At 40.8% G+C, this 69,781-nt stretch overlaps 5 protein-coding genes and 1 long non-coding RNA gene across 11 annotated transcripts; 3 read left to right on the forward strand and 3 right to left on the reverse strand.

Moving 5' to 3' along the window:
• Positions 1–4,104: 4,104 nt before the first annotated feature.
• Positions 4,105–28,751, reverse strand: LOC109200667 (acyl-coenzyme A thioesterase 4). Of its 3 annotated transcripts, none has more exons than XM_025904781.1 (12): positions 28,397–28,751; positions 8,902–9,027; positions 8,541–8,750; positions 7,927–8,026; positions 7,541–7,731; positions 7,278–7,453; positions 7,072–7,188; positions 6,868–6,947; positions 5,513–5,606; positions 5,313–5,393; positions 4,964–5,099; positions 4,105–4,876 (listed from the first exon to the last, which is right to left on the reverse strand). In XM_025904781.1, exons 2-12 carry the CDS (start codon positions 9,008–9,010, stop codon positions 4,776–4,778), a joined length of 1,395 nt encoding a protein of 464 aa, XP_025760566.1. In that variant the 5' UTR covers positions 9,011–9,027; positions 28,397–28,751; the 3' UTR covers positions 4,105–4,775. The 3 variants fall into 3 exon arrangements, with proteins under 3 accessions (XP_025760566.1, XP_025760567.1, XP_019211782.1); XM_025904782.1 differs by lacking the exon at positions 28,397–28,751 and adding an exon at positions 9,498–9,902 and having other exon boundaries at positions 8,902–9,029; XM_019356237.2 differs by lacking the exon at positions 28,397–28,751 and adding an exon at positions 9,468–9,902.
• On the forward strand, positions 11,288–16,370 carry LOC102083239 (sterile alpha motif domain-containing protein 3-like). Of its 2 annotated transcripts, XM_019356234.2 has the most exons (9): positions 11,288–11,776; positions 12,720–12,915; positions 13,084–13,242; positions 13,401–13,488; positions 13,684–13,839; positions 14,304–14,510; positions 14,776–14,947; positions 15,074–15,153; positions 15,265–16,370. In XM_019356234.2, the coding sequence occupies exons 1-9, from the start codon at positions 11,620–11,622 to the stop codon at positions 15,469–15,471; spliced, it is 1,422 nt and encodes a 473-aa protein (XP_019211779.1). In that variant the 5' UTR covers positions 11,288–11,619; the 3' UTR covers positions 15,472–16,370. The 2 variants fall into 2 exon arrangements, with proteins under 2 accessions (XP_019211779.1, XP_019211781.1); XM_019356236.2 differs by lacking the exon at positions 13,684–13,839 and having other exon boundaries at positions 11,482–11,776.
• Positions 23,176–24,927, reverse strand: LOC112845366 (uncharacterized). Its single transcript, XM_025904783.1, has 3 exons — positions 24,151–24,927; positions 23,603–23,699; positions 23,176–23,233 (listed from the first exon to the last, which is right to left on the reverse strand). The coding sequence occupies exons 1-3, from the start codon at positions 24,843–24,845 to the stop codon at positions 23,222–23,224; spliced, it is 804 nt and encodes a 267-aa protein (XP_025760568.1). The 5' UTR covers positions 24,846–24,927; the 3' UTR covers positions 23,176–23,221.
• Positions 28,752–31,378: 2,627 nt separating the features above from the next.
• LOC109200669 (uncharacterized) lies at positions 31,379–32,523 on the forward strand. The gene is made up of 2 exons (XR_002060828.2): positions 31,379–31,565; positions 31,645–32,523. It is a non-coding gene; the product is annotated as an uncharacterized LOC109200669 (long non-coding RNA).
• Positions 32,524–49,848: 17,325 nt separating this feature from the next.
• LOC102083168 (acyl-coenzyme A thioesterase 4) lies at positions 49,849–55,546 on the reverse strand. 3 transcript variants are annotated; one of them, XM_019356242.2, is made up of 12 exons: positions 55,347–55,546; positions 54,467–54,585; positions 54,106–54,315; positions 53,492–53,591; positions 53,106–53,296; positions 52,843–53,018; positions 52,638–52,754; positions 52,434–52,513; positions 51,057–51,150; positions 50,857–50,937; positions 50,508–50,643; positions 49,849–50,423 (listed from the first exon to the last, which is right to left on the reverse strand). In XM_019356242.2, the coding sequence occupies exons 2-12, from the start codon at positions 54,573–54,575 to the stop codon at positions 50,323–50,325; spliced, it is 1,395 nt and encodes a 464-aa protein (XP_019211787.1). In that variant the 5' UTR covers positions 54,576–54,585; positions 55,347–55,546; the 3' UTR covers positions 49,849–50,322. The 3 variants fall into 3 exon arrangements, with proteins under 3 accessions (XP_019211787.1, XP_019211792.1, XP_019211793.1); XM_019356247.2 differs by lacking the exon at positions 55,347–55,546 and having other exon boundaries at positions 51,114–51,150; positions 54,467–54,727; XM_019356248.2 differs by lacking the exons at positions 49,849–50,423; positions 50,508–50,643; positions 55,347–55,546 and having other exon boundaries at positions 51,004–51,150; positions 54,467–54,731.
• An 11,675-nt stretch (positions 55,547–67,221) lies between these two features.
• Positions 67,222–69,200, forward strand: LOC109200671 (protein S100-B). Its single transcript, XM_019356250.2, has 2 exons — positions 67,222–67,645; positions 68,073–69,200. The coding sequence occupies exons 1-2, from the start codon at positions 67,487–67,489 to the stop codon at positions 68,223–68,225; spliced, it is 312 nt and encodes a 103-aa protein (XP_019211795.1). The 5' UTR covers positions 67,222–67,486; the 3' UTR covers positions 68,226–69,200.
• Positions 69,201–69,781: the final 581 nt, after the last annotated feature.

Below are 69,781 nucleotides of genomic sequence, written 5' to 3' on the forward strand. Positions count from 1 at the left end.
GCTCGCAGAGGGGAGGTCACGGCAGGAGTTCCCTGAGTTGACACGTATGAACCATAAAATCAGTTTGGACTGAGGAGCAGTTGGTGAACTACATTCAGTCCTGATGTAGAGAGTTGAAAATAGCTTTCTAGTAAAATCTGGTATCAGAAATAAACTGGGGAAAACAGCCCCCCCCCCTAAAGGTTTTGTTATGATTGTATTTGTGTACCTGTCAGTTTACAATGCTATTCTGCATCCAGCCGCTAGAGGGCGCATTACGCGCAGTGGTATCGAGTAGCGTTTGGGGCACAGAGGAAGAATAAACCTTCCTGTTGTGAAACTGACATCAGCTCAACGTGTGTCCCGTTTTCTATTCTTTATCACAGGTTAGTAAATGCATTTAAATGAATGTATACTGCAGACCTTACAAACAGAGGATGTTGTTTATATTGGTAATAAGCGCAACTCGCTAAAGAAATGGATTCGTTCTGAGTTGTGTCCGAATTGTGGGTTAAGACTGCAGGCTAAATGATGCTAATGCTAGCGGACTGGGCTAATGTGGGATACTGAGTGTGTGTGGGGAAGCTAATCTGACCTGTGAGAGACTTCTGGACTGTGAACTCTTAATGTATTATGTACTCTGATAAATTGATTTGATACTATGTTTTATTCTTCTGGTTGATGTTGTGGTTACAAGAACAAGTTTGTGGTTTAATATGAAGACATTTATAGAGTGTTATAAGGAAACTGTTTGATCAATGCTGACTGCATAGTAGTAGTGAACGCTGTTAAAGGAGCATTGCACTCTATATAGTTGTAGGTTGTATAAGAACAGTGAATATGTTTGTTTTATGTCAAAGACATTATTTTCTTGTAAAGAGTAAAATAGCTATATTAAAAAAACAGAAGTTATATTGTCAGTACAGTGGAAATACATTTCACATAGATAAGTTAGTGCTGAACGAGAATTAAAATGTTTAAAAACGAGTTAATTTTATGATGTTTGTAAAGGTAGTTAAAAATGAAGTACAGAGTACACTATTGTGTTTTGTTTATCTTTGTAAAATAAGTGTGTTTATTGTGATACATTGTGAATCTGATATTGTCAATGGATTTAAGCAACATTTTGTTTATGTTTTGTCAAAGTTGTATTGAGAGATTTATACAGTCTCTAGCTCAGGGAACTGTGGCCATGTATGGTAAACTGGACTGAAGCATAAGGCCATTGCTTTGCAGTTAGTGTGGTGATACCTGAAGCTGTTCTAAGCTGTTGTGAAGAATAAACCTTCCTGTTGTGAAACTGACATCAGCTCAACGTGTGTCCCGTTTTCTATTCTTTATCACAGCACCACACGTTGTTGAACAGGAAACCAGTTGCCCCTCTGGTCATCATTTTAGGGAGGCAACACTGACAAAATTACTTTTTTATCCAATGCATGCACAAGAATCCAAATCTCTGTATCACAATGATTTCGTTAAAGCCCTGGGACAAATTACCGTAGATCATTAATAGGGAAGAAAAAAGGAGGATCACATCAGCAATGGGAGACAGAAGTCTTGACATGTGCTTATAACTTGAAACACAAAAAACCCAGTTACGCCTGGTAAGATTTATGGTATAAACCAGACTTTCACAGTCTGCATCTTTACAGGGATTTTTTCTGCTTTTTGTTCATTCCTAGTGTGATGTAAAAAACAACAAACACAGAGCCCACTATTAGCTGCTTCCCCCCCCCAAACAGTCAGTTGACTGAGAGAAATGCAATCCATTATTGTGAACGCTGAAGGAGATGTGCTCCATAGTCAAACTTATATTTCCTTAACTTACATCCTATGTTCTGTTTAATTCCGGCATCCCTTTGATGGAAAATTGGTTAAACCATTGCTCAACTTATGTCTGAATGACGGCAGATAATTCTGATGAAAAGGAAACTGACCCCGTAAGCACTTTGCAGCTGAGTCGAGGGCTCGTGGAAATAAGGTCAAGGAGGTGTCCGGCGTGAGTACGGCCTGACATTCCATTTGGGACAGCTGCCGGACACATTAGTGCAACTCGGAGTGTGAGCAGCAACTCCTGTATACTGAACATAAGAAAAGTAATGTGTAGTGCTTCTTTTTTTTAAAAAGCCAAGACTCCAGGGCTCATGCTTTTGTCTCAGGCCACAAAGCCTGCTGTGTCAGACCTGGAGAGCAGCATGCTCACTATTATCCAAACTTTCCACCAATACTCGGGTCAGAAGTCCAATCTGAAGAAAGCAGACCTTAAAGAACTTATCAACAATGAGATGAATAATTTCATAGTGGTAAGATATCTTCTGCAAAGTGGGTGTGTTTATGACACGTAACTAGAACAATAATAATGAGCATGCATCAGTTTGTTGGCACGCAGCACAGTGTGTATTTAAATAAGAAAAAAGCTGCACAGAATTTCACAAACATTATTGATGAATTTAAAATTTATACAAGCAAAGCATGTACAACTAACTGAGGTTGCTTGGGCTATAGTGGATTTTTATTTGCTTCCTTTTCGAGCGTTGACATGCTGCACAGCTGAGTCTCAGAGATGTTAAAAATATATTAGATAAACTAACATTTTTCCTTCTATTCTGGTGTAATTAAAATTTAAGCCTAGTAGAGTTAGTGGTGATGCTACAGATTTATCAGTGTTATTAAATATACTGTCCATTTACTGCTAATGATGAGCATTAATGCAATTTTCCTGCTGAACAAAAAATCAAGGAGAATGACACTCTGGATAAACTCTTCGCTGACCTCGACCAGAACGGAGATCTGGAGATCGACTTCAAAGAGTTCATTGCCCTCATCGCCATGGTCACCTCTGCTTGCAATGAACTGTTTGTTCCAAAGCAACAAAAGAATTAGTTTGCATGCACATGGATTACTCATTTAAAGAGAGTATGTGTTTTGTTTTTTTTAGACATCCTTTGAGACTGGGAGACTATCATTAACCAAGCATCAGAGTTTGATACTTCTTTTTAGTATGGAAATGTTTGCTGAATACACGCACCAGTCACTTTATTAAGTACACCTATTCACCTGCTCATTAACACAAATATCTAATAAGCCAATCATAAGGCAGCAACTCAACAGATGTAGATATGGTCAAAATGACCTGCTAAGCTCTAACTGCGCATCAAAAGGGGGAAGAAAGGTCATTTAAGTGAATGTGGCATGGTTGGTGGTACCAAATTGGCTGCTCATCTGCTGGTATTTTACCACACAACCATCTATTATGGAAAAAGAGAGACTATCCAGTAAGCGGCAGCTCTGTGGGTGAAAATACTATGTCAGTGTCAGAGGAGAATGGCCAGATTGATTTGCGGTAATAGGAAGGCAGCAGGACCTCCCTCTTTACAACCAAAGCATAGAATCTCTGAAGGCATAAAATTAAACCTCGAGCCTTGAAGCAGATAAACCACAGCAGCAGAAGGCTACTCCTATCGACTGAGGCCACAACATGCACAGGATCACCAGACTTGGACAACGGAAGACTGAAAAATGTTGCTGATCGGATGAGTGTAGATTTCCCCTGTGACATTTGGACAGTAGAGTCCGAATGTGATGTAAGCAAGATGAACTTTGGGATCTATGGATCCTGCAGTTCAGGCTGCTGGTGGTGAAATAGCGTGGCGGATATTTTTTGGCTATTTAGTACCAATTGGGCTTAAACACCACAGCCTACCAGTATATTGTTGTCGAACCTGTCGATCCCTTTATTACTACAGGGTACCCATCTCCTGATGGCTGACTGCAGGAGGAAAACACATGTCCCAAAGCTCAGATTGTCTCAGACTAGTCTCTTTAACAGGAGTTCAGTGTCCTCAAAAAGCCTCCACAGTCACCCGACCTCAATCCACATTTGGGATGTGGTGGAACACAAAATTTGCATCATGGATGTGCAGCCAACAAATCTGCAGCAACTGTGTGGAGCTATCATGTCAATATCTCTGAGAAATGTTTCCAGCATCTTGTTGAATCTGTTTCACAAAGAATTAATGTAGTAATGAAGGCAAAAGAGGGTCCAAACAGGCACGACCAATGTATACCTAATAAAATGGCTGGTGAGTTTCTAATATAGCATGTGTGGAATATGTATTTGTGAAACAAAAATATATATAAATGGATGATACTTCCACATATTTGTCTGTCATTACAAACATGCACGTTCATCTGACAGAAATGATAATCTACAGCAGTACTGAGACATGTTTAACAGATGCTGCTTTACAACATGCTATATGTGACTGAACGTCACTTTGAAATGACTGCTCTGAAGGAAGAACGTCTCATCTTGGGTATTTATTTAATTTTTTACTCCCCGCTCTCCCCTTGTGAGAAGAGGAGTCAAAAAAGGTGACGAAAGGAAACAAGGATGCACAAACTGAGAAATGAGAACTGTGCTATCTTTAAGAAAGACAAATAACAGACATGTGTACATGTAATGCAGTCCAGTCAAGAAAAATAACACCTATACTACTTGATGAGTATAACTGCAGCCGTACCTGGCAGCCCAGCATCTGTGGGTCTAAACTGCTGAAAGCTTTTTCCTTTGTACTCTGCAGATTGACTCCTATTAAAATGCCTGTTTTGATAGCAACCAAGCAGCGACCTCTTGTGGCCCAAAAATTTTAAATTAGTTTATTTATTTATTATTATTATTGCTGTTCTTTTCACCAAGTTGCACACCAGTTGTGGGACATCTTTCACAACTCTCTCTCAGACAAATGCAGGATTTCAGAATCCCGTTAATGATGGATTATTGTCCATGCGGTGATTCATCGCCTCAGATGGGTTTCCATAAACTCCAGGATCCTCTTCCAGGCATCTTCTTGAGCAGCAGCGTGGGGTGCGGGGTGACCTCCCCACAGAGTGAATACTGCAGGGAAAAATAAAACAACACATTTACTTACCATTTTATATGGTATCCTTAATAGAATTCAATAAGAGGACAACTTTAGCTCACATTTCTCTGGTTTGGTTTTCCATAGAGACGCTCTTGAACACGGTGTGTAGGGTGGCTCGATCAGGTGACCGGCGCCGGGATATGACAAACGGGTAAACTGATGAGATTTACCTGCAGACCTCAGGGCCTCCTCAATCTGATGACCAGTGATCAAAGTAAACAATGAAACAGTGTGCAGTCAGTCCACACAGACAATACACAAAAACCGCATTCAGGTGGATGTAAATAACTGTTGTATTCTTAGAATATTTTAACATGTTTCAATAGACATCACGAGGACTCCAAATAATATATACAGGACAACATAACATTTAAAATGTAATCTGTATTTATTATTAAAGTAATTTACCACATCTGCATTCTCTGTGCTTGCAGTACACAGATCATCTTCACCCACTATGTACATGAGAGGACAGGTGATGTTCTCTACCTACAAAAAGAAAGAAAAAAAATAAAAAAATAAAAATAAAAATCAATAATAGAGAGCAGAGATTACTGAGCTCTATACACGTGTGCTTCTGTGTGCATGCGTGATGGGCAGAGAAGAACCTTCCGTTTGCTCTCAGGGGGCAGATTATCCGGCAGAGAGACATTTCTGAAACTCACATAGCCTCGATCATCGAACTCCCAATGTTTCTGGTCGCTTAAAGAGCAGAAGAGGACAGAGATGGTACTGTTTGTTATCATCTACTCACGAAATTGTTAAAAACAGTGATTACTATAACGTTAGCCCTGCAGTAGACTGACGACTCAACTAGATAAAAGCCCAGGTTATAGCTACGTTTTGCACGATGACATATTTTTGTAATGTACACCACCACACTGGATTTTAAAGACTCAAAATATGACTCAAGTTAAGACTTTGAACTTGGATTCATTAGGCTTTACGAGTGTAAAATTTACAAGAGCGATAGCAAAAACTTTAGAAGACAGCTAAATTGGGTGATGAGAGAATTATTTCCATGGTTATGATAAAGAACTTCACAACACCTAACAAGGTCAACACTCGACAGATATAGGTGTATCACTGTCAACGGCATGATTCAAGATCATTCTGTACCAGAATGACTGGGAGAGAAAAGTATGGCAAGGAAAAGGAAAAAGAGTCATGAAATGAAGCACATCATGTCATCTGGTAAATGTTACCCAGTCTGTTCAGGTCTGACACTCTCCCCGCACCCAGTAAAGAGGAGATGTGGAAACCTCTTTAGTTTCTTGCCACAGCAAAGCCAAATCAGTTTAACTGATTTAAAATGATTGTCAATAAATACCCCATAAATATAGCAGAGTAATTTCCTAATCTGATCCCTGTCTTAACTTTTGAGACATGTCGCTCCTATCAAATTCAAATGGACTTCATATTTTTCTCATTTTAGGGATTTTCTTTGCTCTATTGTGACTAAAGTAGGAGTTTAATATGTGCGCAAATCACTGCATTCTGTTTTTGTTTACATTATACACAGCATCCGAACTGTTTTGGAATTGGGGTTGTATATTGCACTTAAAGCATACTGTAAACATACTGTATAATTTTAAACTGAAACTCAACATAACCTTGCCCCAGTCAGGTTCACCATAAGTTACCACCATGATTTATCATGAAGAGAGCGCCACAATACCGAGGACAAAAACTTTAGCGCCTCAAACAAAGTACACTATTAAAAACAGTCCTTATATTCAAAATTATGTTAGACTGCCCATCTTAATGTGAGATTTCGTTAAAAATCCACTGTAGAGGTGTACAGAGGCCACGTTATTTTAAAAAAGCACTGTACCTTTGAGTGACACCAGAGGTGATTGGTTCAAATAGACTGAATAATGATGATAATAATAATAATAATAATAAAAACAGCAACAACAATAATAGTAGCCTCAGAGTAAAATCTAAAGTTACCAGTCGTTACCTCTCAAACATTTTGCTCTTGCCATCTTCGTCCAACAGCGGGCTTCCTACTGCCCCATTAATACAAATCAAACATGATGGCTGGAAAGGGGAACAGATAAATGTTAACGTCATTCATAATCACCTATCAGATTTATTTTTCTGATGCAAACAACACTGTGATGATCATATTGCAGATTTCAAAACAGGCGAGTTTGGGATTCACTTTAAAACCAATCGTAGTGGCGATGCGAAGAGTCGGAACGACTCCATAGGAGAGGCCAATGACCCCAATTCTGTCTGCATCGACCTGACAGTGATCTTGAAGTAGCTGGAAGGCTGACTGACCAAACAAAATAAATAGGGACATTTCAAGAGAGTGGCAAAAACATTATAACAAATACAAGGCTGTTAGGATAAGATTTAAACTACTTTGAAATATGAATCGCCAACACTCATTATGTGTTGTGGTCCAGGTAAGTCTTTGTGCCCCATGTAAGCAACAGAAAGACTCGCAAAACCCCTGGAGGCAAAAAGTGCAGAGCGGTACTCCAACAGTCCTCCAACCATTCCCCACAGATCCAGCATAGCAGGAAAAGGGCCCGGGCCTGCAGGACATCAGTATGTGAAGTTCAGTCACTGCTGACTAAGACGCTGCCATTAAATAATAATGTGCCATTTCAGTGAATGCTCACCCGGGGGTAAGAATAATGTTCCTACGATGTTGTTTTGACGGATCTCTATTCTCCTCACTCCTGGCGCCATGTACCAGCGCTCAGTGGTTACAGCTGCCAGCTCAGTCCTCTGCCCCTCACTGGGTGAAGTGTGGCCCTCCAATAAGGAGATGTTCACCATGTATGGGGTCTCCACGTTTCTTTTCCTAAGCCTGTGATCAAAAATCAGAAGATTCTCACTTTAACCATTTACACAGAGAAAGAAGCAGTCAGTGAAGCCAGAAATGTAGAGTGAATGAGAGAATCCTCTAGTTGTATTTTTAAGTGTGCAACATAACAGGCAGCTGGCTTTGAAACCACAAATTTTATTTTCTCAAGCTCTCGGGAAGCTTGTCTTCACCACCTGCCTCAAACCTTCTCTGCTTCCGAGTGCAGGCTCCAAAGCCCAGAAGAGTCCCATCGGCTCACAGCCCACATAAGAACCTCCAACTGAATGATCGCTGGTCACTATTCAGGTAAGAAAAGAGACAAAAATAAAATGAAACGCTGCCTGCATAAAAGCCTGGTTAATATCTCTTCACGCAATCTTTACTGATTGTTGGGGTTTCTTTCTACAATATAAAGTGCCTTGAAGCTACTGTTGATAAGAAATGGCATGCACGATATAAATAAAATTAAATTGAACTGAATTGAATTAATATAACATGACTGCCACAGGATGTCTCCACAGTAAACACATTAAATATTAACTTGTGACTTTTATCAATAATTACTTGCAGCTTGCAGATTAAAATGACAAACACTTTGTTCAATTTAATTTCAGCATGTTTGTTTTTTGGTCCATTTTGTTTTTAAATACAATAAAAATGTCAAACACTGCCACTGGCACAGTGAGCATCTCAACATTATTGCCCTGCTTTAAATGTCCCACGTGCCAGCTGCTTTTATTTGTGTGGACATCTATATATTACAGAAACTGTCTACTATGTCACCCAACAGCACTTAAGAATATTTCACTCACAGTTGATGCTGCCGCTCGCATTTGTTGTATAATGAGCAAACGCCTCCCACAGATCTCCCTCCTCACTGTGCATTTGTGCGCACACTGTGACAGGATAATTTTGAGACAGGAAACGCCCTTTAATGCTGATCTGTTCATCTATGAGCGCACGAACAGGAGTGGCTGTCAGCAAAGGGCTTTGTCTAAAGCTGCTCTTCCTCCGAACTTCACCTATTAAAAAACAAACAAACATACAAATAAAACCGAGAACTTCTGATACATACACTCTTCAGGCATGTACAGATAAAAAAAAAAATGATACTGATCATCTTTGATATAACCCATTTCAAAAATATAAAAAAAACTCAAATATTATTCTTACCAACAGCACGCTGAAGACCGGGCAGCTTCCCATGCACACTGATGCACGACATCATCCTCTTTTCTATGAGCTGCCAAATTCTTGTCACACTCATATGTGCCCTAAACATTATGGTCTTTCTTGACACGATAAACACAAAGTAAATATCAAATACAAACCACTTAAAATCAAAGTAAAGGGTTAACAATATCAATAACTACAACTAATCCAAGGTTGGACAGCACACTCTGCTGACAGGTTCTGTCTGGCTAAGACTTGCTATTGTGTTAGAGATTAACCTTAGATCTTTGTCCTTTTCAGATGTACTGTATTTTAAAAAAAAAAACAAAAAAAAACTGCAAAACGCTCCTTTGTAACTTGGATTTTTTCAAGTCTGCCTTACAATTATTGTTCACTTTGAGTTCTGAATTCATGTCCAAAATCATCCACCATACGTTCAGCTTTCACCCACATGTGACTATTTCCTGTGAGCGTCAGGCTAGTCTTGATCCACCCATCATTTCTATACATTTTCTAAGGAAAATTGGGAAATAGGTGCAGTAAATTACTAAAACGTGCAAACTTACATAGAAATATGAAGCAAAAGCTGAGTACCGTTCTAACGAGCGTGAACGTCAATATTCTCCAACACAGTTATTTCTTGAAGTAGTCTTCAGGAATAGTTCTCCAGGCTTCTTGAAGGACATTCAAAGCTCTTCTTTGGATATTGGCTGCCTTTGGAGGCTGTTACAACCTCCTCTGCTAGGCGTCAGGGGAGGAGTAACATACACACGCCCCCAACACAAAACTGAGTAAAGAAAGGTTTTAATTCCAAACTGTAAACAGAAAACCAACAGGGCTGTTCAACAGACCACTGGGCAAACAATTATTATATAAAGACAAAAAAAAGACAAGAGTAAAAGCTAAAGGTTAACTAAGGCAAGCTGGCAACACACAAAATAAAAGCTAAGGGTTAACTAAGGTGAGCCAGCATCACAAAATTCTACTCACAGCCAGCTAGCAGCTCAAAGCTCTACTCTGGCTAAGTTCAAGCACGCACCAAGGTTTGACAAGTTCAACAAAGATTGAAGAGGGAGGCACGAAGGGCAAACTGCATGTTTGCACGATCAGCTACTGATTGCCTCTTGGAGCATCATGGGATCCCCGGGCAGCCAATCGTCCGTGTGGTCTGGCACATGCTGGACCCCAGGTATACGTGAAAGTGCTGAAGAGCCAACAACAAAGCCAGGGTCTCCTTTTCAATAGTGGAGTAGTTTAACTGATTTTTATTGAACTTGCGGGAAAAGTAACAAACGGGGTGGTCCAAACCCTGCAAGTCTTCTTGCAACAGCACTGCCCCAGCCCCGACAGCACTGGCATCAACCTCAAGTTTGAATGGTCGCGTCAAATCAGGTGCAGCTAACACAGGAGTGTGGCAGAGGAGTGCTTTTGCACTCTCAAAAGCATCTTGACACTCACTTGACCATATAAACTCAACCTTTGGGCTGAGTAGGTCAGTCAATGGCTTGGCTACAGAGGAGAAATTTTTACAAAAGTTTCTGTAGTAGCCCACCATCCCTAGAAACCTACGCAACTCACGCCTGGTGGTAGGTGTGGGAAACTCTTTAATCACTGCCACTTTGGCATCAATGGGCCGGACTTGCCCACGTCCCACTTTCCTGCCTACGTACGTCACTGTAGCTTTGGCAAACTCACACTTAGCAAAGTTGAGAGTGTAGGAATGTTTAGTTTGTTTTAGAGTTTAGAAATGTGTTAAGATAGAATGTAGAATTATGGTAGAGACACTGACACTGCCCTGGATATAAATAAAGGCCTGACTGTGTCATGAACTTAGGAGTAGATCTTAGGAGACCCTCCCCAGTTGAACTGTGAAAGTAAGACAAAAAGGAGTTAATGCTGAGTGGAAATTCCCCAGAGGATACCTGTGTGGGGGTCTCAACATTTGTAACTTGATAACTGTGGTCTGGAAGAGAGAGGGGGTTTTTATGACCCCTAGGGAGTCACGTACCAGAGACACACACATAGTGCTTAAACTGTTACACTCACACATCCACATGCACACTCACTCACGTGCACTCACACATACACACAGGTATGCGCACACACAGGCACTCACGTGCTCGTGCATACACAGTCAGAAATAGGGGTACGGAAGGGGTACATTACTGTGCCCCAAGGTACAAAAATGACATTAAGACAGTCTAAGGACAAATATTGGACCTCGGGGTAACTATCTGTACCTTTTTTAGCGTCTGAAAGGTACATACATGTTCCTTAATTGTGAAAAGTACTTATTTGTACCCATTCTTTCAAAAGATAAAGTACAGGTTGATTAAGCTCTTTTTGATTAGAGGTTGTTTTTTTTAAATTCTTTTTGACAGTAATTTATTTGCAACTGTATTGATTTAAGCATATATTTTAGTGTTTTTATTTTATTTTTTATTATTTTCATTGCTGTTGTTGTTTTTGTATTCCCTGAACCCCCCTTATTTTTAAGCTGCTTTAAGAACAATGAATTTATTTGAAAGAAAAAAAGTAAAAATGCATTTAAACATTTTTTTTAAGAGTGATTTTTTTAAAGTATAACTATTTGGATGAATTGCAAAAAAGCACCCTTATTGAACTCTGAGTGCGAGTTGAGCCCATCCTCACAACATCAAACAAAAAGTAGAAGAAGAAACTCAACGAATAGCTGGTGGATTCTAGAACTTTCTGTAAATGCAGCAGGTGCCATTTTTGTTTTATCAACGGACGGAGATGGATTACGAACTTGCAAGTCCTGGTGTGCTCTGTTCACTTTCAACCGAGGAACTCTTAACAAAAATACAAGAGTGGGGCTTAGATGTCACCGAAGCTGAAGCTCAGCGTTTCAGAGGTAAGTTTTATTTAAAGAAAAATGTAGCGTAATTACTAATTATTGGTTTAGCCTAGCTTAACGTATATTAGCAATTTAGCTAGTTTCGGCACTTTCTTAGCTCAAATTATGTCTTTTTACAAACGTTTTTACAAACGTTTCATGTGTAAAGTTGAGGTCACAGTTCTGAAAAATGAAAAATGTGTACACATAGTATTTGTATAAGTCTGAACTTATATATGTGGTTCGGCCACAGTCTATGGGTTCGGTAACCCCTGCGCAGCGGAACGGCGCGAAATTTGATTCCCTGGTAGCTGAATGCAGTTTACCGTTAGTGTATTAATGGTTTAATAAAATCACGTTTTTACATCCATTCCAAGGCCATCAACACACATGGGCGGCTGAATATAACGTTTAAAGGAAATATCTTGACGCCGCACTTGTTTAAAATATAACAAGGGTGTCGCAGCTGGGGTTTGATAGTCGCGTTTTAAGCAATGTGGGAACTTTTTCAGCATGTAATCTGAGCTTGTAATACAGTCCTGTGGGTGTTATCGCTATAAGTAATCGGTCTGAAAGAACAGACGGCAGAAACTGTCGGAAATCTGGAGAAAGGAGTCACCTTAGTAGTGAATATTAACAAATTACAGCATTCTAGTCTTTTTTTTTCTTCCAAACTTGAAAGGGCACAAAAGCATGCTCAGACTCTGCTCTCCTGTGTCCAGTAGTCCCAAACAAACATCTAAATTTAAAAATGAAAACTTTGTATATCGAGAGGATTCACTCTAAAAATTTGGTTTATTTTATTTAATTTACTGATTTTTTTAATGAATATTTCTTTGAACTGAAAGAAGTTGTACAAAAGGTTTTAATGTGTGTGATATATGGTTTTTACCCATGTAAAAATGTGGTGATAAATATCCTTACATGGAATTTAGAGTTTGTACTACCATTTATCTTGCAGACAATGAGGTTGATGGTGACACAGTTGACTGCGGTCTTACTGAGACTATGGTTGCATACCTTTTCCAAGGATCCTTCAAAAAGCAGGTTAAATTCAACCAATTTGTGTCAAGGATGAAGGAATCTTCAGTGACGCTGACTCTACAGACTGTCTCTCCAGAAGACTGGCAACCATCTACTTCGTCAACTTCAATAAGGTATGTTCTTATTTATAATGAAGTTAGTATGTCTGAAGCATACATGTTGGCCGTTATGCACTTTTAGGATTTAGTTAATATGATCATTGTTTCTACCATATGTATTGTTACTGTAGTGTTTTATACTTCAATTCATGCAATAAATCAAACACTTAACTGTTTTCACAGCAATGAAAATACTTTGAGACTGCCAGCCTCTTTTGAAATTCCAAGATTTCCCAAAAATCTGCAACTAAAACTGGACAACAAAGAACCGTGCCATAAAAATCCGAGGGACAGACACACAATAATCAGAGTTCTATATGAAGCTGTGGCACAGTATACTATGTAAGTTAATCAGGGTAATGTTAGCTTGTTGCTTTAGAAAAAGCTGAATCTGTCATATTGAAAATAAACGCTACATTACTAAGAAACAATAACTGACACTTGATAAAGTTTGTTTGTCAGCAGTTGCTCTAACACTTATGTTTCTTCTGATATTACAGGTATCCCACAAATTCTGAATATGTGCAAGCTGTGAAGACGCTGGTAATGAAGTATCCTTTCCTCAAGGATCGTGAGGGAAATGGTTATGTAAGTTAAATTTAAAATTTGCACAAGGTTCCTTCAAGATTACAAAGTAAAAGTGAAGCTTTTTTCGATCTTGTTTTGTTAGTAAGACAATCTGTAGCCTCTCAGTAGGTTTGTATGAAGTATGTTTACTGATTCTTTGTTGGGTGTATTTTGTGTAGATTGTTTTTACAGTAACTTATGTTTCTGTTCAACAAGCACACATGGCATATGTCTTTGAGACGTAAATTCAAATCAGAGCGGGCACCACTAGTCGACAGTGAGGCAGTGAGGCGTTGTAAGGAGAAGTTTGGTTCTACGAGGAGAGGGCAGCCTAATAAATGTCAACGAACAAGTCAGAGAAATGTTTGTCAGGTTGGTGTGAGGGACATCTTGAGCTATAAAATGTTCTTGCATCTGTTATTACATCTAAAACTAAGGATTAGGGATGCAACTGTACCCCTTTTTTCAAACTGAAACAATATCAATACTTGGATTAGAGCACTTGCTAATACAAAGTACCAGTGCTAATACTTCTACCTCACAAAAAATTATTAATTGGAAGGCGCTAAAAGAGGGTGAACTAGATTAAAAAAAAATAAATAAATTTTTTTTAAATATGACTCCAAAACTAAAATTTCAAGTTAACAATTAAGATTTTATGTGAAATTATTTCAGAGTTTCCATATTTTAAATATTGGTTCATGGTATCGGTTAACTTTAACCGATACAAGTTCTTTGTGATGCACAGATCGTGTCAGCTCTAATTGTATATTTAGTCTTATGTTGGGTTTCTAATCTGTTTTGACTTTCTCTTCTCACTCTTGCTTTCTTTCAAGGGACCATGCGTCCAAGGAGAGGATTTATTATCCATAGACGCCCACTTAAAGGTCTTACAGTGCCAATATCAGAAGATGCAACCAGATACCATGGTGGTTCATAACCGTATGCAGCAAACGTTTGCTTGGCGGCAAAAAGAAATTGCAGATGGTATGCCTGTGGAGGATGTGTTGAAGAAGTACCCCTTCTTAGGGATGCCTACTGGTGTAAGTCAGAAAGCTGAATTGAACTTTGAAATAGCTGTCACATTTAACATGTTTATAGTAGTAAATTTTATTTGCCCTTGACCTTGCTTTCTTCATCTGTCCCTCTTTCCTTTTTTTTAGTATGTTCATGTAACTTCTTACAGTATTGTTGTTAAATTCTATAAAAAAATAATTATGCAGCACCATACATAATTAATATCAACTTTAGATTATTTCATTTTCATACACTGTTATTTTGTACTGAAAATGAATTTTTTACTTGTAGCTGTGCAACGAACTCGGGTGGATCCAACCAACAACGGGTAATGTAAGCCAGCGATTTCGTGAAGGGCTCTCATGTGTTGCAGCAAAGGTGATTGACCTTACACGAGGGAAAACCCCACTCTACCAGCTCTACCTTGATGCAAGAGAGGAGGCTCTCACTGATGACCTACCAGGTATTTGCTTTTTTTTTTTTTAACTTCAAGGCTTCCATTTTATATAATTTTTATAGGTAACTGGAAATGCCAGATAAAATGCATGGGTGATATTGTGGGGTTTTTTTGTTTTGTTTTTTTTGGCAGATCTTGACACAAGGGCTGCACTTTTATTCCTGCCATACGTCTTCAAGGAGAAACTGGATCTCTTTGTCATACTTGGAGAGGTGTGTGTATTAAAATATTTAGTCTATATAAAAGGAAAACAAATGTATCTTTTGTTAAGAGACTAAGATATTGCTTTCCTCTACGCTTTCCTTTCTCTTTTGACTTCAAAGGTTCATCCTAAAACCCCCTATCCAACTGTTCAGCTACTTCATGAAGACTGGAAACCAGTGTTCTCCAGAAGCGCTCCAAACATTGTGAAGTTGGATGGCAGTGAAGTGTGCAGAACCTCGTGTATTTTTGAAGGAATCATCTCTTCTTTCTGCTTGTATTTTGTCTTCAACCTTGCTTACCCAAAACATCTGAAGAGAACACCCTGATTTTTCTCCAAAAGTACATTGTGAAAATAGATGAGGGTGAGGACCGGCCTCTGCCAATCACAGTCACCAGACAAATAAACCTTCTGTATTGACCACCATGCCTCAGCCATATCAGTGCTCCAAGTGTGGCAGAAGAACCTTTAGTTTGATAAAGCTTATTCAGCACATAGGACTTATTCATTCCTATGATGTCAATTTTGACATAACTTGTGGACTCAGTGACTGCTGTTCTTCTGTTACACAAGTGTCATTATTTAATCCACTATGCAAGACTGATTGAAATGTTCGGCCCTCTACGTTTGTTATGGTGTATGAGATTTGAAAGTAAGCACCAGTATTTCAAAACGTTGTCCCGCAATTGTAGAAATTTTATGAACATTGCTACAACTTTGAGCAACAGACATCAGTTCAGACAGTGCTGGGAGTTTTCTAACAAAAGTTTACTTGGTGAATTTGAAAATGTTTTTGGAAAAAGTGTGACTACACCATTTTTGTCATTACCACTGGAACTGCAACAAGCACTGACAGTCTATTGTGGCTTTTCTGAAGTTGATAGTGCTAAGACCTAAGAAAGCTTTCCAGCGTGTGTCAGAAGTAATTGTGAACAGTGTCAAATACTGTGTAAGAGATGTGTTTGTCATTGATGTACTGCATTCAGAGAAGATTCCTCTGTTCTGGCAAATTAAGTACATATTTAATATTGACACAATGTGGGTCTTTTGTGGAAAAATTCTCATTCCTCTGTTATATGACAACCATTTTCATTCATACAGTGTTAGAGTTGATAGTGAATGGACGTTGCTAAAACCTGGACAGGAAATTGATGTTGCAGCTTATGACATACTCTGTTGATAACAGTCTGTATTTAAGAAGGTAATAAATGTGACAAGTATTTTTGACTTTGTATCTTCAATTTTTCAAATCTTGAGAGGAAAAATATAGGAAATCTGTGTGTAGATATTGAACATTTAGAAAGACATTTTTGTACTCCTTTTAAGGGTTCTTTTTTGTACTTTATACTAAGGGTACAACTTTGTCCTTTAAAGTACAGGTTTGACGTGTAAAAGGTACAAATTACAAGGGTACAAATCAGTACCCACAGTTTAGGGTACAGAACGGTACCTTAGAGGGTACCACCCCAGTGACAAGCCATTGTACCCCTATAGGTACATTTCTGTACTTTAATTTCTGAGTGTGTACACACAGAGATAGAGTTTGGAGCACATTATGGGGGTTTTATGATGGGGTCGCTCCTATAAAGCTGCCTGGAACTAACAAAGGGGTGAAGATTGTTTCAGAGGGACACCGGCCTCGTCTTCCCTTCTAGAAGTGCATGCTTAAATGAAGATGAATAAAGATGAATAAAGATTTTGTAAAAATTACTACTGAGTTCCGGTACCATCTCTGGATCCCTCGACGAATAAAAGAACCGGGGCAAAACTGATTTCGCAACAAGAGTTAGAGTAGCTTGAGCCAAACGGTGAAATACCTGGCGTAAAGTTTCCAAATGATCTTGCCATGTTTCAGTGTAAACTACTAGATCATCTAGGTAGGCACTGCAGTTGGACAGGCCACGGAGGACTTTATTTACCAGCCTCTGGAAGGTGGGGTTAGCATTACACATGCCGAAAGCCATGACTGTGTACTGTAGAAAATCATCAGGTGTAACAAAGGCAGAGATATATGCTTTTTATTTGTAATAACTGCAATCTCTCAGCTCATTTGCTTCAGCAAGAGGCTGCACTGGAGAGTGGACTTTGTCACATGTGAGCCACCCACATCAACAGGATGGGAACTCATGTGGAGTGCATGTCATAATGGTACTGAAAACTATAGCTTTAACCTATCTAAGTAATGTTTACATTTTTGTCTATTCAGTTTTTAAAGCTTTAGATGCAGGATGGTAAAATCTCAATTTTTTTTTGTAGATTGAGCCATTTCAGCAGCAAGGCTTTGCTTTGGCTGCTCTGTTATTTTTTCTCGGGGGGGTTAAAACAGACATTTTTTTGTTAATGGAAATTTTGCACAATTTGCCAATGTTTTTTTTTCTTCTTCTTCAATTATTAGTTTGCCCAATCTCTCATTGAGGGTAAAACACATGTGGAGGAGTACAACACTGAAATCCCAAAGCTCAGGTCCCAACTTTGCCACTACTTATTTTCCTCAATAGGTAAATATAAAATTAGCCGCCTTCTTTTTCTCTAACATTGGAAAATGTAACTTGTACTTAAACAAATTATATTTTGCAGATCGAACTAGGAAGTGCAGTCAGTGCTGGTGTGTAATTGCAGCCAAAGACCGGGTACGCTATGACATGTCCTTAGCCATATAGATTGTTTATATAATGGACTTTGTTCATTTGTTTTTTGTTTGTTTGTTTGTTTTTTAATTCACAGGTGCAGTGCCAGAAATGTGGTGCATACAAGCACATGCGTTGTTCAAAGTCTGTTTGTGGCATCTGTATCTTCTGTGAGAGTAAGTCACAATATAACTAAACAATGTCCAAAAATGTTCAAAGTGTAAGAATTTTCGTAATTTTGCCTTTAATTACACAGTCCTGGTGTGCAAAGTGGCCTTTTCAAGATCCAGTTTTTACACAAAACTATTTTAGACATAACTGTGTCGTGTAGTGGGGATTTCCCTTCACAATTAAATTGATATAGTGCTGTTTATATCATTCTTCTTTATGTAACAGCACAGTGCAGCACAGCAGAGGGAAAGGAGTTGTGGAGCATAGTAGGTGGCTGTACAGGAGGAGCAATAGAAGTAGCCAGCGAAGAATGTCATCAGGGAAAGCATCAGGCAGATGACAAAGGAAAAGTTCCTAAGGGAGAGGACATCTGCAGCAAACCGACAAGTAACAGTGAGATAGGAGGACTGACAGTCAGAGATGAAGGTACACAGACTGAAAGAGATGAAGGTACACAGACTGAAGACAAAGAAAAAGAAACAGAAGTATACGGCACAAGTCTGAGTACAGATAATGCTGCTGCTGCTGATGTTGACAGGATCGATGCAGATACAGAATTTCAAACTGATTCAGAAGGAACTAGTACAGTTTACAGAGTGCATGGTCGCTTATCTGTACCAAGCTCAAAAAAGAAAACCTACACAATAACAGAAGACGAGATCAAGCGCAGAATCCAAGCAGAGAACATGTCAGTTCATGTTTTCAGAGGTTTGATTGGTGTAGGTATACATTTCATGATTTTGATGTCACCTGAAATAAATCCAGGTTACTCGTATCAATGAAGTGACAATGTGGCTGGAAATTGTGCATTTGCTGCAACATATACACAATTACACCATGTAAACAAAAGCATTTAACTTTGTGTGTGTGTGTGTGTGTGTGTGTGTGTGTGTGTGTGTGTCTCTCTCTGCTCTTTTGGTGTTTGCACTTTTTCTTTTTTAGGGCCGTAAAGCCAAACTGCCCGCCATGATTCTTGACAGGCCTAAGAAGGCCAAAACTAAAGTAACGGTGTTTAGTGTTCTGAGTGAAGAGGAGGCTGGGGAGCTAGCCCTCGGGTTTGCTGGAAGATTGGCCTGCGATGTCACAAGAGACATGGTCTGTAAAGGCATCGACCATTCAAGTGCTGATGTGACAAAGTAAGTTAGTAGAATAATATGAAAATTGTATCTTTTTTTTGTATTATTTGTCATTTCCCCATATTTGGGTTATTGGTGTAATATTGTTAATCTTACTTTCTAATAACAGACAGACTCTTCACAAAATCCAACACAACCTTAAACAGGAACTGACTGATTCCTCAACTTTCAGTTTGCTGACACACACCTTTGGCCCTGCTGCACTGGATTCTGTCATTTCTTTCCTGTGTGAAAAACTGGATCTTGTCTCTTAAATAATAAAACCTTTTGTGACTTTTGTTTGTTCTGTAAATCAGAATCTTGAAAATTGTTCACTGTTGTTTTAAGTTTGTATTAAGTTAACTATTTGGTAAAAATGTTTTGTTCCTAATCCAAACAGCATAATGACTGTTCTAACACATATCTTAAAAATGCTACAAAGAAAGAAAATTATCACATATGTTTCAATATGAATGTAATTGTGTCACACTCGGTTTGTAGTAGCTTTCCTGTTTTATTTTGTGAGTTTTGGTATGTTTACACTGTTGTCATTTTTATTTCCCTTGTGTTCGTCTTCCCTTCAGTCAGTCTTTATTTCAAAATCCCGCTTTTCCCAATGGCCTATTTATTTCATAATGCGACTTTTCAGCAGAATGACTTTGCCTGTCAATCAAGAAAGACAGGGCGGAGCCAGTTGTGTGATTGGTTGCTCCTTTGCTCAGACATAAGTAAGCACATGAAGTGTCGATTTAGGTCCAATGGTGCAGTGCGTCTCCTACCTATGTTTATACCTATGTAAACTTTTATACACTAGTTTTTACCTGTCTTGTTTCAGAAAGGTTTAAAAGGGTAATGTCCACATTTTATAATTTTTGAATTCAACATATTTTATTAAAGTAATTGAGCTTGAACACAGAAAAAACTGAATCAAATAATCATAAAATCAAATCACTTGCACTATACTGAAGTCTAATCTACTCTGAGCTAATGCTGGTTTCCAACACTAATGATCGGGTGAAGGAGAGAGATGAGGGTGTGCACGGCCACTGGTGCTCTTATCCCTGTTCTGTGTGATACAATCCAACAGGAAAGCAGTCAAACCCTTGGACATTAGCGAAGTTAACGTTCACAAATATATACACACAGAGGAACTCTGAGCCCCAATGTCAGCATTAGCACAAACATGCCACTTCATACCAAATCTCAGTGTGAGGTCAGGTATTAGTCTCATTCCATTACTCTGGCTATATTTTCTTACTCATCATTACTATTAAACTTATACTTAGTCATACTCTAAATTACAATTTAGGATGATTAACTATTAACAAAATCACACCCCGATAACTCTGTTATTACACTTTGTATTTAATCATAAAAAGGCTGGATGTTGAAACCTTTTACTTCTATTTTGTATGAGCCAGGGGTCCTCAACAGCTGATACTCTATGTCCAAAAAGTGACAGGTACCGTTTTATGGAGCAAAAAACTTAAGAGCGCATATTTTATAAATAATACCAACAATTACAAATGCAGATCTTTAATAGTAATAAGTAATCCTTTATTTATGATACATAGCAATATAAAAATAGCAACATATGAAAATATTACAATGGGCACAGATGAATTTGTATCAAAAACAGCAACCAAGCCAAAGTAATGAATAACACACATAAATAACAACTGCTTGAGAGAGACCAAACAATTTCTTTTCATCTGTTCCTTGGCATAAAGTTAAGACAGCTATTCAGCTTTAGGTTTCAGTAAACAGAGGTAATGGATGCAGTCCCTTTGAAATTTCTACACAAAAGTCTACTTGTGCATATACTTAGCTTTAACTCTTCTCTTTTTTGTTTTGTATTCCAAAAGGTTTTCATTTTCTCCAGAGGATGTCTCCCTTTCAGTGGTTATCGATTGTTCACATTCATTTTCACAGACTGTTGGAATGTCGATGCTGGCCGAACGTTTCTTGCTAGAATGCAATGGCCTAATTTTGCGTGCATTATCTGTCGTCTTTATTTCGTACTGACATATACCTTTGCCTACTTCTTGTTTCGTTTTTAAGACATTTGTATGCAGTTCATCTATCATTGCAGTAATGCCCTCTGGAATAAATGCCCACTGTTTAACTGTGTCTAAAACAGCATTTAGTTTTCCAACCGCGTCTTCTGTGCATTTTTTGTCTGTGCTTTCAACTACAGGAGTGTCATTCAAAGTTGATAAAGGACTTTTCAGAGAGTTTTTCATTTGTTTAAAATGGCTACAAGCCACCTTCAGGCAAGCACATGTGTTATAGTGAGAGAACGTACAACAAGTGCACTGAAGTGTTTCAGCCGATGCAAAAAAAACACAGATTTCCAAACAAACTTGGCATTTTTATCACTTTCAAGTCCTCACAGTGTACAAAGTAATGCCTTTCTTTCACTGTCAAAGGAGTTTGCAAAGAAAAGCGTCTGGACTTCTTTAAGTTGCTTGAAGACGTTTCACCTCTCATCCGAGAAGCTTCTTCAGTTCTAAGGTCAAATGGCCGAGAGTCCCAGATTTAAACCCAGTGGGAGTATCCCCCCAAGGAGGGACAAAGGGCCCCCTGGTGATCCTCTAATCACATGCGCCAAGGTGTGAAAGCGGGTGTGGGACCTAATCAGCCAAGGTTTCGGGTGAGCTCATCCTCGCTTTCTTTCACTGCAATTCTTGCCAAGGTAGAAATGTCTGTTTCCATGTTTGGATAGATGTCATTGTCAACCTCTGCTAATTTTGCAAGTAACACTAGATGCTTGCAAAGAAGTCCTCGTAAGCCATATGTACAGTTGCAGTAGGACTCAACAGGGCAGACATCATACACTATGTCTTCTCTTGACTCAGATGGGACTTGATATGCATTAACTCCATGGCTGTTCTTGACTGTAATTTTAAGAGCCCAACCACTTTCCATCAGTCTTGAAGCAGAGTCTGAAACTTGAGACAAGGTGTCAGCAAACCTGTTTTTCATGCGGCCCACATCTTGCAGGGTTTTTATGACTGAGAAGTAGTCGTCGGCCTTCCCTAGGAGCACTTCAATTAGATCATCCAGATGCCTATTCTTGTAGCCAGATAAAAACTGGTATTTCAGGCGGTGGAAAAATCGGAAAAAAAGTTATTTGAAATGATTAGTAACTGTAATTGAAGGAATTTAAAGTTTAAATCAAGAGTGTATTATTAAAAAAAATTTTGAATACCTATTGCACACATGTCTTTTATAAAGGAATGCTCTGTGCCGGTTTAGCTGGTTTAGGCAAATCCACCTACTCTGTTTTTTGTTGTGAGAACATAAAAAACACTGCTAGAATTTAAAGGATTCGCCTAAAAGCTGTTCTGGCAATGACACAAAGAACCTACTTAGTTTAGCCTCTTGGATTAATGCATAATATCTTTTTTTCAGCAATAAAACTGAATAAGGTCAAAATAATAAATCATACCTTTCAATCACATTGTTTGTTTCAGAACGAGCGTGACTGAAGTGACGGCCGTAGTCACACCACATGTGGCCAATGCCTTCCCAGTGCTTCTGAAAATACTGGCACACCAAAGGTTATTGCTTAAATGTCTGGCAAAACTCTGCTGATGTGGCTTTAAAGTCTTCCTCCTAAGAGAATTGGATGCAACAGAATATATTTCAATCCATTTAACAGACCTATTGAAATCTTTAATATTATGTATTGAAGCCCTTTTCCTTTTACTGAATAACGTTAAGAATTTTAAGTTATTAATAATATGTCGTGTTTTTGTATTAAGAAGCAATTATTTCTTCCCTTACAATGGATAAGAAGGAACACTAAACCTATAAGCATATTTGGTTTCAGCATCTGTCTGTGAAAGAATCCCACTCACAAGTTCTACTGCACTGTGGGCGACACAATGATGGTCTGCACAGCTTAAGTACTTGTTTTGATAAGCAAGATAAGAAGCCAGTTTTCAAAATCATTTCAAAAATCTATTTTGTATCTCTCTGTAACTTTTTTTAGCAACTGAAAGTTATTATGCTCTTGGTGCAATCAAGAAATCAAAATGTGAAATAGACAAATTACACTTACAGATGTGCAAGCTTTCAGCTTACAAAACAAAGAAATGATTTCATTTCTCTTTTGGGTGTTAGAAAGCCCATGGACCCCGGACTCTGATTTTGAAAGCCATCAATTAACAGCCTGTTAATGTAAGAGAAAAAAAGTTAATCTGGAGAGACAGAGGAGCAGCTGTACAAAAAGCATAAAAGAAAGCTGACGTCCAAAAATAACTTTGTCACTCACTGGACAAGAGGAACTGTGCATTACAGAAATCAACCAGACAAACATATTTTTAAATGTCAAAAAGAGCTTTGGGAAGCAGCCACCAGAAGATGAGTGCACTGTGGTCTTAAATGGATGGACATAGTCACTCAACATTTTATCCCTTTATATTCATTAACCTGAGTAGGTGAATATCACAATGAGGCAAATCATAACAACAGGACCCTGTTGTAAAAATGTGTTTCAGGTGCATCTTAGACAACGTGAAAAGAAAACAATGTGGTTTACCTGCAAGACATGGTACCAGTATAGAAGGATAGCTGACTCTGGAAAAACCTTCTGCAAAGCATTTATTTCCGCAAAGTCTTTGTCAACCATAAATGTTCTACGGGAAAAAAGAAAACACTAAATGAGATTAAACAGTATGAAAATGTTTTTGCTATCTCAAAGCACCACTTCAATGCCAAATTAAACATTTCAACTCTCAAGTAGATATATAAAATACTGCATACAGCCTGAAGGAATAACTTTAACAACTAGAAAGGAAGGTTTTTTGCAGCCCATGCTGCAGCTATAGCATTAGATTCTGGCATATTATAACTTTTTTGAAAAGGAATTATTTCAAAATTAATAGCTGTCAATGTGATATTTCCCTCGGTGAAGTTGGGAAATGCTCACAAACTATTCCAAGAACAGTTTCCAGGGTTTTCTGACTTTCGTTGCTGACAATAGCATAGGCCACAGGGACTCCACGCCCATGATCATCTCTTACAACAAGTGTGAATAAGGGAAATGAATACTGGTTAACACAGTGTGTGGTGTCAACAAATACTAACTGTTTTGCAGAGTTCTCCATGTTTGATTTCATTACAGGTGTCTGCAAAACAATCATTAGTTCTTGGTCAGATGTGTATGGTTGATAGAAGAGAACATGTTCTTGATGTTTTCCATTAAGTAAGGTATGTACACTTTGACTGTCTCCACAGTTAAAGTGCTTCTTCCTCATCATGCAGGTTCTAACACTGTCAATGTCACGTGGTGTGACAAAATGCTCTCTGTTGTGAAGATCTCTGTGTCCATGTTCTTTGGCCCATTTATGACATTCGGTTAGTATGATGGCTGGCTTAGTTCCAAGGGAAAGCAGTTCCTCAATCTTCCTCCTCAAATCACTGGAAATATTGTTGAAATGTGCGTCTTTTGGGTCCGAAGAATCATGCCCATCATACTTATCATATGTACGCTGCACGGTGACTGTGTGGTCTTTCCAACATTTGAGTACTTTAAATGAAACATAGGCCTTACAGCCCACTGCTCTGTAGCTGTTCCGACTTTTTTTTCCAGCTCTGATGCAGTTGAATTTGTAATAGTCTCTCTTCCTGTCTTTACCTGAGGCCACATTTAAACATTTATAATGTCCATGAAGGGTTAATGAGTTCAATTTTTCTAACACAACACTAAATGGGTCCTCCTGGCATTGTGACACATGCACACAAAGTTGTGTATCTTTTCCAGTTCTTTTTTTTTTCGTCATTCAGGACACTTCTTCTAATTATATCGTCCATTTCTGGTGGAAAAATAACAAAGGTTTAATTAGTCAATAATCATTAATTCATTTTAACTTGTTTTGGGTTTTTTCGCAATACAATGTAAATATTAAATATAATATTAAAACAATATATGTATAATATAAAACAAACAGGGGCTAAAAGAAATGCCTAAACTTTCATATGGTATGTCTCTGGCAACTTTAACACAATGTCCCAGGGACGACATTTACACGGTGTCCCAGGGACAACATTTACACGGTGTCGCAGGGACACGGTGTTCCAGGGACAACATTTACACGGTGTCGCAGGGACACGGTGTTCCAGGGACAACATTTACACGATGTCCCAGGGACAACATTAACACGATGTTCCAGGGACAACATTTACACGATGTCCCAGGGACAACATTGTAAATTTCTGGATTACTGTTAATCTCCATAGAATCAAGAACTATGGAGTTCACTTTTAAAATCAAATCACTTTTATTGTCACATCACATGTGCAGGTACACTGGTACAGCACATGTGAGTGAAATTCATGTGAGTGAACTCTGTGTCAAATACTGAGCTTCAGTAAAGATTCAAGTTGCAGTTATTTATATTTCCTATCACCTTAAATCTTCACTCAAAGACAAGTATCTCTGACAGTGTATATATAGATGTATTATATATAAGAGACAAATGTTGTTCCTTCAGTATGTTGGCATTACTAAATTTGGCTCAATGCTTATATATGTAAAAAGCAAATGTATGAGCTGTGATAACTGTTTCTGATAGAATGAAGATCAGACTGATATATGAAATATTCCTTTATTGGGTGATAAAATCAGACCATGTCATAACTGCTTTAAGTCACACAGAATAGATATCAGAGCCTTAAACAGGCTGACTTCTGCTAAATGGGTCAAATTGGGCAGAAAGTGTACAAACACATAACATCCTTATAGAATATGATGTAACACTATAGATCAACTTACCTCAGAATATATAAAGCATATAAACAATTACAGCAATATGATGCAACAAACACAGCAGTGCTACTAATCACAAATACTCAAAGCTTCATAGAACTGAAACAAACATTTATTTTTAGCTCCACTCTGCTGCTGATACATACTTTAGGTTTCTGAATATGAAACTTGTTGCTGCCTTTCATAGTGTGTAACTTGAAGGCCCTGAGTACTTTCTCCCACACTGAAAACACTGGAATGATAAAATTATTTGAACATTACCTAATAAGACTGATTCAGGACAGACAATTAGTTATGTTAAACTTTCCTAGCAGTCCTTCATAAACAGGGAACAGTCTGTCTATTCTCTCCATCTGTCAGCTGCTGCTGGCTCTTCCTCCTCCTCCTCTTCCTCACACACTGCTGAGTTTGTCCTGGTGGATCATCAGGGGTGCAAAGCCTCACAGATGATGTGCAGCAGTGGGTCCCTCAGTCTGTCCTCACTCTGGACACTTGCAGTTGTCACACATGGAAATCAAATGTGTGATAATGTTCTGTTTTCAATATGTTCATATGCTAATGAGACAAATAAGTGTAAAGTGTATTTCTATTGTTATACATTGAAAAATTGTGAATCTTTTATTTTGACATCTGATAGACAGGAAGGCTTTTATTTTGACATGTGCATAGACAGGAAGCAGGAAATGCAGAGAACAGTGGGAAAGCATGGCTACACCTGTGTAATCATTCATGTGGAATCCAAAGCAATCCTTCAAAGGAGTCCTTCAGAAAGCAATAGTCGTAAGTTCTGTCAGTTCTGTGTATATTAAGCAATTAATAATATGGTGTTTTGAGACATTATTTTGTACCTTCTTTGAAGTGCAGTTAAAGGGTGTAGCTTCTGAGCTAATGATACAAGTGTACGCTCACCCACTACCTGCTTGTTTTTCTTTGTAGTAATATCAGTTTGCATATCTACAGTATACTTATTTCATAGTCTCCTGTGTAAGTGCCTGAATATATTTACCTGCTGATTATATGACAATTGATTAAGAGTTTTGTATCATGTGTTTTTCTAGTTTCACTCCAGTTCAATGATGTCAGTGCAAGATGATTGCTATGTTTGGAGTCATTAAAGGAGCAAGTACGCTCACCTTCCTGGCTCTTGAAAAGGAGTTTGGCTGGCTGTTTATCTATGTTCACACTCAGGGAGTTTAACACATAGAGAGAACAGTACAGATAAGCTGCAGGATTCAAACACAAGTGTAACTTATAAATACATGTTCATACTTTTATTCCACAATCAGAGAGAAAGAAACAGAGAGAGAGAGTGCAGGACAGACAGACAGGTGACAGTCTCAGGTGTACACACTGCTACAAAACAGCACAAGAGAAGGAGGATGTAGTGTTTGTGTGATTACGAGTGCTAAACAAGAAGAGTTCCCAGATGGTCCAGTGGACACATGTGTGACTCCTGTGATTAAAGCATCTTTCTTTCAGCTTAACGAGTGAACCGTCAGCTCGTTCAAACACACGTTAAAGTCCGTTTGGCTCGACACCACCGAACACAGGCAGCAATATAACATAGCTAACATTAACAGTGCAGTGAATCCTGCTTGTGCCGTGATACTCAGGACTGCAAACCGAGCAGCATCACTGACTTTCAGCTTGTTGTGTTTGTGGATATATGACTGACTTTAATTATCCATAAAATCACCACATTCTCTGTAAGATTAAGGTTGACTACTGAACGGCGTATATTTTAAAGTAAAGGCTTTATAACCAAGTAACCGCTGAAAGTACAAACATCACTAATGTCACATAACTTTGCCGACATGTGGCCAATAATGTTTTAATGTTCTTCATTATTAAACATTTGCACATAAATAAGTGACATATTATTCAGTACTTACTTTTAAAAGTTTACTCTTCGTCCACCCCGCTTCAGCCATCCGCCGTTTTTTTTGTTCTGAGAAAAATATCCACACCCACTACAGCACTATGTATTGTGGGATAGGTTGGGTCACGAAGTCTACACCGGACCCATCCTTCAAATCTCGGGAAATGAAGGGCGCATTTGTTGACCGCATTTGGAGGACTCCGAAGCATGCAGTCCTGTGTTCAGCGTCGAGTTGTTAATGTTGGTTTCCCACTTATGCTGTCTTTCCCTGTGCGTTCTGAGTTTACTCCAGTTTAGTTTTGTTCTGTTTGTGTATCACTTCTGAGCATCATATTTGACATCAATAAAGCAGTTTTGAGCTCACCTTTTGCCTTTGAGTCCAGCGTTTGGGTCCTCTTCTCCTGCCTGCACACTGCACACCGTGACATACATAGTAATGAAAATAACAATTTACTAACTTTTATGCAACATTAATTAATTAATTTTTTCAAGTCTGCCTTACAATTATTGTTCACTTTGAGTTCTGAATTCATGACCAAAATCATCCACCATACGTTCAGCTTTCACCCACATGTGACTATTTCCTGTGAGCGTCAGGCTAGTCTTGATCCACCCATCATTTCTATACATTTTCTAAGGAAAATTGGGAAATAGGTGCAGTAAATTACTAAAACGTGCAAACTTACATAGAAATATGAAGCAAAAGCTGAGTACCGTTCTAACGAGCGTGAACGTCAATATTCTCCAACACAGTTATTTCTTGAAGTAGTCTTCAGGAATAGTTCTCCAGGCTTCTTGAAGGACATTCAAAGCTCTTCTTTGGATATTGGCTGCCTTTGGAGGCTGTTACAACCTCCTCTGCTAGGCGTCAGGGGAGGAGTAACATACACACGCCCCCAACACAAAACTGAGTAAAGAAAGGTTTTAATTCCAAACTGTAAACAGAAAACCAACAGGGCTGTTCAACAGACCACTGGGCAAACAATTATTATATAAAGACAAAAAAAAGACAAGAGTAAAAGCTAAAGGTTAACTAAGGCAAGCTGGCAACACACAAAATAAAAGCTAAGGGTTAACTAAGGTGAGCCAGCATCACAAAAATTCTACTCACAGCCAGCTAGCAGCTCAAAGCTCTACTCTGGCTAAGTTCAAGCACGCACCAAGGTTTGACAAGTTCAACAAAGATTGAAGAGGGAGGCACGAAGGGCAAACTGCATGTTCAGTCCTAAGCAGCAGCCACTGAGTGAAGGACCTCCAGCCTTTTGTAGCCACAGGTGGGCACGATCAGCCACTGATTGCCTCTTGGAGCATCACGGGATCCCCGGGCAGCCAATCGTCCGTGAGTCCTGGAACACTGTGATTTCCATAGAGGAAGGCGGGGCCACCTGAGGCCAGAGGCTGTAACACCCCTCCCCTTAAAATACCAACTATGTTGGGCAGAAGCAGACAGAATGAACAAAAACAAAGAACAAACACAGCAACACATGTTTACATCCGGGACAGACCATCAGCTAAAACATTTTCAGACCCCTTTTTGTGGTGAATACTTAAGTTGTATTCCTGCAACAACAGAGCCCAGCGCATGAGGCGCTGGTTATGATTAAACATGCGAGCAAGGAACACGACTGGGTTGTGGTCGGTGTACACAACAAGAGGTAACATGCTGGACCCCAGGTATACGTGAAAGTGCTGAAGAGCCAACAACAAAGCCAGGGTCTCCTTTTCAATAGTGGAGTAGTTTAACTGATTTTTATTGAACTTGCGGGAAAAGTAGCAAACGGGGTGGTCCAAACCCTGCAAGTCTTCTTGCAACAGCACTGCCCCAGCCCCGACAGCACTGGCATCAACCTCAAGTTTGAATGGTCGCGTCAAATCAGGTGCAGCTAACACAGGAGTGTGGCAGAGGAGTGCTTTTGCACTCTCAAAAGCATCTTGACACTCACTTGACCATATAAACTCAACCTTTGGGCTGAGTAGGTCAGTCAATGGCTTGGCTACAGAGGAGAAATTTTTACAAAAGTTTCTGTAGTAGCCCACCATCCCTAGAAACCTACGCAACTCACGCCTGGTGGTAGGTGTGGGAAACTCTTTAATCACTGCCACTTTGGCATCAATGGGCTGGACCTGTCCACGTCCCACTTCCCTGCCTAAGTACGTCACTGTAGCTTTGGCAAACTCACACTTAGCTAAGTTGAGAGTGTAGGAATGTTTAGTTTGTTTTAGAGTTTAGAAATGTGTTAAGATAGAATGTAGAATTATGGTAGAGACACTGACACTGCCCTGGATATAAATAAAGGCCTGACTGTGTCATGAACTTAGGAGTAGATCTTAGGAGACCCTCCCCAGTTGAACTGTGAAAGTAAGACAAAAAGGAGTTAATGCTGAGTGGAAATTCCCCAGAGGATACCTGTGTGGGGGTCTCAACATTTGTAACTTGATAACTGTGGTCTGGAAGAGAGGGGGTTTTTATGACCCCTAGGGAGTCACGTACCAGAGACACACATAGTGCTTAAACTGTTACACTCACACATCCACATGCACACTCACTCACGTGCACTCACACATACACACAGGTACGCGCACACACAGGCACTCACGTGCTCGTGCATACACACAGAGATAGAGTTTGGAGCACATTATGGGGGTTTTATGATGGGGTCGCTCCTATAAAGCTGCCTGGAACTAACAAAGGGGTGAAGATTGTTTCAGAGGGACACCGGCCTCGTCTTCCCTTCTAGAAGTGCATGCTTAAATGAAGATGAATAAAGATGAATAAAGATTTTGTAAAAATTACTACTGAGTTCCGGTGCCATCTCTGGATCCCTCGACGAATAAAAGAACCGGGGCAAAACTGATTTCGCAACAGTTTTGGTGCCGAAACCCTGGGATTCGCTCGAGGCCCAGAGAGGATGAATTGGCAGAGCTGAGATCGTGAAACGAGGCGAACAGAGAGCTAGCTCATCATGAAGCTAGAGACACCGGCAACCGTAGTCAATTGTCTTCCAGGGGCCAGAGCAGGCGACATTGAAGGAAATTTAAAACTGCTGGCTAAGGGTAAACGTAAATACAGTAAGATCATAATTCACGTCGGCAGTAATGACACCCGGTTACGCCAATCGGAGGTCACTAAAATCAATATTGAATCGGTGTGTAACTTTGCCAAAACAATGTCGGACTCTGTAGTTTTCTCTGGTCCCCTCCCCAATCAGACCAGGAGTGACATGTTTAGCCGCATGTTCTCCTTAAATTGCTGGCTGTCTGAGTGGTGTCCCAGAAACGATGTGGGCTTCATAGATAATTGGCAAACCTTCTGGAGGAAACCTGGTCTTGTTAGGAGAGATGGCATCCATCCCACTTTGGATGGAGCAGCTCTCATTTCTAGAAATATGGACCAATTTATTAAACCCCCCAAAATATGACTATCCAGAGTTGGGACCAGGAAGCAGAGTTGCAGTCTTACACGCCTCTCTGCAGCTTCTCTCCTCCTGCTACCCCCCCAAAAACCCATCTCCATTGAGACTGTGTCAGCTCCTAAAAAGACAAAAAAAACCAAACTAAAAACCAGCAATAAACAACTTAAACATAAAAAAATCACAAAGAAAGAACAATACAGTATCCACATCTGAACCAAAGAGTAAAACAGTGAAATGTGGATTATTAAATATGTAATGGGGAAGGCTTTAGGACCCAGGGGACCCAATGGAGGATATAAAAGAGGAAGTAGCAGCAGGTGCTCTTCATTCCCACTGACGAGCGGCTGTGAACAATGGTTGTGTGAGTAGGTGAAGAGCCTGAGAAGTTTTAATTGTCTGCTACACAAACAGTTGTTTTAAACCTCTACAGCAGAGGTGCGAGGTACAGGCTGTTTTTCTTTTAGTTCTTTTTTTACATTTGTTGAAATGTATTTGATGTTTATTGTATTTTATGTTTTTAGTAGTGATTTTTAGAAGACAAGCCAAGATAAGCCAGGTGTGCAGCAAACACAGTTGTCTGCTGGAGGTATGTTAACTTAATATATTTGACATTAAAAAAAGTATATTTATGCACTATAATCTAATTTATATTGTATTGCCTCCTGCAGGACAGGCTGCACATGTGAATTTGTCACTGTTTTTTCCTCCTCTCCTCTAACACTCTTACTAAAATAAACAGGGCCACCCGAAAATAAAAAACAAAACACTGTAACTGATATGACCTGGATCCTGTCGACAACGCCAAATAATGTAGCGGGTAAAAGCCACCGAGTGTTCGCTAAGGGCCTCTATACGACTTGTGCAAACTTTCAGGCCCAAAGCTCTTACAGGAACGAGCCCAGAATAAACGGGACAAGAGGGTCAATATCAGTCAAATATGTCAAAATTTATTATTTTAAAAGAAAACACAAGGGGTTTGTAAAAGGCCTAAAACATCAAAATAGAGAAAAAGTCACTAACGACTGCAGTATAGTTTTATTGGTGCAACCTGCCAGCAATGCAGCTATCACCTGAGGGCTTGCTCTACCCCGGTGGTCCCAGATGCTCGTTACTTTAAAAGAAAGAAATCCACCCCAAATAAATACGAGCCCAACCGAACACTTATCGCATGCACTAAGTGTTTTAGTCCAGGCAATCATCGGTGGCACTAAAATCACTCTTAATAAAACTTGTTCACAGCAAATCCACACGGAGCACCTCTAAAAGACCTAATTCCCCTAAGGTAAGAGCCCAGCTCAGGGATTGCACGTTGCCCGACTAATATTGCACCAGCCCAGTAGAAATAAAAACAAACCCAGCATAAAAAACAAACAGTTTTAAAAGGTGACCCTACTAAAACCATAAATGCAACAAAAAGAGGAGGAGGAAAAAAACAGTGACAAATTCACATGTGCAGCCTGTCCTGCAGGAGGCAATACAATATAAATTAGATTATAGTGCATAAATATACTTTTTTTAATGTCAAATATATTAAGTTAACATACCTCCAGCAGACAACTGTGTTTGCTGCACACCTGGCTTATCTTGGCTTGTCTTCTAAAAATCACTACTAAAAACATAAAATACAATAAACATCAAATACATTTCAACAAATGTAAAAAAAGAACTAAAAGAAAAACAGCCTGTACCTCGAACCTCTGCTGTAGAGGTTTAAAACAACTGTTTGTGTAGCAGACAATTAAAACTTCTCAGGCTCTTCACCTACTCACACAACCATTGTTCACAGCCGCTCGTCAGTGGGAATGAAGAGCACCTGCTGCTACTTCCTCTTTTATATCCTCCATTGGGTCCCCTGGGTCCTAAAGCCTTCCCCATTACAATTGCCCCCGTTTTGAAAGGTCACCGTCCCGGTGACCACTTACTGCCAGGGCCTAAATACATTTTGGGGCAAAACATTATGGACAAAAGAGCTCTGTGAATCACTAGTGAGAACAGCAACAGTCTGATTTACTGACCGTGGGAGATTAAAGGGGTTAGAATGCTTTCCTGCTGTACTACTTTTAGGCCGCCCCTGAACTGTTCCTGAGTCTTGCTCTAAAACATTCTCCCTATTATCAATCCCACTTTCCTCTGCCTGTTCTGGAACTATGGACACAGGGTTCAAGTTGCTCGAGTCTATGCTCCTAGTTTCACTAGCAGGCTCTGGAACAGATACCGAAGGGAGCTGATCTTGGGGTTGGTGTGGAACAAGGGCGAGTACAACTCCATCAGCCTCACTGTCATCATCTGGTGTATCTGATGTTGACTGCCGGGGTGACTCAACTACCAGCCCTGGGTCAGAGGGAGGATATTCGTCTGGAGCAGGTGCTACAATACCTGAGGGTATTACTCTCAACTCTGCCCGATTTAAGTTCTTGTCTGGACCTGAACGATCTCTAGGGCGTATTTTGTAAACCCTGCCATCTTTGTCCATACTCTGCACAACAACATACACCATAGGATCCCAGGCATCGTGGATCTTATGGCGGCCTAAAGGATGACTTTTCCGATAAACCAGAGTACCTGGGGAGAGAAGGGAAGTAACTGTTGGCTGAAAATGTTTATTTCTCCTCTCTGCAGCTTGTTGGAGTTGTTCTTTCGCATGCACATAAACTGAACTTAGACGTTGTTTATGCTCCTCTACCCACTCCTGCGCAGATCTAGACATAGGTTCCGACTGGGAGGCCCCCAGTAAGAAGTCAACGGGCAACTGGGGCTTCTGACCAAACATAAGCTCATAAGGTGAAAAGCCGGTGGACTGTGGTATTATAAGCATACAATACCTGTGGCAAGTATTGGGGCCACTTTCTTTTCTTATCAGGAGGGAGCGTGCGCAACAGATCATGGAGTGTTCTGTTAAATCTCTCACATTGTCCATTGCCCTCAGGATGATATGGTGTGGTCCTGCTTTTGTCTATGCCATACAGGTGGCACAGACGTTTCAGCAAGTCTCCCTCAAAGCTCTTTCCCTGATCACTATGGATACGCTTAGGGACCCCATAGATATAAAACCATTTTTCAGTTAATACCCGTGCCACTGTACTTGCCCGTTGATCTACTGTAGGGTATGCTTGAGAGAACTTTGAAAATACGTCGGTGACCACAAGTACATTCTCACGCCCATCACTAGACTTGTCCAAAACACTGAAATCAATGGCGATGATTTCCAGGGGTTTAGAAGCCACCAGTCCCCCCCTGAATGTACGAACTTTTGGTTTCACAGCCTTTGCCAAGACACAACGATCGCACTCCTGACAATATTTCTCAATGTCACGTGCCATAAAGGGCCAAAAACACCTTTCTCTCACCAGGCTGGTAGTGCGTCCAATGCCTTGATGCCCATGATCATCATGTAAACTTCTCAGGACCTCTGTTTGCAAGCACTGGGGTAGCAACAGTTGAAACAAAACTTGGCCATCACCAGGTGTCTGAACTTGACGATACAAGACACCTTCCTTCAACTTGATTCTGGGCCACTGTTGCACCAACTTTCTCACTCCCTTACTTACGTTACCCATTTCCTGCTTGGTAGGCAGCCTCCCTCTTTCCCAATACTGTGAAAAAGGGCCAATTACCGGGTCAGCAGCTTGAAGGGATATTAGATCAGCTTTAGGTCGGGATGGAAAGGCAGCTATGGCTCTACACGTAGCGGCAACAGCATTTCCCAGTTGTCCTACATCTGTCTGATCTTGCACTTCCTGTGGAACCTTCAACCCTGGAAGCAGGCCAGATGGACTCTGTGGATGCAGTTGCCGTGACAAAGCATCAGCGTTGCGATTGCTGGGACCTAGCCTATATTTGATCTCAAAGTTGAACACAGCTAGTTCTGAGGCCCATCGCTGCTCTACGGCTCCCAATTTAGCAGTCTGCAAATAGCTAAGGAGATTGTTATCTGTGAACACAACAAACTTATTTCCCAACAAATATTCACGGAATTTTTGAGTGACAGCCCATTTTAGTGCCAAGAATTCCAACTTCCTAGAGCTATAATTGGACATATTCCTTTCACTAGGTCGCAGGCCCCGGCTAGCAAAAGCAACTGGCCGTCTCTTTCCTTCTTGCTCCTGAGATAAAACTGCCCCTAAACCTGCCTGGCTAGCATCTATCTCAAGGACAAAAGGTTTAGCAAAATCTGCATATGCCAATACTGGGGCACTAACCAGCAGCCTTTTTAGTGTTTGGAATGCATTCTCACATTCCTCACTCCAAAGATGACACATTGCCCCACTGGCACCACTTCTACGTTTTTTCTTGGTACCTCCCAACTCGCCCACCAGCCGGTGGAGCGGGGCAGCATACTTGGCAAAACCTTTAACAAAACGCCGATAGTATGAGGCAAATCCCAAAAATGACTGTAGCTCTGTACAAGTAGTTGGTCGTGCCCACTCAGCCACTGCACTAATCTTAGAAGGGTCAGTTGCCACCCCAGAAGCAGATATTACATGCCCGAGGTATTGAACCTCCGGCTGGAAAAAGTGACACTTCTCCAGCTTCAACTTTAGATTGTGCTCTTTGAGGCGTGTTAAGACCAGGTCAAGATGCTCCAGATGCTGCTCAAAGGAGGATGAAAATACAACAATATCATCCAGGTACAATAAAAGGGACTGGAAACTTTGATCCCCAAAAATCCGCTCCATTAGCCTTTGAAAGGTGCTAGGGGCATTACAGAGCCCAAATGGCATTCGATTGAATTCAAAAAGACCAAAAGGGGTACAGAAAGCAGTCTTAGCTTTGTCCTTCTCAGCCACTGGTACTTGATTATACCCACTTGCAAGGTCCAATGTAGAGAACCACTGTGCTCCCGTCAGGGCATCTAATGACTCCTCAATACGGGGTAATGGGTAAGCATCTTTCCGTGTCTTGGCATTAAGCAAACGGTAATCGACGCACAGCCTAATCTCTCCATTTTTCTTGAAAACCACAACAATCGGAGACGAATAAGGGCTACTGCTTGGACGCACTACCCCCCGATCCAACAAATCTTTAATATGGGCTTTCACTTGTTCATACTGAGAGGGTGGAAGTCGGCGATACCTCTGTCGCACTGGGGCATCATCCATTAAAGGGATCTCATGTTCCACCAATGTGGTACATCCTAAATCTCCCTCCCCATGGCTGAAAACTGAGCAATGCTTCTGCAAAAGTGACACTCCCTGTTGTGACTGTTCATTGGTTAAGTTAGGCCATGAGAGCTTGGAAAAATCAAGGGGCAGATGCGCCTGTACAGTCACTTCGTGCATCATTATCTGCATCGTGGGATCATCAGACTCTTCAATGATGACAGAGTCCGAAGATGATGGCGGGTCAACCACATGCAATTCACCTAATTGTGTACAGGGCGGTAACCAAACATCCTCAATTCCCACATTAACCACCGGAATCTCAACAACACCCTGCTCAACAGAAAGGAGGGCCGGGGAAACCAAGATGCCCCCTGGGAGGGGATTACCTGTTGCTATGGGCTCCAGGAGCACTGATGGAAAGTTAATGTTAGCAGCAGAGGGGCATCTAGTACGTATCCATTTCAATGAACCAGCAGGGACACAAACGGCTCGACCGTGGACTTTTGCTTTACCTAAATACCCGGATGTATTCAAAGCCTCAATGCGCTGACACTTGTGAAGTGTCTCTTTCCACGTCTTACTGGCATTTTCAAGGGCAGGAGATTCAAACAGACGAGGGCCAAACTGCTCAAAGAGTAGGTGGTAACAACGGCTAATGATATTCATCCCCAAGAGGCCAGGCACACTCTGTGGCTGCTGGACGCTCCCATCTGGAGGGTCCTCCACCACTAACACACCCATTTTTGTCAGGGTGCCGCCAAAAACAGTCACATCAAGCTCCATGTAGCCTGTATAGGGGATTCTCAACCCATTAGCTGCCCTAAGGCGTAACCATTGACATTTCTTTAAATGCCCCACCCCCTGTGACCTGAAGTGCTTCTCAAAGAAACTCTCTCGAATAGTGGTGACCATGGACCCAGTATCCAAAAGGCAGGGAACTAAAACACCCCCCATTTCTATTTCCACCACTGGACAATTCCCAATTAATCGAGAGGGATCTTCCATAACAACTTCAGCTGAGCCTGTAAACCCTGTTCCTGATGCCTGGCTCTCTGCACCAGAGGGACCTAGTTTCCCGATGGCTGAGACTCAGGGCCTTGTTCCATAACCTGACTTTGTACATGTGCATCAGCATGAGGCCCACCACTATTCTTTATAGCTGGATGTTTTACCCTACAGAACCTGGCAATATGACCAGCCCTACCACACCGATGGCAAATTGGCTTTCCATCTGCCTGGAAACGAAAAGGCCTAGTTGTGGGAGGGGTCGGGGCTAGTCCAGTCTGAGAGGGCTGTGAAAAATGGACAGACATTTGCTTCATGAGCGTATCCAACTGAACCTGTTGTTTACGAAGGCATTCTTTTATCTGTAGAATGTCATCATTAGGCCTAGCGGTGACTGCATGCATCTCTGCATTAACTCCCTCTACTACCTGACAGTTCGTATCACAAGAATAGGCTCGGGACCTAGTTTTCCCTCCCTGCCTACCTACATCGGCCCACTTAAGGGCAACACTGCGTAGGGCAAGAAAGGACATGTCTGGTGTTTGAAGGACCCGCTGTTTCAACTCTCTGCGCAGCATATCATCATGGACATGTTCAGTAAACTGGTCCCTTAGCAATATATCAGAATTTGGAATACCACCTGGTGTCTTACAGATTACAGTGTCCATTAAAGATTTAAGGGCATGAGAGTAATCTCGCAGAGATTCCCCTTCTCGCTGGGTGCGCTGGAAGAACTGTAGCTGAGCAGCTACATACGACTGAGTACAGCTATAGTTCTCAACTAAAATGTCAAAAATCTTGTTAGGAGAGTCTCTACTGGTACTCGAATGAAAACAGACCTCAGATTTAGCACTGCCATCAAGATGGTCCATCACAAACATCACTTGTGCTGCTCTTGACATAGGACGAATCTCCAGGCATCTACATACTTCTTCAACCCACTGGTCAACAGTTAACAAGTCCACTGACAATTTACCAGTAAACCTTGGGCATTTACGCTCCCGAGGTGCATAAACGTAACAGACATTTGTAGCTTCATTTATTGGGTTCATATTTGATGGCACAGTAGATGGACCCGGCACTGGATCTGGCACTGGACCAGTCACAGGAGAACGTTCCTGTAATTGGTCTCTCAACTGTTCATTTGCTGCTTTTAGCTGCTGCAGCTGCTCCAAGAGGGCCTGTACGTCGTCCATAGGGTCGTTGAAGGAGGTTTATTATCCCCGCAGACAGCCCAACCGTTGGCTTCCCCTCCGTAGAAGATGTCACTGTTTTTCCTCCTCTCCTCTAACACTCTTACTAAAATAAACAGGGCCACCCGAAAATAAAAAACAAAACACTGTAACTGATATGACCTGGATCCTGTCGACAACGCCAAATAATGTAGCGGGTAAAAGCCACCGAGTGTTCGCTAAGGGCCTCTATACGACTTGTGCAAACTTTCAGGCCCAAAGCTCTTACAGGAACGAGCCCAGAATAAACGGGACAAGAGGGTCAATATCAGTCAAATATGTCAAAATTTATTATTTTAAAAGAAAACACAAGGGGTTTGTAAAAGGCCTAAAACATCAAAATAGAGAAAAAGTCACTAACGACTGCAGTATAGTTTTATTGGTGCAACCTGCCAGCAATGCAGCTATCACCTGAGGGCTTGCTCTACCCCGGTGGTCCCAGATGCTCGTTACTTTAAAAGAAAGAAATCCACCCCAAATAAATACGAGCCCAACCGAACACTTATCGCATGCACTAAGTGTTTTAGTCCAGGCAATCATCGGTGGCACTAAAATCACTCTTAATAAAACTTGTTCACAGCAAATCCACACGGAGCACCTCTAAAAGACCTAATTCCCCTAAGGTAAGAGCCCAGCTCAGGGATTGCACGTTGCCCGACTAATATTGCACCAGCCCAGTAGAAATAAAAACAAACCCAGCATAAAAAACAAACAGTTTTAAAAGGTGACCCTACTAAAACCATAAACGCAACAAAAAGAGGAGGAGGAAAAAACAGTGACAAATTCACATGTGCAGCCTGTCCTGCAGGAGGCAATACAATATAAATTAGATTATAGTGCATAAATATACTTTTTTTAATGTCAAATATATTAAGTTAACATACCTCCAGCAGACAACTGTGTTTGCTGCACACCTGGCTTATCTTGGCTTGTCTTCTAAAAATCACTACTAAAAACATAAAATACAATAAACATCAAATACATTTCAACAAATGTAAAAAAAAGAACTAAAAGAAAAACAGCCTGTACCTCGCACCTCTGCTGTAGAGGTTTAAAACAACTGTTTGTGTAGCAGACAATTAAAACTTCTCAGGCTCTTCACCTACTCACACAACCATTGTTCACAGCCGCTCGTCAGTGGGAATGAAGAGCACCTGCTGCTACTTCCTCTTTTATATCCTCCATTGGGTCCCCTGGGTCCTAAAGCCTTCCCCATTACAAATATTAGGTCTCTCTCCTCCAAGTCTCTGTTAGTACATGACTTAATAATTGATCAACAAATCGATTTACTCTGCCTTACAGAAACCTGGTTGCAGCCAGATGATTATGTTAGTTTAAATGAATCAACACCCCTGAGTCATTCTAACTACCAGAAACCTCGAAGCACAGGCCGAGGGGGCGGTGTGGCAGCAATTTTTCACACCAGTCTATTAATTAACGAAAGACCAAGACAGACTTTTAATTCATTTGAAAGCCTGATGCTTAGCCTTGTCCACCCCAGCAGTAAAACTCAGAAACCAGTCTTACTTGTTATCATCTATCGTCCACCTGGGCCTTACACAGAGTTTCTCTCTGATTTCTCAGACTTTTTATCTGATTTAGTGCTCAGCTCAGATAAAATAATTATTGTGGGTGATTTTAACATCCATGTAGATGCTAAAAATGACAGCCTCAACATGGCATTTAATCTGTTATTAGACTCAATTGGCTACTCTCAAAATGTAAAAGAACCCACCCACCACTTTAATCACACTCTAGATCTTGTTTTAACATATGGCATAGAAACTGAACATTTAACAGTGTTTCCTGAAAACCCTCTGCTGTCTGATCATTTCCTGATAACATTTACAATAATTGATTACACAGCAGTGGAGAGTAGACTTTATCACAGTAGATGTCTTTCTGAAAGTGCCGTAACTAAGTTTAAGAATATAATCCACCCACTGTTATCATCTTCAATGCCCTGTACCAACATAGAGCAGAGCAGCTATCTGAACGCTACTCCAACAGAGGTCGATTATCTTGTTAATAATTTTACCTCCTCACTACGTACGACTCTGGATACTGTAGCTCCTGTGAAAACTAAGGCCTCAAATCCGAAGTACCTGACTCCGTGGTATAATTCTCAAACACGTAGCCTAAAGCAGATAACTCGTAAGCTGGAGAGGAAATGGCGTGTCACAAATTTAGAGGATCATCATTTAGCCTGGAGAAATAGTTTGCTACTTTATAAGAAAGCCCTCCGCAAAGCCAGAACATCTTACTATTCGTCACTGATTGAAGAAAATAAGAACAACCCCAGGTTTCTCTTCAGCACTGTAGCCAGGCTGACAAAAAGTCAGAGCTCTACTGAGCCAACAATCCCTTTAACGCTAACTAGTAATGACTTCATGAACTTCTTCACAAATAAAATTTTTATCATTAGAGAAAAAATTACCAATAATCATCCCACAGATGTAATATTATCTACAGCTACTTTTAGTACCATCGATGTTAAGTTAAACTCTTTTTCTCCAATTGATCTTTCTGAGTTAACTTCAATAATTAATTCCTCCAAACCATCAATGTGTCTTTTAGACCCCATTCCTACAAAACTGCTCAAAGAAGTCCTGCCATTAATTAATTCTTCGATCTTAAATATGATCAACCTATCTCTAATAATCGGCTATGTACCACAGGCCTTCAAGCTGGCTGTAGTTAAACCTTTACTTAAAAAGCCATCTCTAGACCCAGCTGTCTTAGCTAATTATCGGCCAATCTCCAACCTTCCTTTCATATCAAAAATCCTTGAAAGAGTAGTTGTCAAACAGCTAACTGATCATCTGCAGAGGAATGGCTTATTTGAAGCGTTTCAGTCAGGTTTCAGAGCTCATCACAGCACAGAAACAGCTTTAGTGAAGGTTACAAATGATCTTCTTATGGCCTCTGACAGTGGACTCATCTCTGTGCTTGTCCTGTTAGACCTCAGTGCAGCGTTCGATACTGTTGACCATAATATCCTATTAGAGCGATTAGAACATGCTGTAGGTATTACAGGTACTGCACTGCAGTCGTTTGTATCATATCTATCTAATAGACTCCAATTTGTTCAAGTAAATGGAGAGTCCTCTTCACACACTGAGGTCAATTATGGTGTTCCACAGGGTTCAGTGCTAGGACCAATTCTATTTACATTGTACATGCTTCCCTTAGGCAGCATCATTAGAAGACATAGCATAAATTTTCACTGCTATGCAGATGACACGCAGCTCTATCTATCCATGAAGCCAGGTAACACACACCAATTAGTTAAACTGCAGGAATGTCTTAAAGACATAAAGACCTGGATGGCCGCTAACTTTCTGCTTCTTAATTCAGATAAAACTGAGGTTATTGTACTCGGCCCTGAAAATCTTAGAAATATGGTATCTAACCAGATTCTTACTCTGGATGGCATTACCTTGGCCTCCAGTAATGCTGTGAGGAACCTTGGAGTCATTTTTGACCAGGACATGTCCTTCAATGCACATATTAAACAAATATGTAAGACTGCTTTCTTCCATTTGCGCAACATCTCTAAAATTAGAAATATCCTGTCTCAGAGTGATGCTGAAAAACTAGTTCATGCATTTATTACTTCCAGGCTGGACTACTGTAATTCTTTATTATCAGGATGTCCTAAAAACTCACTGAAAAGCCTTCAGTTAATCCAAAATGCTGCAGCAAGGGTACTGACAGGGACTAGAAAGAGAGAGCATATTTCTCCTGTTTTGGCTTCCCTTCATTGGCTTCCTGTTAAATCCAGAATTGAATTCAAAATCCTGCTCCTCACATACAAGGTCTTAAATAATCAGGCCCCATCTTATCTTAATGACCTTGTAGTACCATATCACCCCATTAGAGCACTTCGCTCTCGCTCTGCAGGCTTACTTGTTGTTCCTAGAGTATTTAAAAGTAGAATGGGAGGCAGAGCCTTCAGTTTTCAGGCCCCTCTTCTGTGGAACCAGCTTCCAGTTTGGATTCGGGAGACAGACACTATCTCTACTTTTAAGATTAGGCTTAAAACTTTCCTTTTTGCTAAAGCATATAGTTAGGGCTGGACCAGGTGACCCTGAATCCTCCCTTAGTTATGCTGCAATAGACGTAGGCTGCCGGGGATTCCCATGATGCATTGAGTTTTTCCCTTCCAGTCACCTTTCTCACTCACTATGTGTTAATAGACCTCTCTGCATCGAATCATATCTGTTATTAATCTCTGTCTCTCTTCCACAGCATGTCTTTATCCTGTTTTTCTTCTTTCACCCCAACCGGTCGCAGCAGATGGCCGCCCCTCCCTGAGCCTGGTTCTGCCGGAGGTTTCTTCCTGTTAAAAGGGAGTTTTTCCTTCCCACTGTCGCCAAAGTGCTTGCTCATAGGGGGTCATATGATTGTTGGGTTTTTCTCTGTATTTATTATTGTGCTATCTACTGTACAATATAAAGCGCCTTGAGGCGACTTTTGTTGTGATTTGGTGCTATATAAATAAAATTGAATTGAATTGAATTGAATTGAATTAAAAGGTAAGCACGACCTGTTTATTTTCGAACCGTGCATATTGTTTAAATCCTAAATTATCTATTCGCTAAGTTCAGGGTGTCTCAGTGTAAATTCACTCAGTATGTTAAAGAAACGGTGTTTGATCCGTCTTAGTTAGTAATTAATAGAATCGGTGTTTCATCCGTGGCGGTGTGTGATCCCTCGTAGTTATTAGGAAAAAAGTGGCGGTGTGTGATCCATCCTCCGTGCGTTAAAGCAGGAAACGTGTTACTATTAGTTAGAAAGCGGGGCTGAAAGGCCTTGTCGCAGCTGAGGGCTGTGTGCTCAGAGTTTGGCAACTACACCCTCCTTCGGACGCGTCGTTGGGACCTGTGGGACAGGATAGCCGGGGTGGTGACCTGGGCACTGAGGGCGCCTTAAATAACTAAAGCTAGGTGTTGGATCCTAGTCGCGGTTGATAACCTGACTGCAGTGTGTGTAGACTGTGTAGTGTGTGTGAAAGCGCCGTTAGAGTCGGCGTCTCGTCTGAAGTACGGGAGTCAATTAAAGTAACAAAAGAATTTGAGTCTAAAAATGTGTGTTTGTGGTGTGCAGAAATCGCGGCAGGAGGCCGTGTCATGAATTGTTGCAAACTGTGAAGTCAATTGGGGGGTTTAATTTGGTTTTATTTTTTCTGGGGAAGAGAAACTGCGGTATCCAGTCCGTGGCGCAGTTTGAATAATTCGTGAGGCAAATGTTAGGCTCACGATCTTCAGATCGCACAACTGTCCTAGTTAGCTTGAGGTGTATAAGAGCGGACGGCACCCGCTCTTCGTGCTGATCAGGGCGTTGTCCTGAATCAGCAGAGGAAGTGTCTCGCAGAAAGTTTGAATGGGACTGTGAGAAGCATGAGGTGTGTGTGAGCCAGCCTCGAGGGGTGGGTTCACAGGTGGAACAAAGGAGGAGTAAAATGTGTGTGTGTGAGTGAGAGAGAAAGAAAGGTGGGGGCGAGTGACCAGCCTGTGAGTGTGTGTGAATTCCTTGATGACAAAAGAGGGAGAAAAAGTAGATTTGTTGGTTTTCTGTGAAATAATGATAGTTAAGAAATCAAAGTGATCAAATAGGAGAAAGTGAACTAAAATAAATAAAGAAACCTAAACAGTGGATTAGCGTTAAGGTAATGATAAATAAATTGATAAAATTAATAGTGAAAAAAATACTCCTATACACCTTGTGTCAAAATTTGATTGATGACCCTAGCCTTGACCTTTTGACCCCTCCCCTCCCCCACCGGAAGTGTGTAATTTGATCCCTAAGCGTGACGAATTGCATCCGGAGAGGGGAGGGGGGGGACTCCGGAAGTGTGTAATATGATCCATAATCGCGACACCTGTTGCGCCACCTGTTGTGAGAAAAAAAATAAAAAAAAGTTTTTAGAGGGAGGGGGGTCTGTGGAGGGAGGAGAATAAAAACAGAGAGGGCAGCGCACTATCCTATGCGCAGACACAAGATGGATCCTTTCATTCTACAGCCCTGCGTTCCTCTGTACTTGGACGGGGAAGAGATCTGCTCTCCCGAGGCCGTAAGCATGGGAGGCAGCAGCGGCGAGTGGTCTTCGTCGATTATCAGCGACACCCCCGTCACCGTCTACAGTAACAGATCAGAAGCAACCAATGCTCCGCGGAAAGAAGGGAGAAATAAGGAGGTCTTCATGTTCCGCAGCCAGATACCGGCTCCGAGGAGCTTGCGGGGAGAATGGACTCTGCCTATTGAGGGCTGTGGAAAGTGGGGCTACGTCTTTGAGTATGACATATTCAAATACAGCATATTTACTATTGAAGGCCTCAATTTTGACCCTACCAGAAATACTCCGGAAGTGTCTAGTCATTTTCAGACCTGTGCACCATGTTCCATAAGCATGAGGGGGATCAGAGAGGGAGGGGGATCCTGAAGCATAAGGGTGACGCAGCTGTTGAGTCAGTGCTGTATAGAGAGACAGAGCGGCATATAGAGCGGGGTGGAGGCAGGCGCTTGTGATGAAAAGAAGAACTTTTTACCCGCTTGTAACCTACAGGCCGCCCCTCTAATTGTTATTAGTATTTCTTAATGCCTCCAGCCAAGCAAAGAATTTCATATTGGCCTCAACTCATTGTACGTGTAAAATAACCCTTAGTGAAAAAAAGCACAGCGCACATATTGAGAACTTGAATAAGTTCCGTCGGTTCATCCCGGTCAATTGCCTCCGAGAGATCGGGATGCTTCCTCCGTCTCGTACCATAAACGTATGAAAAAAACCCCCCCAGAGAATTTATTAGTTTGGTAAGAGAGAGAGAGAGAGAGAATCGAACAAACTTTTCTACAACACGATATACCACTCCGGGTCAGGAGGGGCGATATAGCACGGACCGGCTGGATGACTACGCCGGATGGAAGCATAACCGGAAGCGTGGCAGGGAGTTTCCCTTTGACCTTCATCCTGCTCCATGATCAGCCGTTAAAACTTTCCTCAATATTGCTGTAATGTAACAACAAAGTTAGTTTTTTAAGATCAGACAGGTCCCAAAACATTCCTTACACGCAGTCACTGAATTAGCATCTGTGGCACAAATAAGCTTCAGGGACTGACTTGTTTTTTAGAACTGACCTTTGACACTTGGATGTTGGCTTAATTTTTTACACAAAGAGAAATTTGACCCTAATAATAAAAAACATGATACTGTGGTGAATACTTACCTCAACTTTGATGGGTTTTTTCACAGCTATTTATTTAGAAAAAAAGTAAAACACGTTACAAGGACACAATGTACATTGCAGAGTACATGAATGGGAATTCCTCCTCTCTATACTTACACTCCTCCCTAACAAATGCCAAGTCATCATCTCCATATTGTGTGTCGCACTTTTCGAGTTTCATTGAAGTGTGCCCAAGTGCACAAAATGTAAAACAATGTATTAGTTTTTTTTAAGCCATTCACCGAGTCCCCGGTCTAACAAGATGCCATTCATTTAAGAGACTAATAATTTTTTGATTTTAAATTGTGCTAACTTCAACACAGTAACATTAAAAATAAAACATAGCAGAACTCATTTTTGTTGGACACAAGAACAACTCAAGCATATTTTTCGGGAGCTGGAACTTGGGCTTACAAGTTTTCCGTGCCCCTGGGGACCAGTGCGAGGTTGTGCTGCAGATCCTGGCGTGGAGGGTCCGGACACTCCCACAGCGCAGACTTTGCTATCCGCACAGAGCGTTGCTGGTGTGGCTTATGCAAAAGAGACAAAACAGCTCCCGGTAAGCATGTCTGTTGTAGCCTGCCCTTTATAAGTATCTCTTTGATTATTTAAACAGTGTTTAAATTGTGACTCGTTTGTTATCCAAAAACATTTTATCTATGTTACTGATTTAAAATATACAGATATATATTTTTCAAGTTTTTAGCTTAAACAGACTCTTGAGCAAAATCCGTAATGGCATAACCAGTGTGCAGCCTAATGTACATCTTTTAAGTGTATGTTAATCAGTACATGAAGCGTACCTCTGAAAAGAGTCCATCATTTGTGAATTTACTGATTTGTTTTTTAACCGCAGTTTTCACAAACTGCGGATGATGAAATCCTCTGTATTGTAGAAAATGTCTTTAAACTATCGCTGTTCCTACTTACTGAGCTACTGCTTTACTATGTGAATAAACAATTTGAACGAGAAAGGGTTTAAAGACACATTGAAGCAAAGGTAAAAACTTTGTAATGAAATTTATGTGACCGTTATTCTGAAATCCGACAGAGAGTGAAAATCCAAGAGATGCTGCAAGCCTCTGCATTAATGATCTTTCTGTTTCTCTCCTTCTGCGTGTGTGTGTGTGTGTGTGTGTGTGTGTGTGTGCTCGCAGAGGGGAGGTCACGGCAGGAGTTCCCTGAGTTGACACGTATGAACCATAAAATCAGTTTGGACTGAGGAGCAGTTGGTGAACTACATTCAGTCCTGACAAAATTACTTTTTTATCCAATGCATGCACAAGAATCCAAATCTCTGTATCACAATGATTTCGTTAAAGCCCTGGGGACAAATTACCGTAGATCATTAATAGGGAAGAAAAAAGGAGGATCACATCAGCAATGGGAGACAGAAGTCTTGACATGTGCTTATAACTTGAAACACAAAAAACCCAGTTACGCCTGGTAAGATTTATGGTATAAACCAGACTTTCACAGTCTGCATCTTTACAGGGATTTTTTCTGCTTTTTGTTCACTCCTAGTGTGATGTAAAAAACAACAAACACAGAGCCCACTATTAGCTGCTCCCCCCCCCCCCAAACAGTCAGTTGACTGAGAGAAATGCAATCCATTATTGTGAACGCTGAAGGAGATGTGCTCCATAGTCAAACTTATATTTCCTTAACTTATATCCTATGTTCTGTTTAATTCCGGCATCCCTTTGATGGAAAATTGGTTAAACCATTGCTCAACTTATGTCTGAATGACGGCAGATAATTCTGATGAAAAGGAAACTGACCCTGTAAGCACTTTGCAGCTGAGTCGAGGGCTCGTGGAAATAAGGTCAAGGAGGTGTCCGGCGTGAGTACGGCCTGACATTCCATTTGGGACAGCTGCCGGACACATTAGTGCAACTCGGAGTGTGAGCAGCAACTCCTGTATACTGAACATAAGAAAAGTAATGTGTAGTGCTTCTTTTTTTTAAAAAGCCAAGACTCCAGGGCTCATGCTTTTGTCTCAGGCCACAAAGCCTGCTGTGTCAGACCTGGAGAGCAGCATGCTCACTATTATCCAAACTTTCCACCAATACTCGGGTCAGAAGTCCAATCTGAAGAAAGCAGACCTTAAAGAACTTATCAACAATGAGATGAATAATTTCATAGTGGTAAGATATCTTCTGCAAAGTGGGTGTGTTTATGACATGTAACTAGAACAATAATAATGAGCATGCATCAGTTTGTTGGCACGCAGCACAGTGTGTATTTAAATAAGAAAAAAGCTGCACAGAATTTCACAAACATTATTGATGAATTTAAAATTTATACAAGCAAAGCATGTACAACTAACTGAGGTTGCTTGGGGCTATAGTGGATTTTTATTTGCTTCCTTTTCGAGCGTTGACATGCTGCACAGCTGAGTCTCAGAGATGTTAAAAATATATTAGATAAACTAACATTTTTCCTTCTATTCTGGTGTAATTAAAATTTAAGCCTAGTAGAGTTAGTGGTGATGCTACAGATTTATCAGTGTTATTAAATATACTGTCCATTTACTGCTAATGATGAGCATTAATGCAATTTTCCTGCTGAACAGAAAATCAAGGAGAATGACACTCTGGATAAACTCTTCGCTGACCTCGACCAGAACGGAGATCTGGAGATCGACTTCAAAGAGTTCATTGCCCTCATCGCCATGGTCACCTCTGCTTGCAATGAACTGTTTGTTCCAAAGCAACAAAAGAATTAGTTTGCATGCACATGGATTACTCATTTAAAGAGAGTATGTGTTTTGTTTTTTTTAGACATCCTTTGAGACTGGGAGACTATCATTAACCAAGCATCAGAGTTTGATACTTCTTTTTAGTATGGAAATGTTTGCTGAATACACGCACCAGTCACTTTATTAAGTACACCTATTCACCTGCTCATTAACACAAATATCTAATAAGCCAATCATAAGGCAGCAACTCAACAGATGTAGATATGGTCAAAATGACCTGCTAAGCTCTAACTGCGCATTAAAAGGGGGAAGAAAGGTCATTTAAGTGAATGTGGCATGGTTGGTGGTACCAAATTGGCTGCTCATCTGCTGGTATTTTACCACACAACCATCTATTATGGAAAAAGAGACTATCCAGTAAGCGGCAGGTCTGTGGGTGAAAATACTATGTCAGTGTCAGAGGAGAATGGCCAGATTGATTTGCGGTAATAGGAAGGCAGCAGGACCTCCCTCTTTACAACCAAAGCATAGAATCTCTGAAGGCATAAAATTAAACCTCGAGCCTTGAAGCAGATAAACCACAGCAGCAGAAGGCTACTCCTATCGACTGAGGCCACAACATGCACAGGATCACCAGACTCGGACAACGGAAGACTGAAAAATGTTGCTGATCGGATGAGTGTAGATTTCCCCTGTGACATTTGGACGGCAGAGTCTGAATGTGATGTAAGCAAGATGAACTTTGGGATCTATGGATCCTGCAGTTCAGACTGCTGGTGGTGAAATAGCGTGGCGGATATTTTTTTGGCTATTTAGTACCAATTGGGCTTAAACACCACAGCCTACCAGTATATTGTTGTCGAACCTGTCGATCCCTTTATTACTACAGGGTACCCATCTCCTGATGGCTGACTGCAGGAGGAAAACACATGTCACAAAGCTCAGATTGTCTCAGACTAGTCTCTTTAACAGGAGTTCAGTGTCCTCAAAAAGCCTCCACAGTCACCCGACCTCAATCCACATTTGGGATGTGGTGGAACACAAAATTTGCATCATGGATGTGCAGCCAACAAATCTGCAGCAACTGTGTGGAGCTATCATGTCAATATCTCTGAGAAATGTTTCCAGCATCTTGTTGAATCTGTTTCACAAAGAATTAATGTAGTAATGAAGGCAAAAGAGGGTCCAAACAGGCACGACCAATGTATACCTAATAAAATGGCTGGTGAGTTTCCTAATATAGCATGCGTGGAATATGTATTTGTGAAACAAAAAATATATAAATGGATGATACTTCCACATTTGTCTGTCATTTCAAACATGCACGTTCATCTGACAGAAATGATAATTTATAGCAGTACTGAGACATGTTTAACAGATGCTGCTTTACAACATGCTATATGTGACTGAACGTCACTTTGAAATGACTGCTCTGAAGGAAGAACGTCTCATCTTGGGTATTTATTTATTTTTTTTTACTCCCCGCTCTCCCCTTGTGAGAAGAGGAGTCAAAAAGGTGAGGAAAGGAAACAAGGATGCACAAACTGAGAACTGGTGCTATCTTTAAGAAAGACAAATAACAGACATGTGTACATGTAATGCAGTCCAGTCAAGAAAAATAACACCTATACTACTTGATGAGTATAACTGCAGCTGTACTTGGCAGCCCAGCATCTGTGGGTCTAAACTGCTGAAAGCTTTTTCCTTTGTACTCTGCAGATTGACTCCTATTAAAATGCCTGTTTTGATAGCAACCAAGCAGCGACCTCTTGTGGCCCAAAAATTTTAAATTAGTTTATTTATTTATTATTATTATTGCTGTTCTTTTCACCAAGTTGCACACCAGTTGTGGGACATCTTTCACAACTCTCTCTCAGACAAATGCAGGATTTCAGAATCCCGTTAATGATGGATTATTGTCCATGCGGTGATTCATCGCCTCAGATGGGTTTCCATAAACTCCAGGATCCTCTTCCAGGCATCTTCTTGAGCAGCAGCGTGGGGTGCGGGGTGACCTCCCCACAGAGTGAATACTGCAGGGAAAAATAAAACACATTTACTTACCATTTTATATGGTATCCTTAATAGAATTCAATAAGAGGAAAACTTTAGCTCACATTTCTCTGGTTTGGCTTTCCATAGAGACGCTCTTGCACACGGTGTGTAGGGTGGCTCGATCAGGTGACCGGCGCCGGGATATGACAAACGGGTAAACTGATGAGATTTACCTGCAGACCTCAGGGCCTCCTCAATCTGATGACCAGTGATCAAAGTAAACAATGAAATAGTGTGCAGTCAGTCCACACAGACAATACACAAAAACCGCATTCAGGTGGATGTAAATAACTGTTGTATTCTTAGAATATTTTAACATGTTTCAATAGGCATCACGAGGACTCCAAATAATATATACAGGACAACATAACATTTAAAATGTAATCTGTATTTATTATTAAAGTAATTTACCACATCTGCATTCTCTGTGCTTGCAGCACACAGATCATCTTCACCCACTATGTACATGAGAGGACAGGTGATGTTCTCTACCTACAAAAAAAATAAATAAAAAAAAAAATAAAAAAATAAAAATCAATAATAGAGAGCAGAGATTACCGAGCTCTATACACGTGTGCTTCTGTGTGCATGCGTGACGGGCAGAGAAGAACCTCCTGTTTGCTCTCGGGGGGCAGATTATCCGGCAGAGAGACATTTCTGAAACTCACATAGCCTCGATCATCGAACTCCCAATATTTCTGGTCACTTAAAGAGCAGAAGAGGACAGAGATGGTACTGTTTGTTATCAACTACTCACGAAATTGTTAAAAACAGTGATTACTATAACGTTAGCCCTGCAGTAGACTGACGACTCAACTAGATAAAAGCCCAGGTTACAGCTACGTTTTGCACGATGACATATTTTGTAATGTACACCACCACACTGGATTTTAAAGACTCAAAATATGACTCAAGTTAAGACTTTCAACTTGGATTCATTAGGCTTTACGAGTGTAAAATTTACAAGAGCGATAGCAAAAACTTTAGAAGACAGCTAAATTGGGTGATGAGAGAATTATTTCCATGGTTATGATAAAGAACTTCACAACACCTAACAAGGTCAACACTCGACAGATATAGGTGTATCACTGTCAACGGCATGATTCAAGATCATTCTGTACCAGAATGACTGGGAGAGAAAAGTATGGCGAGGAAAAGGAAAAAGAGTCATGAAATGAAGCACATCATGTCATCTGGTAAACGTTACCCAGTCTGTTCAGGTCTGACACTCTCCCCGCACCCAGTAAAGAGGAGATGTGGAAACCTCTTTAGTTTCTTGCCACAGCAAAGCCAAATCAGTTTAACCGATTTAAAATGATTGTCAATAAATACCCCATAAATATAGCAGAGTAATTTCCTAATCTGATCCCTGTCTTAACTTTTGAGACATGTCGCTCCTATCAAATTCAAATGGACTTCATATTTTTCTCATTTTAGGGATTTTCTTTGCTCTATTGTGACTAAAGTAGGAGTTTATGAAATGCGCAAATCACTGCATTCTGTTTTTGTTTACATTATACACAGCATCCCAACTGTTTTGGAATTGGGGTTGTATATTGCACTTAAAGCATACTGTAAACATACTGTATAATTTTAAACTGAAACTCAACATAACCTTGCCCCAGTCAGGTTCACCATAAGTTACCACCATGATTTATCATGAAGAGAGCGCCACAATACCGAGGACAAAAACTTTAGCGCCTCAAACAAAGTACACTATTAAAAACAGTCCTTATATTCAAAATTATGTTAGACTGCCCATCTTAATGTGAGATTTCGTTAAAAATCCACTGTAGAGGTGTACAGAGGCCACGTTATTTTAAAAAAAAGCACTGTACCTTTGAGTGACACCAGAGGTGATTGGTTCAAATAGACTGAATAATAATAATAATAATAATAATAATAATAATAATAATAATAATAATAATAAAAACATCAACAACAATAATAGTAGCCTCAGAGTAAAATCTAAAGTTACCAGTCGTTACCTCTCAAACATTTTGCTCTTGCCATCTTCGTCCAACAGCGGGCTTCCTACTGGCCCATTAATACAAATCAAACATGATGGCTGGAAAGGGGAACAGATAAATGTTAACGTCATTCATAATCACCTATCAGATTTATTTTTCTGATGCAAACAACACTGTGATGATCATATTGCAGATTTCAAAACAGGCGAGTTTGGGATTCACTTTAAAACCAATCGTAGTGGCGATGCGAAGAGTCGGAACGACTCCATAGGAGAGGCCAATGACCCCAATTCTGTCTGCATCGACCTGACAGTGATCTTGAAGTAGCTGGAAGGCTGACTGACCAAACAAAATAAATAGGACATTTCAAGAGAGTGGCAAAAACATTATAACAAATACAAGGCTGTTAGGATAAGATTTAAACTACTTTGAAATATGAATCGCCAACACTCATTATGTGTTGTGGTCCAGGTAAGTCTTTGTGCCCCATGTAAGCAACAGAAAGACTCGCAAAACCCCTGGAGGCAAAAAGTGCAGAGCGGTACTCCAACAGTCCTCCACCCATTCCCCACAGATCCAGCATAGCAGGAAAAGGGCCCGGGCCTGCAGGACATCAGTATGTGAAGTTCAGTCACTGCTGACTAAGACGCTGCCATTAAATAATAATGTGCCATTTCAGTGAATGCTCACCCGGGGGTAAGAATAATGTTCCTACGATGTTGTTTTGACGGATCTCTATTCTCCTCACTCCTGGCGCCATGTACCAGCGCTCAGTGGTTACAGCTGCCAGCTCAGTCCTCTGCCCCTCACTGGGTGAAGTGTGGCCCTCCAATAAGGAGATGTTCACTATGTATGGGGTCTCCACGTTTCTTTTCCTAAGCCTGTGATCAAAAATCAGAAGATTCTCACTTTAACCATTTACACAGAGAAAGAAGCAGTCAGTGAAGCCAGAAATGTAGAGTGAATGAGAGAATCCTCTAGTTGTATTTTTAAGTGTGCAACATAACAGGCAGCTGGCTTTGAAACCACAAACTTTATTTTCTCAAGCTCTCGGGAAGCTTGTCTTCACCACCTGCCTCAAACCTTCTCTGCTTCCGAGTGCAGGCTCCAAAGCCCAGAAGAGTCCCATCGGCTCACAGCCCACATAAGAACCTCCAACTGAATGATCGCTGGTCACTATTCAGGTAAGAAAAGAGACAAAAATAAAATGAAACGCTGCTTGCATAAAAGCCTGGTTAATATCTCTTCACGCAATCTTTACTGATTGTTGGGGTTTCTTTCTACAATATAAAGTGCCTTGAAGCTACTGTTGATAAGAAATGGCATGCACGATATAAATAAAATAAAATTGAACTGAATTGAATTAATATAACATGACTGCCACAGGATGTCTCCACAGTAAACACATTAAATATTAACTTGTGACTTTTATCAATAATTACTTGCAGCTTGCAGATTAAAATGACAAACACTTTGTTCAATTTAATTTCAGCATGTTTGTTTTTTGGTCCATTTTGTTTTTAAATACAATAAAAATGTCAAACACTGCCACTGGCACAGTGAGCATCTCAACATTATTGCCCTGCTTTAAATGTCCCACGTGCCAGCTGCTTTTATTTGTGTGGACATCTATATATTACAGAAACTGTCTACTATGTCACCCAACAGCACTTAAGAGTATTTCACTCACAGTTGATGCTGCTGCTCGCATTTGTTGTATAATGAGCAAACGCCTCCCACAGATCTCCCTCCTCACTGTGCATTTGTGCGCACACTGTGACAGGATAATTTTGAGACAGGAAACGCCCTTTAATGCTGATCTGTTCATCTATGAGCGCACGAACAGGAGTGGCTGTCAGCAAAGGGCTTTGTCTAAAGCTGCTCTTCCTCCGAACTTCACCTATTAAAAAAACAAACAAACATACAAATAAAACCGAGAACTTCTGATACATACACTCTTCAGGCATGTACAGATAAAAAAAAAATGATACTGATCATCTTTGATATAACCCATTTCAAAAATATAAAAAAAACTCAAATATTATTCTTACCAACAGCACGCTGAAGACCGGGCAGCTTCCCATGCACACTGATGCACGACATCATCCTCTTTTCTATGAGCTGCCATATTCTTGTCACACTCATATGTGCCCTAAACATTATGGTCTTTCTTGACACGATAAACACAAAGTAAATATCAAATACAAACCACTTAAAATCGAAGTAAAGGGTTAACAATATCAATAACTACAACTAATCCAAGGTTGGACAGCACACTCTGCTGACAGGTTCTGTCTGGCTAAGACTTGCTGTTGTGTTAGAGATTAACCTTAGATCTTTGTCCTTTTCAGATGTACTGTATTTTAAAAAAAAACAAAAAAAAAAACTGCAAAACGCTCCTTTGTAACTTGGATTTTTTCAAGTCTGCCTTACAATTATTGTTCACTTTGAGTTCTGAATTCATGACCAAAATCATCCACCATACATTCAGCTTTCACCCACATGTGACTATTTCCTGTGAGCGTCAGGCTAGTCTTGATCCACCCATCATTTCTATCTATTCTCCAACAGAGTTATTTCTTGAAGTAGTCTTCAGGAATAGTTCTCCAGGCTTCTTGAAGGACATTCAAAGCTCTTCTTTGGATATTGGCTGCCTTTGGAGGCTGTTACAACCTCCTCTGCTAGGCGTCAGGGGAGGAGTAACATACACACGCCCCCAACACAAAACTGAGTAAAGAAAGGTTTTAATTCCAAACTGTAAACAGAAAACCAACAGGGCTGTTCAACAGACCACTGGGCAAACAATTATTATATAAAGACAAAAAAAAGACAAGAGTAAAAGCTAAAGGTTAACTAAGGCAAGCTGGCAACACACAAAATAAAAGCTAAGGGTTAACTAAGGTGAGCCAGCATGACAAAAATTCTACTCACAGCCAGCTAGCAGCTCAAAGCGCTACTCTGGCAAGTTCAAGCATGCACCAAGGTTTGACAAGTTCAACAAAGATTGAAGAGGGAGGCACGAAGGGCAAACTGCATGTTCAGTCCTAAGCAGCAGCCACTGAGTGAAGGACCTCCAGCCTTTTGTAGCCACAGGTGGGCACGATCAGCCACTGATTGCCTCTTGGAGCATCACGGGATCCCCGGGCAGCCAATCGTCCGTGAGTCCTGGAACACTGTGATTTCCATAGAGGAAGGCGGGGCCACCTGAGGCCAGAGGCTGTAACACCCCTCCCCTTAAAATACCAACTATGTTGGGCAGAAGCAGACAGAATGAACAAAAACAAAGAACAAACACAGCAACACATGTTTACAACCGGGACAGACCATCAGCTAAAACATTTTCAGACCCCTTTTTGTGGTGAATACTTAAGTTGTATTCCTGCAACAACAGAGCCCAGCGCATGAGGCGCTGGTTATGATTAAACATGCGAGCAAGGAACACGACTGGGTTGTGGTCGGTGTACACAACAAGAGGTAACATGCTGGACCCCAGGTATACGTGAAAGTGCTGAAGAGCCAACAACAAAGCCAGGGTCTCCTTTTCAATAGTGGAGTAGTTTAACTGATTTTTATTGAACTTGCGGGAAAAGTAACAAACGTGGTGGTCCAAACCCTGCAAGTCTTCTTGCAACAGCACTGCCCCAGCCCCGACAGCACTGGCATCAACCTCAAGTTTGAATGGTCGCGTCAAATCAGGTGCAGCTAACACAGGAGTGTGGCAGAGGAGTGCTTTTGCACTCTCAAAAGCATCTTGACACTCACTTGACCATATAAACTCAACCTTTGGGCTGAGTAGGTCAGTCAATGGCTTGGCTACAGAGGAGAAATTTTTACAAAAGTTTCTGTAGTAGCCCACCATCCCTAGAAACCTATGCAACTCACGCCTGGTGGTAGGTGTGGGAAACTCTTTAATCACTGCCACTTTGGCATCAATGGGCTGGACCTGTCCACGTCCCACTTCCCTGCCTAAGTACGTCACTGTAGCTTTGGCAAACTCACACTTAGCTAAGTTGAGAGTGTAGGAATGTTTAGTTTGTTTTAGAGTTTAGAAATGTGTTAAGATAGAATGTAGAATTATGGTAGAGACACTGACACTGCCCTGGATATAAATAAAGGCCTGACTGTGTCATGAACTTAGGAGTAGATCTTAGGAGACCCTCCCCAGTTGAACTGTGAAAGTAAGACAAAAAGGAGTTAATGCTGAGTGGAAATTCCCCAGAGGATACCTGTGTGGGGGTCTCAACATTTGTAACTTGATAACTGTGGTCTGGAAGAGAGAGGGGTTTTTTATGACCCCTAGGGAGTCACGTACCAGAGACACACACATAGTGCTTAAACTGTTACACTCACACATCCACATGCACACTCACTCACGTGCACTCACACATACACACAGGTACGCGCACACACAGGCACTCACGTGCTCGTGCATACACACAGAGATAGAGTTTGGAGCACATTATGGGGGTTTTATGATGGGGTCGCTCCTATAAAGCTGCCTGGAACTAACAAAGGGGTGAAGATTGTTTCAGAGGGACACCGGCCTCGTCTTCCCTTCTAGAAGTGCATGCTTAAATGAAGATGAATAAAGATGAATAAAGATTTTGTAAAAATTACTACTGAGTTCCGGTGCCATCTCTGGATCCCTCGACGAATAAAAGAACCGGGGCAAAACTGATTTCGCAACAGTTTTGGTGCCGAAACCCTGGGATTCGCTCGAGGCCCAGAGAGGATGAATTGGCAGAGCTGAGATCGTGAAACGAGGCGAACAGAGAGCTAGCTCATCATGAAGCTAGAGACACCGGCAACCATAGTCAATTGTCTTCCAGGGGCCAGAGCAGGCGACATTGAAGGAAATTTAAAACTGCTGGCTAAGGGTAAACGTAAATACAGTAAGATCATAATTCACGTCGGCAGTAATGACACCCGGTTACGCCAATCGGAGGTCACTAAAATCAATATTGAATCGGTGTGTAACTTTGCCAAAACAATGTCGGACTCTGTAGTTTTCTCTGGTCCCCTCCCCAATCAGACCAGGAGTGACATGTTTAGCCGCATGTTCTCCTTAAATTGCTGGCTGTCTGAGTGGTGTCCCAGAAACGATGTGGGCTTCATAGATAATTGGCAAACCTTCTGGAGGAAACCTGATCTTGTTAGGAGAGACGGCATCCATCCCACTTTGGATGGAGCAGCTCTCATTTCTAGAAATATGGACCAATTTATTAAACCCCCTAAAATATGACTATCCAGAGTTGGGACCAGGAAGCAGAGTTGCAGTCTTACACGCCTCTCTGCAGCTTCTCTCCTCCTGCTACCCCCCCAAAAATCCATCTCCATTGAGACTGTGTCAGCTCCCAAAAAGACAAAAAACAAACTAAAAACCAGCAATAAACAACTTAAACATAAAAAATCACAAAGAAAGAACAATACAGTATCCACATCTGAAGCAAAGAGTAAAACAGTGAAATGTGGATTATTAAATATTAGGTCTCTCTCCTCCAAGTCTCTGTTAGTACATGACTTAATAATTGATCAACAAATCGATTTACTCTGCCTTACATAAACCTGGTTGCAGCCAGATGATTATGTTAGTTTAAATGAATCAACACCCCCGAGTCATTCTAACTACCAGAAACCTCGAAGCACAGGCCGAGGGGGCGGTGTGGCAGCAATTTTTCACACCAGTCTATTAATTAACGAAAGACCAAGACAGACTTTTAATTCATTTGAAAGCCTGATGCTTAGCCTCGTCCACCCCAGCTGTAAAACTCAGAAACCAGTCTTACTTGTTATCATCTATCGTCCACCTGGGCCTTACACAGAGTTTCTCTCTGATTTCTCAGACTTTTTATCTGATTTAGTGCTCAGCTCAGATAAAATAATTATTGTGGGTGATTTTAACATCCATGTAGATGCTAAAAATGACAGCCTCAACATGGCATTTAATCTGTTATTAGACTCAATTGGCTTCTCTCAAAATGTAAAAGAACCCACCCACCACTTTAATCACACTCTAGATCTTATTTTAACATATGGCATAGAAACTGAACATTTAACAGTGTTTCCTGAAAACCCTCTGCTGTCTGATCATTTCCTGATAACATTTACAATAATTGATTACACAGCAGTGGAGAGTAGACTTTATCAAAGTAGATGTCTTTCTGAAAGTGCTGTAACTAAGTTTAAGAATATAATCCACCCACTGTTATCATCTTCAATGCCCTGTACCAACATAGAGCAGAGCAGCTATCTGAACGCTACTCCAACAGAGGTCGATTATCTTGTTAATAATTTTACCTCCTCACTACGTACGACTCTGGATACTGTAGCTCCTGTGAAAACTAAGGCCTCAAATCCGAAGTACCTGACTCCGTGGTATAATTCTCAAACACGTAGCCTAAAGCAGATAACTCGTAAGCTGGAGAGGAAATGGCGTGTCACAAATTTAGAGGATCATCATTTAGCCTGGAGAAATAGTTTATTGCTTTATAAGAAAGCCCTCCGCAAAGCCAGAACATCTTACTATTCGTCACTGATTGAAGAAAATAAGAACAACCCCAGGTTTCTCTTCAGCACTGTAGCCAGGCTGACAAAAAGTCAGAGCTCTACTGAGCCAACAATCCCTTTAACGCTAACTAGTAATGACTTCATGAACTTCTTCACAAATAAAATTTTTATCATTAGAGAAAAAATTACCAATAATCATCCCACAGATGTAATATTATCTACAGCTACTTTTAGTACCATCGATGTTAAGTTAAACTCTTTTTCTCCAATTGATCTTTCTGAGTTAACTTCAATAATTAATTCCTCCAAACCATCAACGTGTCTTTTAGACCCCATTCCTACAAAACTGCTCAAAGAAGTCCTGCCATTAATTAATTCTTCGATCTTAAATATGATCAACCTATCTCTAATAATCGGCTATGTACCACAGGCCTTCAAGCTGGCTGTAGTTAAACCTTTACTTAAAAAGCCATCTCTAGACCCAGCTGTCTTAGCTAATTATCGGCCAATCTCCAACCTTCCTTTCATATCAAAAATCCTTGAAAGAGTGGTTGTCAAACAGCTAACAGATCATCTGCAGAGGAATGGCTTATTTGAAGCGTTTCAGTCAGGTTTCAGAGCTCATCACAGCACAGAAACAGCTTTAGTGAAGGTTACAAATGATCTTCTTATGGCCTCTGACAGTGGACTCATCTCTGTGCTTGTCCTGCTAGACCTCAGTGCAGCGTTCGATACTGTTGACCATAATATCCTATTAGAGCGATTAGAACATGCTGTAGGTATTACAGGTACTGCACTGCAGTCGTTTGTATCATATCTATCTAATAGACTCCAATTTGTTCAAGTAAATGGAGAGTCCTCTTCACACACTGAGGTCAGTTATGGTGTTCCACAGGGTTCAGTGCTAGGACCAATTCTATTTACATTGTACATGCTTCCCTTAGGCAGCATCATTAGAAGACATAGCATAAATTTTCACTGCTATGCAGATGACACGCAGCTCTATCTATCCATGAAGCCAGGTAACACACACCAATTAGTTAAACTGCAGGAATGTCTTAAAGACATAAAGACCTGGATGGCCACTAACTTTCTGCTTCTTAATTCAGATAAAACTGAGGTTATTGTACTCGGCCCTGAAAATCTTAGAAATATGGTATCTAAGCAGATTCTTACTCTGGATGGCATTACCTTGGCCTCCAGTAATGCTGTGAGGAACCTTGGAGTCATTTTTGACCAGGACATGTCCTTCAATGCACATATTAAACAAATATGTAAGACTGCTTTCTTCCATTTGCGCAACATCTCTAAAATTAGAAATATCCTGTCTCAGAGTGATGCTGAAAAACTAGTTCATGCATTTATTACTTCCAGGCTGGACTACTGTAATTCTTTATTATCAGGATGTCCTAAAAACTCACTGAAAAGCCTTCAGCTGATCCAAAATGCTGCAGCAAGGGTACTGACAGGGACTAGAAAGAGAGAGCATATTTCTCCTGTTTTGGCTTCCCTTCATCGGCTTCCTGTTAAATCCACAATTGAATTCAAAATCCTGCTCCTCACATACAAGGTCTTAAATAATCAGGCCCCATCTTATCTTAATGACCTTGTAGTACCATATCACCCCATTAGAGCACTTCGCTCTCGCTCTGCAGGCTTACTTGTTGTTCCTAGAGTATTTAAAAGTAGAATGGGAGGCAGAGCCTTCAGTTTTCAGGCCCCTCTTCTGTGGAACCAGCTTCCAGTTTGGATTCGGGAGACAGACACTATCTCTACTTTCAAGATTAGGCTTAAAACTTTCCTTTTTGCTAAAGCATATAGTTAGGGCTGGACCAGGTGACCCTGAATCCTCCCTTAGTTATGCTGCAATAGACGTAGGCTGCCGGGGATTCCCATGATGCATTGAGTTTTTCCCTTCCAGTCACCTTTCTCACTCACTATGTGTTAATAGACCTCTCTGCATCGAATCATATCTGTTATTAATCTCTGTCTCTCTTCCACAGCATGTCTTTATCCTGTTTTTCTTCTTTCACCCCAACCGGTCGCAGCAGATGGCCGCCCCTCCCTGAGCCTGGTTCTGCCGGAGGTTTCTTCCTGTTAAAAGGGAGTTTTTCCTTCCCACTGTCGCCAAAGTGCTTGCTCATAGGGGGTCATATGATTGTTGGGTTTTTCTCTGTATTTATTATTGTGCTATCTACTGTATAATATAAAGCGCCTTGAGGCGACTTTTGTTGTGATTTGGTGCTATATAAATAAAATTGAATTGAATTGAATTGAATTGAATTGAATTAAAAGGTAAGCACGACCTGTTTATTTTCGAACCGTGCATATTGTTTAAATCCTAAATTATCTATTCGCTAAGTTCAGGGTGTCTCAGTGTAAATTCACTCAGTATGTTAAAGAAACGGTGTTTGATCCGTCTTAGTTAGTAATTAATAGAATCGGTGTTTCATCCGTGGCGGTGTGTGATCCCTCGTAGTTATTAGGAAAAAAGTGGCGGTGTGTGATCCATCCTCCGTGCGTTAAAGCAGGAAACGTGTTACTATTAGTTAGAAAGTGGGGCTGAAAGGCCTTGTCGCAGCTGAGGGCTGTGTGCTCAGAGTTTGGCAACTACACCCTCCTTCGGACGCGTCGTTGGGACCTGTGGGACAGGATAGCCGGGTGGTGACCTGGGCACTGAGGGCGCCTTAAATAACTAAAGCTAGGTGTTGGATCCTAGTCGCGGTTGATAACCTGACTGCAGTGTGTGTAGACTGCGTAGTGTGTGTGAAAGCGCCGTTAGAGTCGGCGTCTCGTCTGAAGTACGGGAGTCAATTAAAGTAACAAAAGAATTTGAGTCTAAAAATGTGTGTTTGTGGTGTGCAGAAATCGCGGCAGGAGGCCGTGTCATGAATTGTTGCAAACTGTGAAGTCAATTGGGGGGGTTTAATTTGGTTTTATTTTTTCTGGGGAAGAGAAACTGCGGTATCCAGTCCGTGGCGCAGTTTGAATAATTCGTGAGGCAAATGTTAGGCTCACGATCTTCAGATCGCACAACTGTCCTAGTTAGCTTGAGGTGTATAAGAGCGGACGGCACCCGCTCTTCGTGCTGATCAGGGCGTTGTCCTGAATCAGCAGAGGAAGTGTCTCGCAGAAAGTTTGAATGGGACTGTGAGAAGCATGAGGTGTGTGTGAGCCAGCCTCGAGGGGTGGGTTCACAGGTGGAACAAAGGAGGAGTAAAATGTGTGTGTGTGAGTGAGAGAGAAAGAAAGGTGGGGGCGAGTGACCAGCCTGTGAGTGTGTGTGAATTCCTTGATGACAAAAGAGGGAGAAAAAGTAGATTTGTTGGTTTTCTGTGAAATAATGATAGTTAAGAAATCAAAGTGATCAAATAGGAGAAAGTGAACTAAAATAAATAAAGAAACCTAAACAGTGGATTAGCGTTAAGGTAATGATAAATAAATTGATAAAATTAATAGTGAAAAAAATACTCCTATACACCTTGTGTCAAAATTTGATTGATGACCCTAGCCTTGACCTTTTGACCCCTCCCCTCCCCCACCGGAAGTGTGTAATTTGATCCCTAAGCGTGACGAATTGCATCCGGAGAGGGGAGGGGGGGGACTCCGGAAGTGTGTAATATGATCCATAATCGCGACACCTGTTGCGCCACCTGTTGTGAGAAAAAAAATAAAAAAAAGTTTTTAGAGGGAGGGGGTCTGTGGAGGGAGGAGAATAAAAACAGAGAGGGCAGCGCACTATCCTATGCGCAGACACAAGATGGATCCTTTCATTCTACAGCCCTGCGTTCCTCTGTACTTGGACGGGGAAGAGATCTGCTCTCCCGAGGCCGTAAGCATGGGAGGCAGCAGCGGCGAGTGGTCTTCGTCGATTATCAGCGACACCCCCGTCACCGTCTACAGTAACAGATCAGAAGCAACCAATGCTCCGCGGAAAGAAGGGAGAAATAAGGAGGTCTTCATGTTCCGCAGCCAGATACCGGCTCCGAGGAGCTTGCGGGGAGAATGGACTCTGCCTATTGAGGGCTGTGGAAAGTGGGGCTACGTCTTTGAGTATGACATATTCAAATACAGCATATTTACTATTGAAGGCCTCAATTTTGACCCTACCAGAAATACTCCGGAAGTGTCTAGTCATTTTCAGACCTGTGCACCATGTTCCATAAGCATGAGGGGATCAGAGAGGGAGGGGGATCCTGAAGCATAAGGGTGACGCAGCTGTTGAGTCAGTGCTGTATAGAGAGACAGAGCGGCATATAGAGCGGGGTGGAGGCAGGCGCTTGTGATGAAAAGAAGAACTTTTTACTCGCTTGTAACCTACAGGCCGCCCACCTCATTCTTGTAAAAAATAAATATCCCTTAGTGAATACTTAGGAAACTTACTTAAACAATTAAAACACCCTCGGATGCGCTACCTCGTATGTGTAAAGTAAGCCTTAGTGGAAAAAAAAAGCGCCGCGCCCGTATTCAGAACTCCCAAATCCCAAATATTTTATTAAAACACCCCGATGAGGTATGTTTTGTGCAGCCACTCCTTATCAGACCAAAAGTAAAGAGTTTTTCTTCATTATTTTGAGCTACTTTTACAACAGGTTTTCTCAATAGACAGAAACCCTCAAAGAAAACGGCCTTGTTTTACGCATATCGAGGAGGACTCAACAACCCCTCTAATTGTTATTAGTATTTCTTAATGCCTCCAGCCAAGCAAAGAATTTCATATTGGCCTCAACTCATTGTACGTGTAAAATAACCCTTAGTGAAAAAAAGCACAGCGCACATATTGAGAACTTGAATAAGTTCCGTCGGTTCATCCCGGTCAATTGCCTCCGAGAGATCGGGATGCTTCCTCCGTCTCGTACCATAAACGTATGAAAAACCCCCCCCAGAGAATTTATTATTTGGTAAGAGAGAGAGAGAGAGAGAATCGAACAAACTTTTCTACAACACAATATACCACTCCGGGTCAGGAGGGGCGATATAGCACGGACCGGCTGGATGACTACGCCGGATGGAAGCATAACCGGAAGCGTGGCAGGGAGTTTCCCTTTGACCTTCATCCTGCTCCATGATCAGCCGTTAAAACTTTCCTCAATATTGCTGTAATGTAACAACAAAGTTAGTTTTTTAAGATCAGACAGGTCCCAAAACATTCCTTACACGCAGTCACTGAATTAGCATCTGTGGCACAAATAAGCTTCAGGGACTGACTTGTTTTTAGAACTGACCTTTGACACTTGGATGTTGGCTTAATTTTTTACACAAAGAGAAATTTGACCCTAATAATAAAAAACATGATACTGTGGTGAATACTTACCTCAACTTTGATGGGTTTTTTCACAGCTATTTATTTAGAAAAAAAGTAAAACACGTTACAAGGACACAATGTACATTGCAGAGTACATGAATGGGAATTCCTCCTCTCTATACTTACACTCCTCCCTAACAAATGCCAAGTCATCATCTCCATATTGTGTGTCGCACTTTTCGAGTTTCATTGAAGTGTGCCCAAGTGCACAAAATGTAAAACAATGTATTAGTTTTTTAAGCCCCCGTTCCCGGTCTAACAAGATGCCATTCATTTAAGAGACTAATAATTTTTTGATTTTAAATTGTGCTAACTTCAACGCAGTAACATTAAAAATAAAACATAGCAGAACTCATTTTTGTTGGACACAAGAACAACTCAAGCATATTTTTCGGGAGCCGGAACTAGGGCTTACAAGTTTGCCGTGCCCCTGGGGACCAGTGCGAGGTTGTGCTGCAGATCCTGGCGTGGAGGGTCCGGACACTCCCACAGCGCAGACTTTGCTATCCGCACAGAGCGTTGCTGGTGTGGCTTATGCAAAAGAGACAAAACAGCTCCCGGTAAGCATGTCTGTTGTAGCCTGCCCTTTATAAGTATCTCTTTGATTATTTAAACAGTGTTTAAATTGTGACTTGTTTGTTATCCAAAAACATTTTATCTATGTTACTGATTTAAAATATACAGATATATATTTTTCAAGTTTTTAGCTTAAACAGACTCTTGAGCAAAATCCGTAATGGCATAACCAGTGTGCAGCCTAATGTACATCTTTTAAGTGTATGTTAATCAGTACATGAAGCGTACCTCTGAAAAGAGTCCATCATTTGTGAATTTACTGATTTGTTTTTTAACCGCAGTTTTCACAAACTGCGGATGATGAAATCCTCTGTATTGTAGAAAATGTCTTTAAACTATCGCTGTTCCTACTTACTGAGCTACTGCTTTACTATGTGAATAAACAATTTGAACGAGAAAGGGTTTAAAGACACATTGAAGCAAAGGTAAAAACTTTGTAATGAAATTTATGTGACCGTTATTCTGAAATCCGACAGAGAGTGAAAATCCAAGAGATGCTGCAAGCCTCTGCATTAATGATCTTTCTGTTTCTCTCCTTCTGCGTGTGTGTGTGTGTGTGTGCTCGCAGAGGGAGGTCACGGCAGGAGTTCCCTGAGTTGACACGTATGAACCATAAAATCAGTTTGGACTGAGGAGCAGTTGGTGAACTACATTCAGTCCTGATGTAGAGAGTTGAAAATAGCTTTCTAGTAAAATCTGGTATCAGAAATAAACTGGGGAAAACAGCCCCCCCCCTAAAGGTTTTTGTTATGATTGTATTTGTGTACCTGTCAGTTTACAATGCTATTCTGCATCCAGCCGCTAGAGGGCGCATTACGCGCAGTGGTATCGAGTAGCGTTTTGGGGCACAGAGGAAGAATAAACCTTCCTGTTGTGAAACTGACATCAGCTCAACGTGTGTCCCGTTTTCTATTCTTTATCACAGGTTAGTAAATGCATTTAAATGAATGTATACTGCAGACCTTACAAACAGAGGATGTTGTTTATATTGGTAATAAGCGCAACTCGCTAAAGAAATGGATTCGTTCTGAGTTGTGTCCGAATTGTGGGTTAAGGCTGCAGGCTAAATGATGCTAATGCTAGCGGACTGGGCTAATGTGGGATACTGAGTGTGTGTGGGGAAGCTAATCTGACCTGTGAGAGACTTCTGGACTGTGAACTCTTAATGTATTATGTACTCTGATAAATTGATTTGATACTATGTTTTATTCTTCTGGTTGATGTTGTGGTTACAAGAACAAGTTTGTGGTTTAATATGAAGACATTTATAGAGTGTTATAAGGAAACTGTTTGATCAATGCTGACTGCATAGTAGTAGTGAACGCTGTTAAAGGAGCATTGCACTCTATATAGTTGTAGGTTGTATAAGAACAGTGAATATGTTTGTTTTATGTCAAAGACATTATTTTCTTGTAAAGAGTAAAATAGCTATATTAAAAAAACAGAAGTTATATTGTCAGTACAGTGGAAATACATTTCACATAGATAAGTTAGTGCTGAACGAGAATTAAAATGTTTAAAAACGAGTTAATTTTATGATGTTTGTAAAGGTAGTTAAAAATGAAGTACAGAGTACACTATTGTGTTTTGTTTATCTTTGTAAAATAAGTGTGTTTATTGTGATACATTGTGAATCTGATATTGTCAATGGATTTAAGCAACATTTTGTTTATGTTTTGTCAAAGTTGTATTGAGAGATTTATACAGTCTCTAGCTCAGGGAACTGTGGCCATGTATGGTAAACTGGACTGAAGCATAAGGCCATTGCTTTGCAGTTAGTGTGGTGATACCTGAAGCTGTTCTAAGCTGTTGTGAAGAATAAACCTTCCTGTTGTGAAACTGACATCAGCTCAACGTGTGTCCCGTTTTCTATTCTTTATCACAGCACCACACGTTGTTGAACAGGAAACCAGTTGCCCCTCTGGTCATCATTTTAGGGAGGCAACACTGACAAAATTACTTTTTTATCCAATGCATGCACAAGAATCCAAATCTCTGTATCACAATGATTTCGTTAAAGCCCTGGGGACAAATTACCGTAGATCATTAATAGGGAAGAAAAAAGGAGGATCACATCAGCAATGGGAGACAGAAGTCTTGACATGTGCTTATAACTTGAAACACAAAAAACCCAGTTACGCCTGGTAAGATTTATGGTATAAACCAGACTTTCACAGTCTGCATCTTTACAGGGATTTTTTCTGCTTTTTGTTCATTCCTAGTGTGATGTAAAAAACAACAAACACAGAGCCCACTATTAGCTGCTTCCCCCCCCCCAAACAGTCAGTTGACTGAGAGAAATGCAATCCATTATTGTGAACGCTGAAGGAGATGTGCTCCATAGTCAAACTTATATTTCCTTAACTTACATCCTATGTTCTGTTTAATTCCGGCATCCCTTTGATGGAAATTGGTTAAACCATTGCTCAACTTATGTCTGAATGACGGCAGATAATTCTGATGAAAAGGAAACTGACCCCGTAAGCACTTTGCAGCTGAGTCGAGGGCTCGTGGAAATAAGGTCAAGGAGGTGTCCGGCGTGAGTACGGCCTGACATTCCATTTGGGACAGCTGCCGGACACATTAGTGCAACTCGGAGTGTGAGCAGCAACTCCTGTATACTGAACATAAGAAAAGTAATGTGTAGTGCTTCTTTTTTTAAAAAGCCAAGACTCCAGGGCTCATGCTTTTGTCTCAGGCCACAAAGCCTGCTGTGTCAGACCTGGAGAGCAGCATGCTCACTATTATCCAAACTTTCCACCAATACTCGGGTCAGAAGTCCAATCTGAAGAAAGCAGACCTTAAAGAACTTATCAACAATGAGATGAATAATTTCATAGTGGTAAGATATCTTCTGCAAGTGGGTGTGTTTATGACACGTAACTAGAACAATAATAATGAGCATGCATCAGTTTGTTGGCACGCAGCACAGTGTGTATTTAAATAAGAAAAAAGCTGCACAGAATTTCACAAACATTATTGATGAATTTAAAATTTATACAAGCAAAGCATGTACAACTAACTGAGGTTGCTTGGGGCTATAGTGGATTTTTATTTGCTTCCTTTTCGAGCGTTGACATGCTGCACAGCTGAGTCTCAGAGATGTTAAAAATATATTAGATAAACTAACATTTTTCCTTCTATTCTGGTGTAATTAAAATTTAAGCCTAGTAGAGTTAGTGGTGATGCTACAGATTTATCAGTGTTATTAAATATACTGTCCATTTACTGCTAATGATGAGCATTAATGCAATTTTCCTGCTGAACAAAAAATCAAGGAGAATGACACTCTGGATAAACTCTTCGCTGACCTCGACCAGAACGGAGATCTGGAGATCGACTTCAAAGAGTTCATTGCCCTCATCGCCATGGTCACCTCTGCTTGCAATGAACTGTTTGTTCCAAAGCAACAAAAGAATTAGTTTGCATGCACATGGATTACTCATTTAAAGAGAGTATGTGTTTTGTTTTTTTTAGACATCCTTTGAGACTGGGAGACTATCATTAACCAAGCATCAGAGTTTGATACTTCTTTTTAGTATGGAAATGTTTGCTGAATACACGCACCAGTCACTTTATTAAGTACACCTATTCACCTGCTCATTAACACAAATATCTAATAAGCCAATCATAAGGCAGCAACTCAACAGATGTAGATATGGTCAAAATGACCTGCTAAGCTCTAACTGCGCATCAAAAGGGGGAAGAAAGGTCATTTAAGTGAATGTGGCATGGTTGGTGGTACCAAATTGGCTGCTCATCTGCTGGTATTTTACCACACAACCATCTATTATGGAAAAAGAGAGACTATCCAGTAAGCGGCAGCTCTGTGGGTGAAAATACTATGTCAGTGTCAGAGGAGAATGGCCAGATTGATTTGCGGTAATAGGAAGGCAGCAGGACCTCCCTCTTTACAACCAAAGCATAGAATCTCTGAAGGCATAAAATTAAACCTCGAGCCTTGAAGCAGATAAACCACAGCAGCAGAAGGCTACTCCTATCGACTGAGGCCACAACATGCACAGGATCACCAGACTTGGACAACGGAAGACTGAAAAATGTTGCTGATCGGATGAGTGTAGATTTCCCCTGTGACATTTGGACAGTAGAGTCCGAATGTGATGTAAGCAAGATGAACTTTGGGATCTATGGATCCTGCAGTTCAGGCTGCTGGTGGTGAAATAGCGTGGCGGATATTTTTTGGCTATTTAGTACCAATTGGGCTTAAACACCACAGCCTACCAGTATATTGTTGTCGAACCTGTCGATCCCTTTATTACTACAGGGTACCCATCTCCTGATGGCTGACTGCAGGAGGAAAACACATGTCCCAAAGCTCAGATTGTCTCAGACTAGTCTCTTTAACAGGAGTTCAGTGTCCTCAAAAAGCCTCCACAGTCACCGACCTCAATCCACATTTGGGATGTGGTGGAACACAAAATTTGCATCATGGATGTGCAGCCAACAAATCTGCAGCAACTGTGTGGAGCTATCATGTCAATATCTCTGAGAAATGTTTCCAGCATCTTGTTGAATCTGTTTCACAAAGAATTAATGTAGTAATGAAGGCAAAAGAGGGTCCAAACAGGCACGACCAATGTATACCTAATAAAATGGCTGGTGAGTTTCTAATATAGCATGTGTGGAATATGTATTTGTGAAACAAAAAATATATATAAATGGATGATACTTCCACATATTTGTCTGTCATTACAAACATGCACGTTCATCTGACAGAAATGATAATCTACAGCAGTACTGAGACATGTTTAACAGATGCTGCTTTACAACATGCTATATGTGACTGAACGTCACTTTGAAATGACTGCTCTGAAGGAAGAACGTCTCATCTTGGGTATTTATTTAATTTTTTTACTCCCGCTCTCCCCTTGTGAGAAGAGGAGTCAAAAAGGTGACGAAAGGAAACAAGGATGCACAAACTGAGAAATGAGAACTGTGCTATCTTTAAGAAAGACAA

This window comes from Oreochromis niloticus, unplaced genomic scaffold, assembly GCF_001858045.2.
Source record: "Oreochromis niloticus isolate F11D_XX unplaced genomic scaffold, O_niloticus_UMD_NMBU tig00007047_pilon, whole genome shotgun sequence".
NCBI lineage: Eukaryota > Metazoa > Chordata > Actinopteri > Cichliformes > Cichlidae > Oreochromis > Oreochromis niloticus.

What these genes read in the sequence shown, in the direction of transcription:
- LOC109200671 (XM_019356250.2), top strand. Translation starts at nt 67,487, where the DNA reads ATGCTTTTGTCTCAGGCCACAAAGCCTGCTGTGTCAGACCTGGAGAGC. An exon ending in AGATGAATAATTTCATAGTG is followed by an intron (nt 67,646 to 68,072) that starts GTAAGATATCTT and finishes CCTGCTGAACAA; the next exon opens with AAAATCAAGGAGAATGACAC.
- LOC102083239 (XM_019356234.2), top strand. Translation starts at nt 11,620, where the DNA reads ATGCAGCAGGTGCCATTTTTGTTTTATCAACGGACGGAGATGGATTAC. An exon ending in TCTTAGGGATGCCTACTGGT is followed by an intron (nt 14,511 to 14,775) that starts GTAAGTCAGAAA and finishes TTTTACTTGTAG; the next exon opens with CTGTGCAACGAACTCGGGTG. An exon ending in TCTTTGTCATACTTGGAGAG is followed by an intron (nt 15,154 to 15,264) that starts GTGTGTGTATTA and finishes TTGACTTCAAAG; the next exon opens with GTTCATCCTAAAACCCCCTA.
- LOC102083168 (XM_019356242.2), bottom strand. Translation starts at nt 54,575, where the DNA reads ATGTTTAGGGCACATATGAGTGTGACAAGAATATGGCAGCTCATAGAA. An exon ending in CGGTCTTCAGCGTGCTGTTG is followed by an intron (nt 54,316 to 54,466) that starts GTAAGAATAATA and finishes TTTTTTTAATAG; the next exon opens with GTGAAGTTCGGAGGAAGAGC. An exon ending in AAGAGCAAAATGTTTGAGAG is followed by an intron (nt 51,151 to 52,433) that starts GTAACGACTGGT and finishes CTGCTCTTTAAG; the next exon opens with TGACCAGAAATATTGGGAGT.
- LOC109200667 (XM_025904781.1), bottom strand. Translation starts at nt 9,010, where the DNA reads ATGTTTAGGGCACATATGAGTGTGACAAGAATTTGGCAGCTCATAGAA. An exon ending in TGCGAGCGGCAGCATCAACT is followed by an intron (nt 8,027 to 8,540) that starts GTGAGTGAAATA and finishes TTACCTGAATAG; the next exon opens with TGACCAGCGATCATTCAGTT. An exon ending in CCACTACGATTGGTTTTAAA is followed by an intron (nt 6,948 to 7,071) that starts GTGAATCCCAAA and finishes TCCCCTTTCCAG; the next exon opens with CCATCATGTTTGATTTGTAT.
- LOC112845366 (XM_025904783.1), bottom strand. Translation starts at nt 24,845, where the DNA reads ATGACGAAAAAAAAAAGAACTGGAAAAGATACACAACTTTGTGTGCAT. An exon ending in ATGGAGAACTCTGCAAAACA is followed by an intron (nt 23,700 to 24,150) that starts GTTAGTATTTGT and finishes TTTTTCCCGTAG; the next exon opens with AACATTTATGGTTGACAAAG.